General features: G+C 50.1%; 1 protein-coding gene across 2 annotated transcripts; it reads left to right on the top strand.

The window, feature by feature from the left end:
* The first annotated feature begins 40,671 nt into the window (after positions 1-40,671).
* Positions 40,672-68,753, top strand: Trim62 (tripartite motif containing 62). 2 transcript variants are annotated; one of them, XM_052716159.1, is made up of 5 exons: positions 40,672-41,686; positions 54,222-54,335; positions 58,258-58,514; positions 60,020-60,135; positions 66,483-68,753. In XM_052716159.1, exons 1-5 carry the CDS (start codon positions 41,279-41,281, stop codon positions 67,031-67,033), a joined length of 1,446 nt encoding a protein of 481 aa, XP_052572119.1. In that variant the 5' UTR covers positions 40,672-41,278; the 3' UTR covers positions 67,034-68,753. The 2 variants fall into 2 exon arrangements, with proteins under 2 accessions (XP_052572119.1, XP_052572118.1); XM_052716158.1 differs by having other exon boundaries at positions 40,676-41,686; positions 54,240-54,335.
* The last annotated feature ends 2,559 nt before the right edge of the window (positions 68,754-71,312 follow it).

Genomic DNA, 71,312 nt, shown 5'->3' with positions numbered 1-71,312 from the left:
GCCAAGTGCAATTCCTCAAGAGACATCTGAAGGTCTCCACCTTCCTGCTGAGCCAAGTCCCCAGAGCACAACTGGTTGGTTCTGTCCAGCCTCCTTTACGTGGACTCTGGAGATCAGCCTCAGTCACCAGGCTATGTCATGGCACATGGCATGGAGTCTGCTGATTATACTGGGCTGCCTGGCCAGTGAGCCACAGGGATCTGCCTGCCTCTGCCCTCCCAAGCACTGGGACTACGAAGTGTGCCGCTGCATCCAGCTTTTTACATCTGTGGGGGGGGGGGGGGAGGCGGGGATCAAACTCAGGTCCTCGTGTTTGCACCGCAAACATTTGCCGGCTGAGCCATCCCCCCAGCCTCACTGCCTGCTTTGAGCAACGGCTTCATCTTCTTACGCCCTACATCTCCCTGTCTGAAACACAGAGACAATAATAGAGGGTTACTGGAAAGGTTAAATAGCCCCCTGTGTTTAGAGCTGTTAGCACAGAGCCCAACACACACAGTGTGTCAATAAATGTTGGCAAAGGTTATTAGCATGACTGTTCTTAACCCATCTGAACTTAATTCTGAAAACAAATGTGAAAACGTGGTCAGGTCAGACATTTGCAGTCTGAGTACTGCAAAGCCATTCTTATTTATATCTTAATAATGAAGGTATTTGTCACAGCATTACCTGTAAAGCTCTGACAGTTAAACACCATCAACACCCCTGGGGTTTCTGTTGCATCTAGATTTTTCCTCTGTATTGCCACGCTTCCTATTTCTCCCACCACTGACGTGTAGGTACCACACCTTGAGAAGCAGCCATTGTTAAGATAAACAAAGCCAAAGCAAAACCCAGCCCACAGTCTTGCGGCAAGTGCAGCTTCCAGCTTGTATGATATTTAACCAATCATAAGCGGCAGGGCGCAAATGGTGTTCCCTAATTGATTCATCAAGCTCTGTACAGATCAGGTTATGAAAACAGGCCCAGTGGGAGGATTGTGTGAGCCCAAAACCCTTCGCATTGAGCCCAGGCAGACAGAGCAGCGCTCAGGGAACACCAGCCTTCACCTCTGAGTTGTGTATGCCACAGTGCTGACTCTTGTGAGCCAGAGAGAACCCAGACGAGCTTTGCCTCCGTCGTAAACCCACCAGAGCTTCTTCAGACTTTTGGGTTATTACTACCCTGCTTTGAGGGTGGTCATGCACCAGAGGGATGCCAGGTATATGTGTTCAGCAATAACAACTAACACTAATTGAGCGCTTTCCAGATTTAACCCTGCTAATGAGGAGGATCGTAATACCATTCCTATTTTACAGTTGATGAAATAGAGGCAACAAAATGGCAAGCAGGTTGGGCTGCAAAGACAGCTTGATCAATAAAGTGCTTGCCTTGCCAAGATCAGGATCTGGATTTGAAGCTCAGAATCCACATTAAAACAAAAAACAAAAAAAACAAGCAGGGCATGGTGGCACATGTCTTTAATCCCAGCACTCGGGTGGCAGAGGCAGGTGGATCTCTGTGAGTTCGAGGCCAGCCTGGGCTACAGAGTGAGTTCCAGGACAGGCACCAAAACTACATAGAGAAACCCCGTCTCGAAAAAGAAAAAACAAAAACAAAAACAAACCATGCATGCCTACAATCCCAGCTCTGGGGAGTCACAGACAGGCAAATCCCTGGGGCTTTTTGGACAACCAGTGTAGCTTAGTTACTTGGCAAGTTTTCAGGTCAGTGAGGAGCCTTGTCTCAACAGCAAGGCAGACAGTATCTGAGGAACCATACCCGAGTTGTCCTCCAGTTTCTGCACACATATGCACGTGCGCTCCTCCGTCCCCCTCACACCGCTACATACAAGACTCAATAGGGCTGGGGATACGCTCAGTGCTACCACTTAACATGCACAACCCCTGGGGTTCGTTCCTGGCATCACCCTAAAAAATTAAAGTTAAATAACATGTTTAGAGTTGCAGAGCAAACGGAAGCACCAGCTGCTACCATGTCGTCTCTTTTATTTTTTTTTTTTTCAAAGTATGGCTTCAGCTGGCGAGTCAATAAAGGCACAGCTATGTGTAGAAAACACAGCTGGGTGTGTGGCTCAGGGACAGAGAGCTTGTCTAGCATGTTCATGACCTTGGATTCTGTTGCCACTCCGGGGTGGGGAGAGATGGGGGCCAGAGCTGTAAATGATGCTTATTTCTAGATTATAACTGTAGGGATATGGGTAGAGTTTCCCCTTCTGTCTTTATTTATCTGTGTCTTCTATATTTCCCATTAGAAATACATATCACTTTTATACAGGGGGAAATAATCAACATTTAATGTTTTAAATGGCTGGGGCAAGAGTCTGGATAGATGGGGGCTGGAGGTGGGGGTGGATTAATGAACAGCTGCATAGTCAGGGGAGGGAGGGGAAGGTGTGAACCAGGGTATTGACTGGGGTGAGTGCGGATGAAGGGATGGCTACAGGGAATTACATGTGTCACGGTGCACGTGGCAGCGAGATGACAGCTCTGGGGAGCTTTCACCATGTGGTCTCTGGGGATTGAACTGGGGTCACCAGTCTTGGTGACAAGCACCTCTACCCTCTGAGCCATCTTGACAGCTTGGTTACACAGAATTTAGAGGACATAAAGATGTGGCAAGGAGGCGGCAGCTGTCTGGGATCCGTTCATTCACTCCATAGGCGACGATTGCCACTCCTCTGGTTGCACATGATAGGCATGTTTCTGGGCTCACAGAGCTCCTGTACATCCAGGGGAAGACAAGTCATTATGAGATGCTTTGGTCTGACAAGAGAAAAGGAGTTGAGGGAACTACAGAGTTTGGTGGAGAACCAGCTCAGACTGGCTTCCCCTTTGGAAGCATTCAGATAGACTCGGGAGAAAGTGAGAAGGGGCTTCCAGGGTATTGGGAGGAAAACCATCCTTAGCACAGAGAACAGCAGTGTTGGACACCTACAGCAGCAGGAGCCTCTCCATGGAGGAACTGGCGAGGATAGATGGCTGGAGTGTGAGGCAGGGTGAAGGCGGAGAACCCAGCCACTCTCAGGACACAGACTCAAGCTGAACGAGATGGACAGCTACCTGAGGTTCCAGCAGAGGAGGGACAGGCTGGACTTCCCTCTTCAAAGGGTCACTGAAGCTGTTATGTGGGGTATAGACGGGGCAAAGTCAGTAGCAAGGGGGTCTGTTGCAGTCATCCCGGGAGAGATGGAGTTGGTAGGGTCACCCCAGTGGCTGGATTCAGAAAGTATCTGCAGTGAAGTGTCAGCATCCCCAGCTCACGGTGTGTGATCCAGGAAAGGATGCCAGGGCAGTCCACACTTAGAGAACTTGTGCTCGTGGGGAGTTTCTTTTCTGGTCCTATCTGTTTGGCATTGCATCTGTATGGATGTGTCTCTCCTTAATTTGGGGAATTTTTTCCCTATGAACCCACTGAAGATCTGTCTATGCCATTGACTCGGGATTCTTCTCCTCCGTCTACGCCTGTAATTCACACGTTTGGTCTCTTCACGGAGTCCTAAGGCTCCTGCATATGCCTTTGGTGTGTTTTGAAATTGTTTAGATTCTTTCATTGTGTGATCCAGTTTCTCTCCTTTATGTTCACGTCCTGATATTACGTCTCCTACTCAGCCACTCAGTTGGCAAAGCTTTCCCCTGAGATGACTAATTGAGTTATGGAATTTTTTTTTATTACATCATCACTTTAGTTTGGGTTTTCTTTGGTATTTCTACCTCCTTACTGAACTCAGTTTTAAGATCCCAAACTGTGTCGTTTCACTTAGCTGTACATATTTGCTTTCTTGAACTTGACACAGGAGCTTCTTCCTATCCACTTTAGACTCACTGAACCATCTTCTTAAAGAATTATGTGATCATGTGTATAACTGTTCTTTTAAATTCTGTGTCCTGGGGTCCACCTAGGTACTTCTCATTGGAGCACATTCCTATAGGGCTGGTGGGATTTGGGGGCGGGGGTAACATACTGTCTTGATCTTCCTGGTGTTTTTGTGATGTGATCTCAGTGTGTGGACTCCTTTTGCTGGTGTGTGTCTGAGGTGAGGTTCTGGCTGCCTCTGAGTGGAAGTTTAGCTTTGGTTTTGTTGTTGCTCAGGTTTAGATCAGGTATGGGGAGTTGGCAGGTCAGTCCTTCAGATACTCAGTGTTAATGAATGGGGGGAATGGGGATGTTTCCAATCCAGTGGTAACTAAGAAAACATGCAAACGGGATGAACAGCTGGGTCTGCTTGGCCTGGTGTGTAAGCTTCAACACCGTACTATGCTTGTGAGTGTGAGTATGCTGGAACAGGGTCTTGGGCACTCACCAGAGCAGGCCAGCTCACAGGCTGTGCAACACAGGCTAGGCCTGGGGACTGGGAACAGCCTAGGTGGACAAGGATCCAGGGAGCTTACCAGGTTGGCCAGTATACAGAATGCATGGCCAGGGCTAGGCCAGAAGTTAGGGACAGTGCAGGTGGCAGAGGGTCTGGGGACATGCCAGCCTGGGCTGGCACACAGGAAAGTGTGACAGGGACTGGGACTGGAGGTTGAGGATGGCTGGGATTTGAGAACCTGGAAAGATGAAGTTGCCACTTTCTGTGAAGAAAACCGGGTCCAAAGGCAGATTTGCAGATGCCAAACCGGGAATTGATGATGGGTGTGTGGAGTTCAAGGTGATTTTCAAATGTCCAGGTAGAGAGGTCAAATATCAGCCGGGTGTGCTGGGAAGATGTTCAGAGGAAAGGGCAGGGCAGAGACATCAAAGCACAAGTGTCTGTGAAAAGCCATGTGGGGTCCAGTGAGACGGCTCAGCAGGTAAAGGCATTTGCTGCCAAACCCAGTGACCTGTGTCCATCTCGGAACCCACACGGTGGAAGGAAAGACAGAGTTCCCTCAAAATGTCCTCTGACCTCCACATGTGTGTCCTGGCATGTGCACACATACACATACATAACTGTAACAAAGTTTTTTAGAAGAAAGATGTGCAGAAGAGAAACTAGGAGGCAGCATAGAGGGATGTGTAAATGTGCATGTGTGTGTGTGTGTATATGTATATATATATATACATATATGTGTGTGTATGCGTGTGTGTGTGTGTGTGTGTGTGTGTGTGTGTGTGTGTGTGTGTGTGTGTGCTGGGTTTCCGTATGGCCTTTTGGGATCATGGCATTTCTTCTTCAGACACAGAGGACACAGGAGAAGGAACAGGCATGGAGGGAGGGTGATGTGTATGTGGTGGACATGCTGACTTTGAGATGCTGAAGGACCACAGAGGGGCAGAGATTGGGCTGACACCTGGGTAGGAGACAGACAGGAATGGGGCTAGCCGATGTGCCAGCAAAATATGGAGAAGAAATAAAAATCTATTCAGCACTGAGCATCTTACCATCCCCAGAGCCAGGGCAAGCAGGCACTAAAGGAGGTGTTCCGGAGCTCCCCAGTGAAACCTTCAGCAACATGTTCTGTGGAGGAAATGCATGAGAGAAGATGGAAAAGTCTGGGGGAAAAAAAGACCCTGCCCTGCCCAGGCTCAGCACCATCTGCTTCTCCAGGGTTCTTGAAGGGGGCTCCTGAGACACCAGTAAAGGAATCAGATGAAATGGAGATCTGAGAAGTAGAGTTGGAAGTGAGAAACCCATTCATAACCCACGACCAAACAAATTACCTCTAGTATAAAATAGATTTATTGGGGGGTTTGTTTTATGGCACTGGATCAGGGTCTCACACACCTTAGCAAATGCCCTACCAGTGAGCCACACACCCAGCTTACCTTACCTTTTTTTTTTTTTTTTTTTAAGTTTTGGGATAGGGTTTCACTAAGTTGCCCAGATTTGCTTTGGACTCACTCCACAGCCCAGGCAGGCCTTGAACTTGGAATTATCCTGCCTAGCCTCCTGAGTAGCTCATCTGTCTCCATTTATCCATACAGTTAACCTACATCCAGAGAATTTTAGTCATAAGGGGGGGGAAAAGGAAAAAATCAAAACACAGGAAAGTAGGCAATAAAGTAGAACTTCTGTTTCTGCTGACATGGCATGTTCTAGTCCCTGAATGACCTTCCTGATAAACATAGATGGAAATGTGCATGTGTGTATGTATACATATATATGTGTGTGTGTGTGTGTGTGTGTGTGTGTGTGTACGAAAGTTACATTGGTCATTTTACATCTAAGTCAAAAGAGACAAAAATATAAATATGTTGTGGAACAATCTTTGTACACTGTAAATATGTATTATTCTTATTGGTTAATAAAGAGCTGACTAGTCTATAACTGGGCAGGAAGAGATTGGTTAAGAGAGCTAGACTAGGAGAATGCTGGGAAGAAGGGTCGAGTCTGAGGAGTTGCCAGGAGATGTAGAGGAAGCAGAGCATGAACTTGTCATACTAAGATAAGGTACTGAGCCATGTGGTAGAACACAGATAAAATATGGGTTAATTTAAAAATGTAAGTGTTAACTAGCAACAAGCCTGAGCTACTGGTCGAGCATTTATAATTAATATTAAGATTCTTTATGGTTATTTGGAAGCAGCTGCCAAGACACAGAGAAACTCCACCTACATAAATATATAAGGCATTCCAGGACAGCCAGGGCTACACCGAGAAATCCTTTCATGAAAAACCAAATATATATTATATGCATATAATATGTCTGAGGCTAATAATGATTAGAGAATAGTCACCCAGGAAAGAGATAAGGAGCATGACATGAAATGTTACCACTATAAATAAGGGGGCTACAGAAGTCCTCACAGAAAAATAGTGAGTTTGGGCTGGTGAGATAGCAGGTAAAGGTGCTTGTTGACAAGCCCAACAATCTGAGTTCACTCCCTGAAACCCACATAAAGGTGGCCGGAGAAAACTGACTCTACAAAATTGTCTCCTAGGGGCCTGGAGAGACGATGGTGGTTCAGTGGTTAAGAGCACTGGCTCCTTTTCCAGAGGACCAGGGTTCAGTGCCTAGCATTCACATGGCAGCTCACAATCACCTGTAACTCCAGTTCCAGGGGACCTGATGCCCTCTTCTGGTCTCCAAAGGTCTCAGGCATACAAGCAACATACAGACATGAATGCAGGCAAAACATTCATATATATAAAATTAAAATTCAAAAATATTATCTACTGACCTCCACATGTTTTCTATAGCACCCACACACTCATCCACCACCACCCCAAATCCTCTACACACAATAATTCTAAATTTAAAATGAATAAGTAAATGCCTCATAATGCTCGTAATTTCCTGTGGAGAATTCTTTTTTCCTGGCAGTTTAATCAATGTGCGCACCTTTGTTTGTGCGTGAGTCACGCTTCTGATCACGGTAACAAACCCCGAGAGAGCCACGTAAGAGAAGGAAAGGTTTATTTTGTCTCAAGGTTTCGGAGATTTCAGTCCGCTCGTTTCTGCCATCGTTGTAGGCCTGCCGTGGGGGGGGGGGGGGGGGCATCACGGCGGAGACAAGGGGTGGGACTGGAGCCAGGGAGCTTACCTTGCAGCCAGGAAGCACGCATTCCTGTTTGAACAGGATTCCTTTTACCTCACCTTCTGCTCTGCTGAGCTCCCTGCCTTATGCAGGGGCGTGCCCAATTTCGGGCAGGCCTTTCCTCCTCGAGCTGTCTTCTTGGGAAAAGCACTAGTGGACACAGCCAGAAGTGTGCGTCACTAATCACTAGGCACTTCCCAACACCGTCAAGTTGAACACCACTGAGCTGGAGAGAGGGTTCAATCAGTAAACTGCTTGCCAGACACTGTGAGGACCTGAGTTCGCATCCCCAGCCCCCCTCTAAAAAGTTAGGGGCAGTGTCACAAGCCTATAACCTCAGCAACGAGGAGGCAGAGTCAGCAAGAACTCTGGTACTTGCTGGCCGCCAGCTTAGCTCAACTGGGGAGTTCCAGGTTCAGCAAAGGATCTCATCTCAAAAAATGAGGTGGAGAGCAATTGAGGGGGATGTCCCATTCCAGCTGTCAACTTCTAAGGAACATGTACATGCACACATACACCAACATGCACAGTCTCTCTCTCTCTCTCTCTCTCTCTCTCTCTCTCTCTCTCTCTCTCTCTCTCTCTCTCTCTGTGTGTGTGTGTGTGTCTTTCTCTCTGTCTCTCTGTCTTTGTCTCTGTCTCTCTCTCTCTACACACACACACACACACACACACACACACACACACAGAGGGGGGGAAGAGAGAGAGAGAGAGAGAGAGAGAGAGAGAGAGAGAGAGAGAGAGAGAGAGAGAGTTAACCATCACAACACGTTTAGTGCCTTTTCATTAAAGCTGGACATTGCATGTGAAAACCTGTAGAGATTATTTGATGTTTCACCTCACAAGCTTCTACTCAAGGGAGGATGTAAGTTCATTTCACATGGGTCAAGGAGGCAGTTCACCTTAATGAACCAAAGACTGAGAAGGTCCAAAGCTGCCTTTCAGTCTATGGCTCAATGGCTAATCCATCTGATTCACGCACGGTTACCCAGTGTGAAAAGCGCTATAGAGGAGGTCAACACAGTGATACACGAGCAAGTTCTGTGGCATGGGAGTAGAAGCAGGTGCTATTTTAGCCAGGACTTTGCAGGAAGACCTCTTTGAAATCAACATCTGGGTAGATAATAAGACAACAGCAGTCATGTGAAGATAGAGATCATCCCAGACAGTGAGCAACCAACGGAAGCGCCCTGAGGCAGAAATGAACTTGGCATCTCTGAGTAACATAAAGAAGACAGAATGGTATTACAATGTGGATCAGAGTTGGCCATTTATGCCTTGACAATGCATGTAGATTTCATTTCCAATGCAGTGGGAAATTATTAAAGAATTCCATCTAAGGGAGTGATGTAATGTAGTTTGTGGGTTTGAAAGATCACTCTGGCTTATGAGAAATATCCATTGGGAAATAAGACTAGAAGCAGAAAGACCAGAAAGGCTGCTTGTAGTCATCCAGGTGAGAGAGGGTGCTGACCTGGACTAAGATAGAAGGCAAAGGAAGGAAAACAGGACCTGAGCTGTACTGAGCAGGACCACGAGTTCAAGGCAGAGAGGCAATTTGTGGTGCCTAGATTTGGGGTGGGTGGGGAGAGAGAAATGCATGAGCAATTCAGTGGATGTTAGAGCTATATACTGAGATGGAGAAGGATAGGGGAGGCATAGATAGATTTGGGAAATAGAAGCCAAGAATTCCAGGGAGGAGCCATTTACATGTCACACAGGTGGCATTAATTTAGTGTTCTTTTGTTGCAAGAATCAAACTTCCTTAGGTCAAACTGACCTAAGCGAAAATGAGAACTTGTTGGCTAACACTCTTGAGAATTGGAAGTTCATGAGTAACTTGATGCAGGTGTTGTAACTGTCATAGACATGCGTACACACTCGGATGCGCGTGCTGTCGTCCTCTCTTTCTGTCTCTTCCTCCTCCTTTTCTTCTCTTCTTCTTTCCTCCATTACTGGGAAGACTTAATCCTACAGTGTCTGCAGAGACACTACAGACGAAACCGTCAGCAGCAGGTGGGCAGGCATCGATCCCATGATCTACCCACCGTGTTCTACTGGCCCTTCCCTGTAGTGGGTAACTGTTCCAGCTTTGACCTTGAAGCACCGCCTCAGTGAGGCAGCCGGTAACTGCCACGCCTACATATGACCTGCCCCTGGGAGGTCTTAAGACCCAAGATCCATCAGTGCTGGCCCACTTGACTCCTCATGATCCTGGATGCTGCATGTTAGACCGAGCAGAGTTCTCCAGAGAACCCCGCTGGACTGCACCTCACCTCTCCCGGATCCTGTAACCAGCCCCTTTACTGGCTGTAAGTTACCCCCAAAATAAACCTCCTTTTAGCTACATGGAGTTGCCTTGTTAAATCTCCATATTACCTCCCCTCATATTGGATGCTAGAATTGGATCTAAAGTGTCCCCCAAAGGCCCATGGATCCCAGCTTAAAACTATCTGGAAGTGGTGGAAACCTTAGAGGTTGGGCCTAGAGGGAGGTCTTTAGGTTATTGGAAGAGTACTTTGGAAGGAGATGAGAGACCCTGGGACCTTCTTCTCTTTCACTTACCATCCATGCATCCAGAGTGTTTTTGCTCTGTCGTGAGCGTCCCCCATTTATCACAGGCCCAAAGCCAAGAGGCCAGCTCTGGTGGTTAAATTTTTTTTTTTTTACTAGTGTTATGATTGCACATGCAGGGGTATGTGAGTGTGGGCATGCAGGTACCATAGCATGCATGTGGAGGTCAAAGGACAATCTTGGGAGCTGGTGTTCTCCTTCCACCTCGTTGAGACAGATGTCTCTTGGTGTTTCTATTGCACGATGTACCCCAGGTTATTGTACTGTGTACTGTACTCATAGATACTCCTGTGAGCTTCTGGGTGGTTCTCCCATCTTCGCTCCCTTCCCATTTCCCCGTATGGGTACTGGGATTGTAGACACCAACCACTGAAGCCAGCTTTTGGTGAGTTCCAGGGAATCAAACTTTTGTCGTCAGGTATTAGCTACATTTCTATTGCTGTAATAAAACACAATGATCAAGGCAACTCATAAAAGAAAGGGTTTGTTTGGGCTTACGGTTCCAGAGGTTAGAGTCCATGATGGCATAGTGAAGCCATGGCGGAACGAACAGGAAGCTGAGGGCTCGTATCTTTTTTTTTTTGGTTTTACGAGACAGGGTTTCTCTGTGTAGCTTTGCGCCTTTCCTGGAACTCGCTTTGGAGACCAGGCTGGCCTCGAACTCACAGAGATCCGCCTGCCTCTGTCTCCCAAGTGCTGGGATTAAAGGCGTGTGCCACCACCGCCCGGCGAGGGCTCGTATCTTAAACCACAAGCACAAAGCAGAGAGAGTGAGCTTGAAAATGACGAGTCTTTGGACTCTCGAGTCTTACCTCCAGTGACATGCTTGCTCCCACAAGGCCACGCCCCCTAAACCTTCCCAAACAGTGCCACCAACTGGGGACCAAGCATTCAAATATCCAAGACTATGGGGACCATCTCATTCAAACCAACACAGCAGGCTTGCATAGCAAGTGCTTTTTTTTTTTTTTTTTTTTTTTTTTTTTTTTGGGACAGGGTTTCTCTGTGTAGCTTTGGAGCCTGTTCTGAATCTCACTCTGTAGCTCAGGCTAGCCTCAAACTCACAGAGATCCACCTGCCTCTGCCTCCCGAGTGCTGGGATTAAAGGCATGTGCCACGGCCACCTGGCTCACAGCTAGTGCTTTTACGCACTAGGCCATCTCACTAGCCCTGTGAAGGTTAATACTGTCATGACTAATACTAACTAGCCTTGTGATGGCTAATACATCGACTTGACGGCATCAGAATTACCTAGGAAAAAACCCGTCTGGGCATGTATGTGCAGAATTTTCTAGATTAGGTTAATGGAATGAGAAGACCTACCCTAAATGTGGTGCCACCATTCCCTGGGCCAGTGTCCCTGGCTGAGTAAAGAGAGGAGAGCAAACTGAGTTCCAGCATTTATCACTCTCTGCTGCCTGACTGTGCACACAGTGTGGCCACCTGCCTCATGACCCTGCTGCCTGACTTCTCCCTCCATGATGGACTGCGACATCAAACCATGAGGCACACTACCCCCCTTTTCTTACACTGATTTTTCAGGTAATTTTACTACAGGGGCAAGAAAGGTACCCCAGCCAAGGAGAAGAAAACCTCTGATATCATGAGCTAAAATATCCCTTTTCTCTTTCTCAATTTCTCCTGCCTGGCTGAAATTAACCCACTGCTTCTCCCTCTAGGAACAGGCTGGACACATCAGAAGGTTCGGATATCGGTCTCACTGAACTCCCCGTGTGGAGGGATGGGAAATGGATCAGCCTTGGAGCCAGATAGTAAGTTAGTTCGTGGCTCTGACACACTTGACTTGATGTAGGCCAGACATTTCTCCTCCCCGAGACTCATTTTCCTCAATGTAAATTTGTAATTAAATGTATAATTGGGTGGATTGTGAAAATTAAGAAAGATCTTAGGCCAGGCACAGCGGCACATGCCTTTACTCCTAATAGTTAAGAGGCAGAGGCAGGTGGATTGCTGTAGGTTTCAAGGCCAGCCTGGTCTACATAGTGAGTTCCAGGACAGGTCTGCATACTGTAACTCTGTCTAGAACACACACATGTTGTTCAAATCTTAGATTGTCTTTTAATAAAAAACCCAGTGCCTAATATTGGGGTAAAAGCTGAAAGATCAGAGAAGTAGAGCAAGCCACAGCTACCACCTATTATTACCTCACCAACTCCACAAATCCTCTGACTGAAATCCTCTGAGTCTTCATCCGAAAGGGTCTCAGCTGAACTGAACTTTTTCCTGTCTCCTCACGCCTTATATACTCTGCCCAGTCATATCACTTCCTGGGATTAAAGGCATGTGTGCTTCCCAGTACTGGGATTAAAAGTGTGGTGGCGCACGCCTTTAATCCCAGCACTCGGGAGGCAGAGCCAGGCGGATCTCTGTGAGTTCGAGGCCAGCCTGGGCTACCAAGTGAGTTCCAGGAGAGGCGCAAAGCTACACAGAGAAACCCTGTCTCGAAAAACCAAAAAAAAAAAAAAAAGTGTATGCCACCACTGCCCGACTGTTTCCAGTGTGGTCTTGAACTCACAGATATCCTAATGGATCTCTGCCTCCTGAGTGATAGGATTAAAGGTGTGTGCCATCAAGGCCTGACCTCTATGTCTAATCTAGTGGCTGGGTCTGTCTTCTGATCCTCAGGTAAGCTTTATTAGGGTACACAATATATCACCACACACACACCACCACCACCACCAACAACAACAAATACCTTGATGCTGTGTTTTGAGAAACAAAGACTTGACTGAGATTGAAACAACCCAGTGAGTTGATCTTTGTGAACGAGCAGGGAGGTAGAAGCTGGGGTGACCCTAGCAGCAGGGAGGAAAGGCCAGCTCATGCAAGGGGACAGGAATGCCTAGGGCTCTCTGCCAATCCCACCTCAAAGCTGGCCTCAACCCAAACCTGCCTGGTGGGTACCCTCCCAGGCTCCCCACTCGGTGTCAGGACAGGTCCCAGCATGCACCCCACTCCTCTGCCTGCAGCCGGGGTTTGCTGTAGCCCCATACATTCCTTTAGGATTGATAAGGTTCTGAAAGCCACACCCACTACCTTCCTGGAGCGAGATAGAGGTGAGGTACACAGCCTTCCCTTCCACCGTCTGGCAGCCGGTTCCCCCTCCATGTACGTACATGCCGGTCTTCCCTCATAGGCTTAAAGAACCCCAAAGGGCCCCCACCACTCTCCTGCTGACCCCACCCCATCTATTTGGTGGGGCTCCCCTTCTTGTTCTCCACCACTCACCATGGTTTTCCTCCTTGTGTGTGCTGGCTACTGTTATGGCAAGCTGACCCAAGTCAAGGTCATCTGGGAAGAAGAAACCTTAACTGAGAAAATGGCTCCATGTCATCGGCCTGTAGGAAAGTCTGTGGGACATTTTCTTAAGTGATGATCGATGTGAGAAGGCCAAGCCCACCGTAGCCAGGGCCGCCTCTGTACAGGAGGTCCTGGGGTATGTAAGAAAGCAGACTAAGCAAGCTATGGGGAGCAAGTCACTAAGCAGCTTCCTCCATGACTGCTGCTTCGGTTCCTGCCTCTGGATTCCTGCCGTGAGTTCCTGCCCTGACTTCCCTGGATGATGGACTACACGCTGTAAACTGAAATAAATGCTTTTCTCCCCAAGACGCTTTCAGTCATGGTGTCTATCACAGCAATAAAAACTCTAAGACATCATGAGGTCTACAAATGAAAAGAACTTGCTAGTGTATGCAGCATCGGGGAGACCATGGCTTGAGAAGCTTAATGGTGAGTAAATGTACCCCATTCCCTCAGGCATTCTTCATCTTCACTGTGGCTCATGGATACCAGGACCCCAGAAGGAAACCCAAGATGGTGTTGTATGAGTGTCAGTGGAGGTCCAGATAGTGAAAGGAACTTGCCCAAATCCCTATCAAGTCTGATACGCTGCAGGCCAAACTCCCAAGGCCTCTTCTCTCATGGTCTTAGACCTGTCCCAGTAACCCCCCCCACCACTGCATGCCCACAGAGATACCTGCTAATGGGCACAGAACAACCAGTGTACTAGAGGCAAGGTCTTGGCTTCTGGAGTGAGCAGAGGACTCAGCTGTGATTTATCACTGTGGCCTGGAGCAAGCAGCTGAACCCCCAAACTTCCCTAACCCCACCTGGTGGTCACCTAAGAGAGATGGTAGGCTGATAGCAACCTAAGTGAGAGTCGATGAAAGACTGTTCTGGGGGAGCTGACCAGGAGGTGGGCATCGCAGAAGCAGTCTGTAACCAGCAGTCATTGCTGTCTTATCAATCCGAGCAAGAGAACAGAAGCCTAGACCGTTGACTCTTAGGCCCAGGGTGGAGAGGAAGGGGCTGCAGGGACAGCCCCTTCCTGCCATGGTGGAGCACTGAGAGTGTGTTACTTCTCACCTGCCCTCCCCAAAGCCCACACTGCATAGTTCCAGCCAGCCCTTCACCGCTGTCACACTGGTGAATCAGGTGACTCATTGTCCCTTAGGCATAGTGGTGCCAACAGAAAGTCATTTTTCTGGTTTCCCCTCACGAGCATGCGAGGGCCTCTCGGGCTTGCCTCGCTCCTAGCCTAAGGGAGAGACAGGGTTCCCCCAGCTGGAAAAACGGTTCTCTTGTCCCTCTATCAGACCAGGGGTGTAGGAGAGTTGGGGGACAGCAGGGAAGATGGAGAAAGGACGAGATACCCCCGCCCTCTGGTCTGAATTCATCTTAGGAAGCTCTTGTCCTGGGGCAGGGATGGGCTTAGGGGCGTGGACCTGAGAGGTGGGGAGGCGTGGCAGAGAGGAGGGGCCAGACTAGGCTATGACTTCTTACTGCTGTGAAGGGCTGGACACCCCATGAGTCTCCAACTGTGCATGGTTCTGGCGGAATGCCCACCCTCTGACAAAACTACACCTCTCCTCCTGCCCACTGGGTCCCCAGGTAGAACATCTCAACCCACCAGCACGTGACCACCAGTACAACCCAATGGCCCCTGACTCCCAAGCCCACCCCCTAGTTTGGGTCCGCACAGGCCTGCTAACCTGCAGTCTTCAATCCCTTTAACCCACAGGGAGTCTGTTTAGACTCAGAAACCTCAAACCTAACCAGGCTTAGAAGGAGCACCCACCTCACCTCTACAAGAGAGGCAGGGGCTTCTTGTACAGCCAATGAATGAGGGGGCAGGGGCTGATGTGGGCTAGGCAGACAATGGCTTGGGCTTACATTCTAGTCAGCTCTGTCTGTCTGTCTGTGTCTCTGTGCCTGTGTCTGTGTCTCTGTCCATCTCTGTCTCTGTCTCTGTCTCTCTGTCTGTCTGTCTCTGTCTGTCTCTGTCTGTCTCTGTCTCTGTCTCTCTCTGTCTCTCCCCCTCCCCTCTCTCTCCCCACCCCTCTGTTTAGGACTGGGTGCAACCCTGGGATGTGCTAGTCCCTCTGACCTTAAAGAGAATCTTGCCCACTGCTGCCCTCCACTGACCAGAGGCGGAATTGCTTCAGTCTCTTGGGAATCATACTTCCAGACTCATGGCTCAACTCCAGCCATCCTGAGGAACCTGACAGTCCACAGTTAAATCCTTGATAACAAAGAGCTCCTAAAAAGCAATAGAGAGGAACATCATGGCACACGCTTTTTAATCCCAGCACTTGGGAGGCAGAGGCAGGAAGAGCTCTGTGAGTTCCAGGACAGCCAGGGCTGTACAGATGTATACAAAGAAAAAATGGGAGACAGGCAAGAGGCATAAACAGGCCATGTCACAAAAGAAAGCATCCAAACAGTCAACGAGCCTGTGTTTCGTTAATAAATAAGTGACAGAAAGAAAAAAATGATGCTCACCCCCGCAGGTGATTCCTTTTAGAAATGCGCACTTGCTCATTCTTGGTAGAGGTCCTGACTTTATAAGGGACAATATCAAATTTTTCAAATACGTATTTTTAACCTATGAATTCCACACCTAAAAATTAATCTTAAAAATGCCAAAAGAAGCCGGGCAGTGGTGGCGCACGCCTTTAATCCCAGCACTTGGGAGGCAGAGGCAGGCGGATCTTTGTGAGTTCGAGGCCAGCCTGGACTAGAGAGCGAGATCCAGGAAAGGCGCAAAGCTGCACAGAGAAACCCTGTCTCGAAAAACCTAAAAAAAAAAAAAATGCCAAAAGAGGGTTGGTGAGACGGCTGGGTGGGTGAGGACACCACCTGGCAAGTCTGGTGACCTGGGTTTGGTCCCGGGAACCCACGTAAAGGGGGAAGGAGGGAACTGATTCCACAGAGTTGTCCTCTGACCTCCACATGCATGCTTTGGCATACACACCACACATCATGCACACATACAATAATCAATCAATCAATAAATAAATCAGTCAATGCCCAAAGACATAGGACTGGAGAGAGGGTACACCAGTTTCCACTTCAGGTGGCTCACAAATGCCGGTAACTCCAGCTTCAGGGGACCCAATGCCCTTTCCTGGCCTCTGCAGGCATGCACATGCACACACCCACACAGAGACACATACATGCACACGTAATCAATATCAAATAAAATCTTTGGGAAAAAGATACCAAAAGACTCAGTGATCCATGGAGAAAGGACATGAAATTGAGCGGGAGAAGTGGCGGGGTGGTAGGGGATGGGCATGGGAGAAGGAGTTGGAGAGGTGGGGTTGATATGATCCAAACACATCTTAGGCATGTATGAAATTCTCAATGAATTTCTAAATGCCAGCGTGGGGCCAGCGGGATGGCTCCACGGGTAAAAGAGTTTGCCATTAAGCCTGATGACTTTTTGAGTTTGATCCTCAAGGCCCATGTGGTTAAAAGAGAGAACTGACTCCAGCGAGCTGTTATTTGGCTTCAACATTTGTGCATGATTCATGTACACACACACACACACACACACACACACACACACACACACACACACACACCATGCATTAAGTAAAAAATATTTTTAAAGTTTTTTTTAATGAAAATAAGAAATACTTAAAGATGTTCGTTATAACAGTGTGGAGAGTCCATCTTACACAGGACAATAGAAGCCACTCATCATAGCAGTGCCAGCCAGATGTGGTAGTGCACACCCACAATCCCAGCGCTTGGAAGGCTGAGACAGGAGGATCACGAATTCAAGGCCAACCTGAACTACACAGAGAGACACTGTCTGGAAATTAAATAATAATTTTATTAGTCACATTCTGAGGTGCTGGGGATCACACTTCATCATATGAATGTGAAGGGGACGTAATACATTCCATAGTAATTAACCGAAAAGTCTCTTAGCAACAGAAATGCTTAAGATGTCCTGATTGACTGACCCCACTAACATTACAAAATAACGCACAGCTGGGCAGTGGTGGCGCGTGCCTTTAATCCCAGCACTCAGGAGGCAGAGGCAGGTGGATCTCTGTGTGTTCAAAGCTAGTTTGTTCTATATAGTGAGTTCCAGGACAGTTAGGGCTACACAGAGAAACCCTGTCTTGAAAAACCAAACAAACAAACAAAATACAAAAAATAAAAAATAAATAAATAACTCACTTTACCCCTGGTAATAATCTTTTCTCTAAAATCTATTTTCATTTTGATTGACTATAATACAGTGTGTGTGCCTTGAATGTATGTATGTGCACCACGTATGTGCAGGTTCTGGCAGAGGCAGAAGTGGGCACGGGGTCTCCAGGAACTGAAGTTACAGGAACCTGTGAGCAGCCTGATGTGGGTGCTGGGAACTGAACCTGGGTCTTTCGCAAAAGTGGCAAGTGCTTTTAACTGCTGAGCCATCTATCTAGCTCCTGTTATATTTTTCCATCATTTTACTTTAATTTATGTGTTTCTTAGTATTAAAAGTGTGTTTCTTGACAGCCAGGGCTATACTGTGAAACCCTGTCTTGAAAAAGCAAAAAAAAAGTGAGTTTCTTTTAGGCAGCATATACCTGGGCCCCATTTAAGAAAAAAAAAAAAATTAGCCGGGCGGTGGTGGCGCACGCCTTTAATCCCAGCACTCGGGAGGCAGAGGCAGGTGGATCTCTGTGAGTTCGAGGCCAGCCTGGTCTACAGCGCGAGATCCAGGAAAGGCGCAAAGCTACACAGAGAAACCCTGTCTCGAAAAACCAAAAAAAAAAATTATTCAATCTCAACTTCTCTGCTTTTAGATTGGAGTCTTTAGGCCTTTTGCATTTAATATAATTTTACTATTTTGTTTCTACTTGTTATCTTTTAAAGATCTGTTTACTTATTTGTGTGTCTGTGTAAGCCTGTGCACGTGTGTGCAGGTGTGAGTGTGTCTGTGCACACGCACAAAGGCCAGAAGGGAGTGCTAAGTATTCTCAACCTTTCTCCACCTCGGGGTCGGAGTCTCGGCTCACGTTCTCCTGGCTAGGCTGGAAGCCTGTGAGCCCCAGCGGCCCTTCTATCTGTGCCCCACTTGGAAGTGGGGTGCAGGCCTGTGCAGGATGTCCTGTGCAGGATGTCTGGCTTGCTGTGTGGATGCCAGGCTTCAAATCCCAGTTCTCACGATTGTGCAGCAGGCTCTCTTAGCCAGCAAGCCATGCCTCGGGCCCCTCCTTCGCCCTCTGTTCCTCTTTTCTCTTTTTCTGCCTTCTTTAGATTTTCTGTAATTGTATTTTATGTTAGTTGTTGGCTTACTAATTGTCAGTGTGCCCTAGGAGTTACTTTATGTATACAGTATACACATTAACACTCCAGTGATACCATATCACTTATCGGGGGGGTATAAGAACGGGGTGGGGGGTGCTCTTCCAGAGGACCCAGGTTCAATTCCCAGCACCCACATAGCAGTTTATAATTGTTTGTAATTCAGTTCCAGGGCATCTGATGCCCTATTCTGGCTTCTGTGGACACCAGGCACACACATACACAATAAAATAAATAAATAGATAGATAGATAGATAGATAGATAGATAGATAGATAGATAGATAGATAAAATAACAGGCAGGCAAACACACACCTAAAATTAACATAAATTTATAGAGTATAAGAACTCATGACAGTGTGTCCCACTGTGCCCTCTGGCTTCTAAGCTGCTGTCCCACATCTTATCCCTACTTACACACTGCAGTGACCAGGCGTCATGATCTTCACTTTGAATAGCTCTTTGTATTTTAAAGTGATTTAAGAAGTATTGGAGCCATTCTATTTTCCCCACATAGTTATTACTTCCGTTTGTTTTTTATTTCTTTATGTGAATCTAGCTTCCCATGTCCTCCTGTTTGAACAACTTCCTTCAATATTTCCTGTAGGGAAGTATTTTCATGTACAGAGCACTGGATTTGATCCCTGGCACCACAGACACACAGACAAAAGTAATAATATAAATAAAATTTAAAGATAAGTAGAACTTTCCCCCTTTATTTATCTAGCTTTTTTTTTTTTTTTTTTTTACAAGATGCTAGTCGTCGTAAATTCCATTAACCTTCTTGGGTGTTGCGTAATTTTTATGCTATAAACTTCAGCTTTATTCTAAACGTGGCTAAGTCACTTAGGGAAAACTTGATCTCTCTGTCTTGCTTCTTAACATGTTTGCCAGGATCAGCATCTAGATGCAAGTTAATTTCTCCATTGCTGAGACCCGAGAATTCTGTGACTTTCTGCTCTGGCTGGTGGGCAGGGCGGGCATGGCGGGCACGGCGGGCAGGCACGGTGGGCACGGCGGGCAGGCACGGTGGGCACGGCGGGCGGGCATGGCGGGCAGGCACAGCGGGCACCGTGGAAGGGCACGGCAGGCATGGTGGGCACGGCGGGCAGGCACGGTGGGCACGGTGGGCACGGCGGGCACGGTGGGCACAGCGGGCACTGTGGGAGGGCACGGCAGGCATGGTGGGCACGGTGGGCACGGCGGGCACGGTGGGCACAGCAGGCGGGCACGGCGGGCGGGCACGGTGGGCACAATAGGCATGGCAGACATGGCGGGCACCGCACTGTCCTCTGCGGTAAGTGAACTCAGCAGTCAGCACCATGAAGCCTGCTCCTCTCTGATGCTGTCCCACAGACTCTGGCTTCCCTGGCCTCCTTGGCTTCCCAGCCCCGTCTCCTCTTCTCAGGAAGACAGTCAAGGTCCAGCGTGGACTCCCCTGCCTGTCCTGGGCCTGCCCTGGGCAGGTTCAGGGTGGGTCTAATTTGGTTTGTCTCTCTTCCCTGGCCTACCACTGCCCTTTGCTCCCAAGTGTCCAGGAATCACCACATCACGTATTTTATCCATCTTAGTTGTTCCAGGTGGGGACATAAATCTACTTCCTGTTATTTTGTCTTGGCAGGAAGATAATTCTTCCCTTTGTGAGGTTAGTGCCTTTATACTAACATTCATCCTTCATAAATTATTGGAGCAAATGTTTAAAATATTACGTTTAGATGAAAAATGGGCTTCACTTTTTAGCAAGCTATGGATAAACATTCAGTCAGTGTACAGCTGACAGTGTCTTTGTCTCACTTTAAAGGTCCTCAGGCTGAATGCAGGGTTTTAATTGTCCTCTGACCACTTGGAAACTGCTAGAACATTGGCATCTTTTGTTGTTGCTAGGAAATTGGATTCAGACAGAATATCGCTTATTTGTGGGTGTTCCCTTCCTGTAGGTATTCAATGCTTTTCCCTTTGTCCTTACAGTTTTGTAAAATGTCTAGGAATGGAATTTTTATCCTACTCAGAACTTGTGTCTTTTCATTTCAGGGGCCCCTTTGTCTTTGCTTACAGAAAATTCTTTACCTGTCTTTCTTCAAACGCTGCCCTCCTCATGTAATCCTTCCGAAGCTACCAATCTGCTCGTCTTATGTAATTGTACCTTCTCATCTCCTCATTCATTGCTTCTAATTCTCCTTTCTACTCTCTCTTCCTTTGCAATATTAGCCACTATGCTGAGAACTTTTATTGTTATGTGTATGAGGGTTTTACCCCATATATGTCTGTGCACCACATGTGTATAGTGCCCGTGTAAAGGGTATCAGATCCCCTGGAACTGAAGTTAAAGATGATTGTTAGCCTCCATATAGGTGCTGGGACTCGAACCCAGGTCCTCCGGAAAAGCAGCCAGTGCTCCTAATCACTGAACCGTCTCTCCAACCTCATTGGCAGACACTTATGTACCAAGAACAGCAAATTCACTTGATCCTCATGGCAGCATCATGAGTAGCTTGCTAGTTGATCTCCATTTTATAGACGAGAAAATCAAAACACAAAGAGATGTTAAAATACACCTTAGGGCCGGGCGGTGGTGGCGCACGCCTTTGTTCAAGGCCAACCTGGTCTACAGAGCAAGTTCCAAGACTGCCAGAGCTACACAGAGAAACACTGTTTCAAAAATTAAAAAAAAAAAAGAGAGAATAGAAAAGAAAAGAGGCAGCCATGAGTTTTGGAGGGATCATGGCAAGGGTGGACATGGGAAGGGTAGGCAGAAGGAGGTATGGAAAATAATGTAATTATATGTTAATTAAATAAAAATAATTACATTAAAACTACATGCAATTTCTTTTTTAAAATTTTCATCTAAGAGGGGCTGGAGAGATGGCTCAATGTTAAGAGCACTGTTTGCTCTTCTAGGTGATCTGAGTTCAAGTACCGGCACCCACATGGTGGCTCACAACCATCTGTAACTCCAGTCCCGGGGGATCAACACCCTCTTTTGGTACATGGTACACAGACATGGAATGCAGACAAAACACTCGTATACATTAAAAAAAAATTAATTTAAAATATGCCTAAGACTTTATTACTAGTAAATGGCAGAGTTGACATTTGATGCCAGCTATGGGCTTCAGAGCCCATGTTCTGCACTGATATTCTATACTGTCGATCACAGTTCCCCTTTCTGCTTGTTCTGAGCTGCATTCGGGGTGTTACTAGAAATCAATGGGAGTTTATCAGTTCTCCTCCATCTGTGTCTAGTTGGCCCTTCAAAGCATCTATTGCATTTTGGGGAGACTTGGGTTTTTTTTCTTTCACAGCTGGGGATCAAACCCAGGGCTCTTAATATTCTGTTGAATATATATGTAAATTTTATTATAAAAAAAACTTTGAAAAAAATCGCACACAGAAATTAGCCAGACCCAAAATCTGTACATCTCAATGAGTGTCTATACAGTTAGAGCAGCCATTCTGAAGTCGTGGAGCTTCACAGTGAGTTTTACACTTTCACTGTTGAATATATACATATTATATATTGGGGCAGTTCGAGACAGGGTTTCTCTGTGTAGTTTTGGTGCCTGTCCTGGACCTCGCTCTGTAGACCAGGCTGGCCTCGAACTCACAGAGATCCGCCTGGCTCTGCCTCCCAAGTGCTGGGATTGAAGGCCTGTGCCACCGACGCCTGGCTATCGAATATGTTTTTATGCACTTCTCCATCATCAAAAATGAAAAATCCACAACAAAGTTAGAATTAGGGAAACAATCAGCTTTACATCCTCTTTCATAGCTCATGTGCATTCAGTTGTTAAAAGTTCCTATCTACTACTTCTATTTGGTTTTTTTTTAAACATTTTTAAAACAAGCATGCAATGTAATAGATCTCAATGGGGCATTTTCATATATGCTTTGCTCCTCCCCCTGCTCCTCCCCCTGCTCCTTCCCCGCTCCTCCCCCTGCCCCCTTCCCCTGCCCTGCCTGCTGGTCCCCTTCCCCCCATAGCTCCCCTACTGCTTTTGGGTCATATGTATTCTATTATCCCCTCCCTTAAGATCTCTTCCCACCCCCATAGTATTCTTTCTAGTTCCATGACCTAAGCCCATCTCCCACACACATGTATATGTACACGTACATAAAATTTAAATCTGGGACTCAAATGACAGCAAATACTGGTAAAGATGATGAACCTTTACTCATTGCTGGTAGGAGTGTGACCTGCTGTAGCCACTGTGGAAATCGATACGGAAGTTTCTCAAAAAACAAAAACAAACAAACAAAAAAAACCAAGATGGTATCTCAGAGTCATTTTGATTTGGGTTTCCCTGATGACTAAGGATGTTGAGCAATTCCTTAAATGTCTTTCAGGCATTTGAGCTTCTTCTGTTGAGAATTCTCTGTAGCTCATTTTTTAATTGGATTGTTGGGTATTTTGATGTCTAGTTTCTTGAGTTCTTTATATGTTCTGGAGATCAGCCCTCTGTCAGATGTGGGGTTGGTGAAGATCTTTTCCCATTCGGTCGGCTGTCTTTTTGTCTTGTTGACCGTGTCCTTTGCCCTACAAAAGCTTCTCAGTTTCAAGAGGTCCCATTGATTAATTGTTTTTCTCAGTGTTTGTGCTACTGGTGTTATATTTAGGAAGTGATCTCCCATGCCAATGCGTTCAAGACTACTTCCTACTTTCTCTTCTATCAGGTTCAGAGTAACTGGATTTATGTTGAGGTCTTTGATCCACTTGGACTTAAGTTTTGTGCATGGTGACAGATATGGATCTATTTGCAATCTTCTACATGTTGACATCCAGTTTTGCCAGCACCATTTGTTGAAGATACTTTCCTTTTTCCACTGTATAGTTTGGCCGAACACCCTGGCTGTCATGATAGAACTCTCATCCGGTGTCTGATGGAAGCAGATGCAGAGATCCACGGTCGAGCCCCAGGTGGAGCTCCGGGAGTCCAATCAGCAAGAGAGAGGAGGGATTGCATGAGTGAGAGATATTGAGACCATGATTGGAAAAAGCACAGGGATAAATAGCCAAAATGAACTGTGGACCAATAGCTGAGGAGCCCCCATGGAACTGGACTAGGCCCTCGGGATAAACAAGACAGTTGTTTAGCTTGAACTCTTTGGGAGGTCCCCAGGCAGTGGAGCCCGGACCTGTCCTTGGTGCATGGGCTGGTTTTTTGGAGCCTGGGGCCTATGCTGGGACACTTTGCTCAGCCTTGGTATAGAGAGGAGGGGACTGGATCTGCCTCGGCTGAGTCTACCAGGCTGGGCTGACTCCCAAGGGGAGATCTTGCCTTGGAGGAGGTGGGAATGGAGGGTGGATGGGGGGATGAGGGCTGGGGGTGGGAGGAGGGAGGATGGGGGAATCCGGGGCTGATATGTGAAATTAAGTTAATTATAAAATAAAAATATTTAAAACAAAAACAACAAAATAAAACAAAAAAAAGAACTACTATAGGACCCCAGTTATACCACCCCTGGGTCCATACCCCAAGGACTCTAACCCCTGTCACAAAGACGCTTACATATTCATGCTGCACTATTCACAATAGCTTAAGAAACAGAAGCAGCCTAGAGGCTCAACAACAAATAAACAGACAAAGAGAACGTGGTGTTGCCTTCTTTTCTCAAAAGCTCTTTTTGCCTTATGATTTCTAATTTTATTTCTTTTAAATTTTATCATTGCTGGGCAGTGGCCACACACATCTTTAATCCAAGCAGCACTGGGAGGTAAAGACAGGCAGATCTCTGAGTTCAAAGCCAGCCTGGTCTACAGAGTGAGTACCAGGACAGCCAGGACTACACAGAAAAACCTGTCTCAAAACCAACAAACAAACCAAAATATTATCATTACTTTTATTTCATGTGTATGGGTATTTTGCCTGTGTGTATGTCTGTACACCATTACTTTTATTTCATGTGTATGGGTATTTCGCCTGTGTGTATGTCTGTACACCATGTACACTCTGGTGCCCACAGAGGACAGAAGAGGGCATTTGATTCCTCTGGAACTTGGGTTATAATAATTGTGAGCCACTGCTCACAACAGCCACTGTCACCCAGCCCTGGGTGCTGGGCATTGAACCCAGGTCCTCTGGAAGAACAGAACGTGCTCTTAACCCCTGAGCCATCTCTCCAGCCTTTAATTTTATTTCTTGTAAACATAATTGCACTAAAAGTCTTTCAGGTTTTTTTTAATGTCCTAATTTGAGGAAGGTGCACCCCTTGGATCTCTCTTCAAGAAAGAACTTGTTCATTGGCCACAAGGAGCGCAGTTAGCTGGCAGCCTCAGGGCTGTGCTCTTCCTGGCAGCCCCTAATACCACCTGAGCACAGGGAGGAGGGCTGCGCTTTTATGGCCGTTGTTGCTCAATGGACTGCTTTGATGGGCGGTATCTGTTCTACGGTTCCTCTTTGCCCTGGTCAGATCTTCATCATGTGTGAGTTCTCTCCACCTGGCCATGCTTGCTCCTCACCCTTAGCTTCGTCATCACTGCCCCTGGATCCACCCCTTGCACGCCTAACTCCATCCGTGCATTGACTTCCTGGAGGAGCACAGGACTCGCCCAAGTCACTTGGTCTCCTGATCTCCTCTCCCAACAGTCTTTCTCATTGTGACTTTATACCGTTTCTACTCAGTTCTCTTCCGTGGGAGCTGTTTCCTGTGGAAATCCCACATGCCCTGCCCTGAGCAGTTTCCTAAGAGGACCCTTTAGTTTAATCAGTTCTAAGACAAATGTGATGCCTGTTTCTCGCCTAGGGTTCTCCCCAGGCACTAACACCACCATGATACAGTTAGTGCAAACCTAACCTCACACTCTCCTAGTTTAGACGGTGATGCCCATTGCTCCCAGGTACCTCTTCTCTACCTACGCGCTTGGAGTTCAGCCTCATAATGTAAAACGTGTTTGTCAGGTATGGTGGCACATATCTGCATCCCAGCACTCCAGAGGCCAAGGCAGAAAGACTGTGCATTCAAAGCCAGCCTGGGTTACAATGAGTTTGAAAGGGCTGGAGAGACGCCTCAACAGTTAAAAGGACAGACTGCTTATGCGGAGGGCCTGAGTTCGGTTCTCAGTACCCACAGCAGGCAGCTCACAACCACCTTAACTTCAGCTCTGAAGGATCTAACACCTTGTTCTGGTTTCCATGGTACTGCACTCAGGTACACAACTCTCTCTCTCTCTCTCTCTCTCTCTCTCTCTCTCTCTCTCTCTCTCTCTCTCTCTCCCTCTCTCTTACACATACACACATACACACACACACACACACACACACACACACACACACACACACACAATTTAAAATGAAATAAAAACAAACTAAATTTGAGGCCAAGCCTGAACTATAGAGCAAAACCCTTAAAATAAGTAAAATAAAAAAAAATAAAATTTATCTTTTATCCAATGTTTCTATATATTTAGAGCAAGAAATGAAAGGACTTCGGGACATCTTATAGTACTTCACACTCACTAGAATTAAAACCCAGGAACTTGATATATGCATCATATATGTGATGTATAAACCTTGTATGATGTCTTATTTGTGTCTTCTATATTCAAACACCACACAGAACCAGTGAGATGGAGGTGTGGTGGGAGGCAGACAGATACAAGGCTTTCTCAGAGGCCATAATGAAAGGGCAAAGGGGGTGTTGTTCCGTGTCCTTGTCCAGGAGCCAACTTGGTAAGGTCCAGTCTTGGTAAGGTCCAGTCTGGGGCCTAAGCCTGGGCCTTGAAGGAATTAAGGCTTCGGTTCCTAGGAGCCCAGCTTTGCTTCCTGAACGGCTGTGGTTTTCTGTCCTAAGGCAGCTGTGTCCGAGGTAGCCTATGTTTTCTTTGTCAATGTTGTTTGATTTAACTTTCTACTGACCTTGCCCACTCTCCCCTGCAAATAGTACATGAGATGCTGTATGTAGTTTAGGCCAGGCGTGGTGGTGGCCCATGCCTTGGATGCCAGCACTTGTTGACCATTTTGATCTATATAGCGAGTTCCAGGGCACCAAGAGGTACCTAACAGAGAGACGCTGTCTCACAAAACAAACAAACAAAAACAAGACGCTGTGCTTCTTGATAACTTACTTGGCGTCAGTCATCAGCTTATGCAAGACTTCCAGTCTTCTTTATTTCTCATCCCTGGCCCTTCCACTTGACACCTCAGTCCTATCCCTGTGGGTTCAGGCACAGGTGCTTGATGCCAAGACTAGCAACCTGCATTCCATCCCCAGTGCCCACAAGGTGGAGGGAGAGAATCAACTTGCGTAAGTTGTCATCTGACCTCCACACGCACACTATGGCCTGTGTGCCTCCCACATGGGCAAAGCAGATAAATAAGCGTGAAAAACACTTCACATGGCACTCTATGGATATACACACATTTAATCTCTTTCTTATTATATTATCTATTAATATTTAGATATTATTTCTATTTTAAATATCAGTTAAAATTTACGTTTATATTTACATACATGTTTATCTATTCCCATACAATTTGTTGACTTGGTCATCTTGTCTCTTTTTAAAATTTTTATTTGGTTGTGAAGCAATTGTAGTGCCCAGGAAGTTACAGAGAAGTCACATGTATGCAACACAGTTTCTCCTAATCAGGACCCTGCCCTTAAAGAAAGGAATCTGAGGGCTCAAATGCGGGTGGACACTGTTACAAAACCTGTCAGTTTCCCATTTGTGCCCCCTGGAACTTCCTCCTGACTGGCGTGCCCGTTTCTGGGGCAGACTCTGCTCATCTCACGCCGAGTGGCTGCTCTTCCTTCTCTTCTCTTTCCCCTTCTCTCCCAGTGACACTGACTCCCCTGGGATGCTGGTCTGATTGGTCTTTGTCTTGGGGTCGGCCTCCGGTTTGTTAAGCTGAGGCAGCTTGAACCATAAGTGTCTTAAAAAGCAGAGTCTGGGCCAGTGAGACAGCTTAGCAGCTAAAGATGCTTGCCACCAAGCCTAGAGACTTGAGTTTGGTCCCCAGGACTCACATAGAGACAGGGGAGGACCAATTCCCACAGTTGCCCACCTCCACACACAAGCCATGGCACATGTGCACATGAACGTAAATAAATAAATGCAATTTTAAAATGTTTAAACGGAGCTTGAGAGATGATACTCAGCAGTTAAGAGCACTGACTGCTATTCCAGAGGACCTGGGTTAGATTCCTGTACACATACAGTGGCTCAGAACTGTCTGTAACTCCAGTTCCAGGGGATACAATACACTCTCCTGGCCTCCAGAGGCATCTGCCATGCATGTGGTGCACAAATAATTATGAAGGGAAAATATATACACATATAGAATAAAATAATGTTTGAAATATTTTTAAAGTAGGTCCTTAGGATATATTCAAGAATTGAATAAACTGTCAGCAAGATTCCCCTTCCGGTGTGGTAGGATCCCCATTGTAAGGACTCTTATGTGTGGTTAACTGGGACTAAGACACAAGCATAAGGAGATATAGTGTGTTACATATCTCTGCATACAACCCTTTGCCAGAGAGCAGCAGGCCCCTTCCCTTGCCTAGATGTCAGGCAGAGGCTTCACCTGATACCTGCTCTCCTCAGACCTGCTGATACCTCCTCTGTGTCCTTAGGCCAATGACTAGGGTCAGGTCTCACATCTGTACCCTTGAGAAGTATTATTTCTGTCTAGAGAAATGAGATAAAAAAAAAAAAAAAAGCCGGGCGGTGGTGGTACATGCCTTTAATCCCAGCACTCGGGAGGCAGAGGCAGGTGGATCTTTGTGAGTTCGAGACCAGCCTGGTCTACAGAGCAAGATCCAGGAAAAGGCGCAAAGCTACACAGAGAAACCCTGTCTCAAAAAAACAAACAAAAAAAAAAAAAAAAAAAAAAAGAATTTTAGGCCCCAGTTACTAGGCACTAAGAGAAAGCTGAAGGACATGGACATGGCTGGGAATGGATGTTGAGGGTGTTGAGTGAGGAAAGGGACGGAGAAGAGAACTACTGATCGGGATTTCTGTCCTGGGCCTCAGCCTTTACCTCTCGGGATAGGGTAGCTGGAACTGAAGTAGTTTCTGGAATACTGGAGGGAAAACTATCAGCGTTCACCAGGACACAGAAATCCCAGCACTAATTTAAGCTGAGACTCTAAGTAAATCATTGATGAGCATGTATAACATTATTAAGCATGTAATCAAAAAGGTAAAAAAGAGTGCTCAGGGGGACTGCAGAGATGGCTCTGCGGCTCAGAGCACTACTTACTGCTCATTCAGAGGACCTGAGTTCAGTTCCCAGGAGTGGTGTCAGAAGGTTCACAACTACCTGTAACTCTAGCTTCAGGGGATTCTGACATCCTGCTCTAAACCCCATGGGTACCTGCATTTCACACACACACACACACACACACACACGCACACACACACACACACACACACACACACACACACACACACACACAAATTTTTTTTTTTGGTTTTTTGATACAGGGTTTCTCTGTGTAACAGCCCAGGCTGTCCTTGAACTCACAGGGATCTTCCTGCCTCTGTCTCCCAAGTGCTGGGTTTAAAGGCGTGCACCACTATGCTCGGCGAAAAATATATTTTAATCTTTTTTTTTTTCTTTGATGTGTGCTCAGTTATCCCACAGGAAGAAGCAGCAGGAACAGATACCACAGAAGGCTGGCAAAACGAGAGAAGAGGTTAATGCTAGCGAGTCTGGGAAAACTGCAAAGTGGGTCCAGCGGCTGCCAAAGAAGGCACTGCAGATGCCAGGTCAGAGAGAGGTGTTGCTAGGGCGACGCTAGAGGAACAGGAAGCCAATAGGAATACGCAAGTCCCCTCTTCTGGCTGCTGCTTTCCCGGCCTCTGTCCGGCACTCTTTCCTGGCCTCGAGCATCAGGAAGCGACTGTGGTCCTCTGAGCCAGCTCCAGCATCACACAACATGATAGAGAAGGCGGGTGTGGCATTAAGAGGCAATAGCTTAGCGAACAGAAAGACAGATTAACATAAACGAAGGAATGCTCAAACTTCCAGAACTAGAGGATACAGCTGAAAGGGTCAGAGAAGTGAGTCTGCTGGAAGAAAGACACCACTTACAGCCTTGAGGGCTGGAGAGATGGCTCAGCAGTTAAGAACGCTGGGCTGCACTTCCAGAGGACCAGGGTTCAATTCCCAACACCAACTGTCTGTGAGTCCAGCCCCAGGGGAATTGATGGTCTCTTCTGGACTCCACAGTCACTGTATGCATAGGGTGCACACACATACAATGCAGACAAAACACCCACCCCCACAGTAAAATAAAAACCAGAGGGCCCACCAGTGCTGTGCCCACCCCCAGTATGTTTCCCTCACCGAAGCAAACAGGAGTGAGCCCTGGCATCACCAAGCAGCTTGGCAAGCGGCTCACCAGTGGCTGTCCATTCCAGGATAGGTGGACAGTAGGGGAGGTCGCGGCAGGATCCAGATGGTGGCACTTAACACATCAAGAGCAACATGGATGCCACCGTCACAGTCATCAAGGTCAGAAAGCCAAGCAAAGGCCCTACCCACAGGAATCTATGGGAACCTGGAAACCCTGAACCGAGATCAGTGGGCAGTCCCCGGAGCGTTGGTGGCCCAAATAGATCAAGAGCATGTGATCTGAAGGCCCGGGGAGCCACCACCATTGAAAATCACAAGATCCAGAGCCCATTGTTTGAAGAAAAGACTAGGTTCTGTTTGTCTTATTTTGTTTTGTTTTGTGTTGTGTTGTTTGAGACCCAGCTCTGGCTGGCCACACCGTCACTATGCACCTGAGGATGGCCTTGAACTCATATTCCTCCTGACTCATTCCTAGAGTCCTGGGATTACAGACATGCCTCACCACACCCAGTTTTATGCAGTTCTGGGGGTCAAACATGGGGCTTTGTGTGTGCCCACTCTGCCTATTGAGCTACATCCCCAGCCCTCACATTTCTTTTTTTGTTTTGTTTTGGTTTGGTTTTTTGGTTTTGGTTTTGGTTTTGGTTGTTTTTGTGTTTTGTTTTGTTTTGTTTTTTGAGACAGGTTTTCTCTATGTAGCTTTGCGCCTTTCCTGGAACTCACTCTGTAGACCAAGTTGTCCTTGAACTCACAGAGATCCACCTGCCTCTGCCTCCCTAGTGTTGGGATTAAAGGTGTGCGCCACCACGGCCCGGTGTCACATTTCTTAATGTATAAAGGCAGATCCCTAATGGTAGGAAGGTCAAATAGAAACATCTGAAATTTGAGGGGCAAGGTGGAGAGGGAGAATATTCTGGTAAACGTGCTTTCTTTGTTCATCCCAGGCACTTTCAGAAAGGACAAGCAGATGTGCGTCCACTCGGAACAGATGGCGCTGTGCATGCCATCTTTCCCCAGCTATGGCGCGTTACAGTGACTCTCACACTGGTTCACTGTGGTGATCACATGCTCATCTGGTCTGACAGAGGGAAGCAGCAAGTGTTGTGGATGCCCTCTAAGACAAAGGCAGGTGTTGTGTGAATTTTCCTGGGTAAACAGAAACAAATAAATGTCCGTTTACCCCAGAGGGGTACCAAGGGCAAACCAAAGCAAATAATTCCACTCTGGCGTGGTTTGGTGAACCACTGACTTTGTGTGTGTGTGTGTGTGTGTGTGTGTGTGTGTGTGTGTGTGTGTGTGTGTGTGTGTGTGTGTGTGTGCATGCTCAGAGGAGGATATTGGGTGTCCTGCTTTGTCACCGCCCCTCCTATCTCCTTGAGACAGTGTCTCTCACTGAGCCTGGAGCTAGGTCAGCAGCCAGGAAGTCCCAGTGATCTTCCTGTCTCCGTGTCCCACAATGCATTATAGGCACTGGCACAGTCACTGCTGGCTCCCCACATGAGTGCCAAAGATTTGAGCTCAGGTCCTCACGCCTGCACGGGTCCTCACGCCTGCCGGGTCCTCACGCCTGCACGGGTCCTCACGCTTGCACGGGTCCTCACGCCTGCACTGGTCCTCACGCCTGCACGGGTCCTCACGCCTGCACGGGTCCTCACGCCTGCACTGGTCCTCACGCCTGCACTGGTCCTCACGCCTGCACTGGTCCTCACGCCTGCACTGGTCCTCACGCCTGCACGGGTCCTCACGCCTGCAGGGATCCTCACGCCTGCACGGGTCCTCACGCCTGCACGGGTCCTCACGCCTGCACGGGTCCTCACGCCTGCACGGGTCCTCACGCCTGCCGGGTCCTCACGCCTGCACGGGTCCTCACGCCTGCACGGGTTCTCACGCCTGCTGGGTCCTCACGCCTGTCCGGGTCCTCACGCCTGCCCGGGTCCTCACGCCTGCCCGGGTCCTCACGCCTGCATGTGTCCTCACGCCTGCACGGGTCCTCACGCCTGCACAGGTCCTCAGGATTGCACAGTCCTCATGCCGGCACCACAAGCACTCTTATGCACTGGGCCATCCCCTCAGGCCCAGTGGGCCCAATCTTCTGTCTCTTTAGGGTAATTTTAGTTGCTCTGATTCCAAAATGGCAAAAGCTGTGTGATACGAGGACAGAATGAGAGAAAGGGAGACAAAAAACAGTTGGGCTCTGACCCAGCTGCTAGGGACTAAGTGATCCAGGACATTCGGTAACAGCCCTTCTGAGGAAAGACAAACAGGCTCTCTCCTTACAGCCTAGAAAGACACATTCAGTAGACTTCTAGGTTTTGAAGACAGGATACGCCCCATGTGAAAATGCTGCTCCAATCCATTTACTGTGTGAACACTGTGCATGTGATAGAAGTATCCTAGTACATAGAGATCCTGAGGGAGACTCCTGGGGTGCTGGGCGAAAGCACTGAGGGATCCAGGGATCAGTCGGTATCTGAAATCCAGTACTTAGTGTTGCTTTTAGTAGACACTGAGCATTTAGCCACACAGGGACCGACCACACAACCAGAACTTCCCATCGTAGGTTGTATCTCGTTAGCCCCGCCAAACCAGTCAGGAATGTGCACAGCAATCCAAAGCAGGTTGGAAATGGAGCCTACAGAACCAGCCATCAAAAGCAAGTTGTAGAAGTCAGATCAGCACCCCTGTGTTATCACTTCTGTTTACAGGGGAGCCTGTCCTGCCAGTTCACATCTATGACGGCATCGGGGATTCTTTCTGACCATTTGACCCAAGGAGGAAGTGTCTCTCCTTGGCTTCTAGAGTCTGAGAAGCAGAGGAAGCATGGGTGAATGTGTATTGTTGACATGGGCACAGCTATGTCAAAGTCCAAGGCCTCCTATCCATGGGAATTCATCAGAACCTTCCTCCAACCTGGGGCTAGGCTCTGGGGGATACAGAAACCCTCCTCTGGTCCAAGTACGAATGTTGGTAGTGCGTGCGTGCGTGCATGCATGCGTGCGTGCATGACAAAGCTAGCAACTGTAACTTCTCATCCCAGATGTTTACAGGTGAGACTGCTCACCTACAGACATCTCCTACCAGGACTAGCTAACTCCTCCGGACCTATACTGTACATAATAAACTCGCTGAGGTTCCAGGTTCCTGCGTAGTTGGTACCACTCCATCCGAGTGGGCACGACCCACCTGACCCCAATTTTTCTATATGTGTGTCTGTGTGTCTGCACATCCTTCATGTCCTTGTTGCTCCACATAGGTTTCAAGTGCCCAACCATGTTGGATGTACTGGAAAGGCTAACTCAATAGATTGGTGGAAGACAAAAAGAGTTCTTGCTGCATTACAGCCCCTCTCAGGGACCCTAAAGAATGGTGATCAGGGAAGATCCCGTCCTCCCTTGCAGAACTTCAAGCAGTGTGTCAATCAAATCATCAGTTTGGTATAGAAAGGAAAGTAGATTAAGGTCAGGACTCCTGGGCAGTTTGAATGGTATAGTAAAGAGTGAAATTTTAAAATTACATACGAGGTCTAAAAAAGAAGCCTGTGGGCGCATCAGTGGGCAATGATACAGGTGTGTGAAGCTCTGTCTCATTTTATTGTCTGCCAGAGACCCCTCGTTTAGCAAGCCCCAAATATCCGGGTAAATGGAATGACTCATCCAGTGGAAATGAGTCTGCCTCTCTTCTCAAACATCCCAGAGTATGCCCAACTGGCTAGTGAACCAAGAAGCCATAGTGGCAGGAATAGAAGCTGTGTGCAGTCCAACAGCATGGGATCCCGATCACCAAGCTGATCTAGGGATTGCCACCACCAAGTGTCCAATCTGTCAGAGCAGATACAGGTTGAGCTCTTGCCTCTCTTGGAGAACATCCAGCCGCAGATGGTTGATTATAATGGGGCAGAGTGCCCTGGAAGAACCATGACTCTCCTCGGACTTCATAGAATTGACCAGTTTAGATTACCTTCTCTACTCACAGTGTCTTGGGTAGCACCTCTCTCTGAGCCCCCACAGGATGTGGAATTCTCCCAAACATGACTGTAGAAGAAGTGGGCATGTGACTGATACTCAGGTTGTCCTGCTGTATACCACCCACCAGCTGCCATCATAAAACCAAACAACCAACATTGAACCAAGCACCTGGAGGCAGAAGCTGAGGCACCATCTAGAAAGTGGGCATGAGTTGTCCTTAATGCCCTTCTGTCCCTTGAGCCAACAGCACCGTGGGTGGACTGTATCCCTAACTGACAGCGGTCTGTAACAGACCCCTGTCACCTTTATGCTAACACCCAGCCTGGTAAATCAATGCTCCCTATCTCCAATGCTTTAGTCTCTGTTAGGGTGAAGATCCTAGATCTCAGTCAGAGGGTAGGGAGAGAAGAGAGGGCCTGTTCACAGCTCAACTCAACTGGGTTCTATCTGCTCCTTGACAGTCTGGGGCTTCCCACAAACTTTGGGCAAACCCTGGGCAAAGAAAGGAGCCCGACACTGGCAATTTAAGTAACTTGTGCTGACCCAGGAGGGGAGAGAAGGATGATGAGTAGTTACAGTCTAAGCAATGGGGACTAGAGCTTGCCCTACTCTCCGCCCATTCCCCTACTTATTCTCTCTCCCTCCACCTCCCCCCCTCCTCTCTCTTACATCAGCATCAGCTTCCCTAATGCTGACCTGCAGGTATACAGGCCCACACAGTCCTGCACACAGTCATACAGCCCAGCTCTTCTTTCTCCTTTTACTCCGTTGTGAATGACCGCCACCATGGAGAAGCGGTGACAGTCGGTGAACTTACAATGGCTGTGAAGGAATCTGAGCAAGTGCAAGGGGGGAGGCCATAACAAATTCTGTCACTGCCCTGCCCTTTTTGTTCACACCTGGCAGTGTATCCCCAAGAGTGGCAACTCCTCGCCCCGGAACTACTGAGAGCTAGCTGGCTGTTGCTCACTGGGGTCACGGAATCACACACCTTTGAGATGCTGTTGCAGCACTCCAAGATGGCAAGTGAACACCTCCAGCTCCTGTATCTTTCTGGGGAAATGACTCTGAGATAAGTGTTTTGTACCATTGCCTGGGGCTTCCTGCAGAGCAACTTTCTAGCTGTCTTCTGTGATAAAAATGTGCCCTTCCCCACCTCCCTTTTCCACTCCCCTATTCCGGTTATTTGTGCTCCCCCAAACAGACTGTCTTTACTGGAATCTTTCAATCTCAGCTCTTGGAAGAAACCACACTAAGGCACACTGGTTTAGAGAGAGAATACAAGACTGTTTTTAAAGATCTCTCTCTCTCTCTCTCTCTCTCTCTCTCTGTGTGTATGTATGTGTGTGTGCACATGCATGTATCTTCCTTCCATGTGTGTGTCTCCTTTCCTTGCGCACGCGTGTGGTGTGTGTGTGTGTGTGTGTGTGTGTGTGTGTGTGTGTGTGTGGTGTATGTGGTGTATGTGGTGTATGTGGTGTGTGTGTGTCTCTCCTCTCCTCATGTGTGTGGTGTGGTGTGTGTGTGTCTCCTCTCCTCATGTGGTGTGTGTGTGTGTGTGTGTGTGTGTGTGTGTCTCTCTCTCTCTCTTCTCCTCATGTGTGTGGTGTGTGTGTGTGTGTCTCCTCTCCTCATGTGTGTGGTGTGTGTGTGTCTCCTTTCCTCGTGTGTGTGTGTGTGTGTGTGTGTGTGTGTGTGTTACATGTGATAAAGGGTACAATCCAAGTTTATGTCCTTCTGATGGAGGAGTAATGAACATTTAAATTTCCTCGGCTCTTTCCTTGGGTTTGTTTTCATACCGCGGCCCCTGCACATCAGAAGCTATTTTTAATTGGCAATTAGGAGATGATTAGTGAATTCAGTGGAGTCGTGGGCTGGCACATGGCAGGGGAGGAGGTGCAGATGATTCTTTCAGGAAGCTGGGCTAGAGAAAGGCCGGTGAGGGGTGGTGGCTGGTAGGGGAGACCATGGTGTGGGAATCGGGGAGTGTCCTTTTGGGAGAAATTTGAGCATGTTTATAGCCTGAGGACAAGCAGCCAGCGACAAGGAAGGAGGCAGAAATGGAGTCAAGAAGGGGAAAATTGAAAGAGCCAGATCCCAGAGGTGGCCTGGGGGTGGGGCGGGGCCAGCGCTGAGGTGGAGGAACTCCTGGCCAGCTTCACCCTCTGAGGCTGGGGGAAGGCGGGTGAACGAAGATAGGAGTGTGTAGATTCCATCCGTAAGTTCATTTCACACTGCCTCACGGCGCCCAGCACTTAGGTGTTTCTATAGATACCTTGAAGGTTGGAAACAGAGAAGTCCCATACAGGGGCTTTACTCTCTCTAGCAGTAGGAGGCAAGGTCCCCCACTGAGAAGCAGCAGGGCATCTCCCTGAATTAGAAGGGCCAGGGTAAGGCTTTGGATAATGGGGAGCCCCACCTCAGAATTACCCCGTGGGGAGGGCTTGGGAACTGGAAGGCCGCTTGGAGTCTTACAAACAGAGTGGATAGGCAGACCCAACAGCTAACTTGGTAGCACTCACTCCAGCAGCATGGTGTAAGATCCTTCTGTCGCCTGCTGGATTTGGTTTCACACAGGCCACTTCGCGGTTTCCAGCTCTGCAGCTGCAGAGAAAAACGTCAGCTCCGGAGGGCTGCTATGAGATTTTTCATAAAATAATGACATGAAGCACCCAGATCAGTGCACGGCTCAAGACGCTCACTCAGACCTTCACCCTCCTCTGCCCCTGCCAATGGCCTGGGCCAGCATTACCTAGATGGAAAGGGACGTGGGTGTTGGTACCTTGCATTGGTAAGTGCTGTTACACATAACTGCTTTAAATACAGCCGCCTCTCACTATTCGTGGTAGTTACGGTCTATAAAGTTAGTGCAAGAACCGACTTTACAAATACTGAGTCATTGCCCTGAGAGGAAACACAGGGCTGCTGCATTCCTGCAAGTCCCTAAGCACATTTTCAACCATCTATCAATATGTAACTGCATTTTATGCATGTTTCTGTTTAAAGATACTTTAAATATCCAGCCATCCTTCAAGATCTTCGGGGACTCTCACGTTAACCAAAATCCACGGGTGTTCAAATCCATGTGTAATGACATTGTATTGTATATAACCTATACATGTCTGCCCATAGATTTAAATCATCTCAAGATTGCTTATAGCATCCAACATATGAAAATGCTATGCCATTTTAGACTGTATTGTTAAGAGGGAAATAACAATTTAAAAGCTTGTTTGTGTTTAGCACCAGTGATTTTTTTTTTTCAAATATCTTTGATCTACAGTTGGTACTTCAAGTATTGGTTTTCAGGCCAGATTTTAAGAGAAGGTGAATTTGCAAATGTGAAATCCACCAATAACAAGGCTCAATTAAATCCTTATGTTTCTGAATACAAAAAAGTAGGGCTCTATAATGAAAAAGTTAAAGTCTCTCACAATTCCAGCCCACAGCTGAACACACCTAGAATTGCTATGTGGTTCTGCAGAATTTTGGATCTGAAATTCATGTCTGTGTGTATGCATAAGTCCACATGTGCCCATGTCTAAGTGTCTGCATATATTTGTGGGGTTGTTGTTGTTGTTGTGGTGGTGGTGGTTGTTTTCACTCAATAGTATCTATTGAAGAGCTCCCCCTTCCCTTCCCAAAAATCTTTCTTAGAAACAAGTGGCCTACACTATGGTCAGCTTGGTCTTAGCTCACATCATTCATTTACATCCATGTCAGCGGGTGGTCCCACTCCACACAGTCATTCAGGATCCCAGGTTCCTTCCATATCTTTGCTCTGTTAGCCGTTTGAAGGATTACTGAAGTCAAGTTCCTGGCATATAAGTGGTCCAAGCGGACACAGCATGGAAGAGCAAAAGCTCATTGCCTTAAGGTCTGTTTCTTCTTACAATTCACTGGGAAGAGCTGAGTTACAAAGCCACACTGCACTGTGAAGGAAGCTGGAAAGTTCAGTTTCTGGCAGACCAGCTACTTCTTCTGATTGCTTCTCTACTACCATCAACAAACAGGAGGAGGACTTTTGATGGACAGCCAGTGATTCTACTCTGCTCCTGTTTTTTGTATCTTGGCACTTTCCTTGGTAAAATGGGGACCATGATCCAAACTGGTTAAGACTGCTTTGAGACTCATATCCAATAATGCCCCGTGTAAGTGTAAGAATATGTTCTTGTTTTTCCATATACTATGCCTTCAAAATGCATAGTATATTTCAGACCCTAGTAAAAGGCTTGCATGTATCAGTAAATACACACTGAACAACACAGCCTGTTTTATAGATCACCAAGCCTTTTTTTTTTTTTTTTTAACATTTCTCTCCAGTTGCTTCAATAACTTAGACTCTGCTTTGCTTGGGGGGAAAAGGATGGTGGGGGAATATGTGTCGAAGTATCAGTCAGGATTCTTTAGGTTGTCAAGTGACAGGACCCCATGGATCCTTCACTTTCCTCAGGCACTGGCTGCATGCTCAGACTAGGCACGGCGTGGCTATTCTAATGCCAAAGCACAAAAAGACTCCTTCCAGAAGTCTCCCCTATCCTTAGGCTTTCTCTCGGGTTTGTTTTCCGAGTCGGAAATGACCAACCCATTACTGACAAGAGGGATGCCACCATCATGATTTGGATCAAATACAACTCCCTCCTGGAACTGGACTGAGGTCGGCCTTCCTGGGATCATATTGGATAGAGAGTCACTTGAACGGAATCCAGGCTCTGCGTGCAAGGAATAGCTGTCTCCTGAGCAACCAACCCGTCTCTCACAAGGTGAAACAGGAGCCAGGAGAGGATGGTGGAGGGCGTACCAACAGAATGAAACATTTCTTTCTTTTTTTTTTTTTTTTTTTGGTTTTTCGAGACAGGGTTTCTCTGTGTAGCTTTGCGCCTTTCCTGGGACTCACTTGGTAGCCCAGGCTGGCCTCGAACTCACAGAGATCCGCCTGGCTCTGCCTCCCGAGTGCTGGGATTAAAGGCGTGCGCCACCACTGCCTGGCCTGAAACATTTCTTTCTTAAATTGTACTTCAGGAAAGTTTAACTCCGGTGAATGCACTGGAGGAAGAGGCGGGCACTGGGGAGCCACTCAGCTGCGTAGTCATTTCCTTTGCATGAAATGTTCCTTCCAAGAAGAGGAGAGGCTCACAAGACCCCAAAAGTTAAACAAAACTCCCAAGGCTCAAGAAATGCGGACAGGCACAGGATTCACTAAGCTCCTCCCCAAGGGTATACAAGCCTTAAAGCGACTGACAAGGAGAGGGGACTCTCCGGCATGCTGAGCCACCCGAACGCTGTGCAGGGGTCCCTAAGGACGCAACTTTCACGAGCTGTCGCTCATGCTGGGGTGGGATCCTCAGTGATGCAGCTGCCTTTGAGTCAGCCCTGCTCCTGTAACTAATCCCAATAAACTCGCTGGTTCACCATGCCTTAGGTGCCTGTCTGGGGTGAACAAACCTTTGCTCATGTCTCCACAGGAAAAGCCATGCCATGTGCTCTCAATGCTTCCTCTCCATCACCCCCTTTTATCCACCGCTAACTTATTTAGTGTCTATATTTTTAATCCCATGACCTTCTCCTGACCCACAGTCATCAGCGGCCAAACTCAGAGCTGACCTCTGGCAGGCACTAGGACGGTCACCAGCTCCCCGGAGCCTAGCCTTTCCTTCGCCCTGCCAGCCTCAGCTTTGCTGCTGAGCTCACCTGTACCACTTTACTTGTGCCCAGCACTGCATGCATGGGAAAGGGTCCCTGCCTTCACTGTCCTGATGATGTATCGAGCATCCAACACTTCCAGAAACCCAAACCATGACAGATCATTCCCTGCTTGAAAGCTCAACTTTTTCAAGAAATTCTTTACAAAGACCCCCATACTTTCCACCTTCCCCAAACCTCTGCTCCATCCCACCCCAACAATACAGAACAGCATGGACATCCCCATGTGCTTCCCTCTCTCTCTGTCTCTCCCTCCCTTTCTCTCTCTCTCTCTCTCTCTCTCTCTCTCTCTCTCTCTCTCTCTCTCTCACACACACACACACACACACACACACACACACACACACACACCTACTTAGAAATCCCTTACCTCCTCTCTATCTGGCACAAAAGACAAAGTCTCTCATTATACCTTTTCCTTCTCTCCTACACCACCTACACACACACACACACACACACACACACACACACACACACACACACACACAAATGCAGCAGTGCAGAAGTGTTTGATGAATGGCAAGAACCCTTGAGGCCAGGCATTAGCCAGGGTTCTCTCCACAATGTTCTACTAAGAGCGTTCCTAAGAAAGTGAAGAGGAAACCGGACCTGAGGGCTTAGGTGTGTGGCAGCTTTGAACTTAGCCTAAGCCAACATGGCAAGTCTCCAACTTTATACCTACAATCGATGCAAACGTTATGTCTTATGCAGACTACACAGCATCGTCTTGCCTTAACACTCGGTATTGTTTTCCTCAAATCTCGATCATCCAAAAATTGACCGTCCATTGAGATGGTCCTTACTTGGGCCCTGGCCTCGCACTTTTCTGCATTAGCTCTCCTCTTGGCCCCTGCCGCCAGAACCCTAAGCAAACCTGCCAGCTGTGCAGACCCGGAACAAAACAGCTGGTTTCCATGTCCCTAGTGGCCAGAAGCACTGTGGAGGCCAGGCGGGATCTGGAGCCTGGAGGCCCCGCCCCTCCCCCGCCCGCCGCGGGGGCGGAGCGGCTTGGGTCCCGCCCGCGGGGGCGGAGAGGGAGCCAGGGCGCCGGGCAGCTCGACTCCGCTGGTTCCGGGTTGAGAGGCTGCGCTGGACCGAAGCGGTGGCCGCTGAGCTGGTGCGGGTAAGGGGCCGCGCGGGGCCGGGATCTGCGGCCAGGGTCGGGCAGCTGAGCGGGCCGGCACCCCTCCTCTGCTCTGCCGGGCAAAGCCGCGGTGCGGCTGGGTCTGGCTGCTCTGTCCCGCAGAATTCCCCATCCCCAGCTCGCCCCGCTCCCAAAGCTGTCCGGGTCCCAGGATTCCAGCCCCACTGTGGCCTCCGCCCCCCTTCGGGATCTCCTTCTTGCAGCATCTATCCTTTGGGACTGTCTGGTCCTCTAGACCCTCCTCGCCTGGAGCCCCTTCCTTGGGACGCCCTCGGCCTCTCTCCTCCAGCGCCCATCGCTGGTGGACATCTAGTATCTCGAAACCGAGCTCCTGGGCTCGCATCCCGGGTGGCCCCCACTCGGCACCGAGCCACCGAGTCCCCAGCGTCGCAGACAGCGCCCCCCGCGCTCCCCGGCGCCTGTCTCCCGTGCCCCCGTGGGCCTGGCCCCCGGGTGCCGCCCCCGATCACGCCGCGCCGGCTGCCGGCCTCCCGGGCTCCGCTCCGCACCGCCCCCGGCGCCATGGCGTGCAGCCTCAAGGACGAGCTGCTGTGTTCCATCTGCCTGAGCATCTACCAGGACCCCGTGAGCCTGGGCTGCGAGCACTACTTCTGCCGCCGCTGCATCACCGAACACTGGGTGCGGCAGGAGGCGCAGGGCGCCCGCGACTGCCCGGAGTGCCGGCGCACGTTCGCCGAGCCCGCGCTGGCGCCCAGTCTCAAGCTGGCCAACATCGTGGAGCGCTACAGCGCCTTCCCGCTGGACGCCATCCTCAACGCGCGCCGCGCCGCGCGACCCTGCCAGGCGCATGACAAGGTCAAGCTCTTCTGCCTCACGGACCGCGCGCTGCTCTGCTTCTTCTGTGATGAGCCCGCGCTGCACGAGCAGCACCAGGTCACCGGCATCGACGATGCCTTCGAGGAGTTGCAGGTGCGTGGCAGGCAGGCGGGGACGTGGGTGGGGTCAGGGTTCCACTAGGGGCAAGGGCCCCAGGCCGACTTAATGCCAGAGGGGCGTGGTTGTGGTGAGGGGCGGGGCAGGGGCGTGGTCCTTGGGCATCTCTCTCTATCGAATGGGCTTGAGACGTATCTGGGGTGGGAGACCGTGCCTCGGAGAGAGTGGGGTGGGAATGATGGGTAGAGAGGGAGTCACAGCTGGACCAGATGCTGGCTGAGGCAGAAGGAGAGACATCAGCTCCTTCGGGCTAGGGCAGGACCACTGTCACAGCTAGCGCGGGATGGGGGGATGGGGAATATCTATTCTAAATGCAGCCACAGTGGCAGGTTTGGGGGCACTATGGGTGCGGCTTGCTGCTCCAGGTGTTCATAGAGATCTAGAGTGAGGACCGGGCCTCGGCTGTGCCATGCAGGTGGGAGTTAAGCTGAAGATAGGCAGGTTGCCCGGAGGGCAGATTTGGGTGCCAAGTCTTAGGTCAAGGTGTGTGAGGGTCTAAGGTTGGGATCAAGTTCAAATATGGCAAGAACCGTTTTGTATTTAAACCAGAGAAGGGGCTGATTGAGAGTGGAACCAGGAAATGAAAATTCAAGATTTGGAGAATTAGACTCAAAGGTGATTGGGGAAGGTGAAGACAGGCCCCTAGGACTCACCAGGGCCTCTTGATGACCCCTGTTGAAGTCATCTACATGAAAATCTTTGAGTATTCAATTGAACACAGCCTTCAACTGCAGCTAATCTCCCTTAAACCTCCACATTGTCACTGACAAGAGGGCCAGACCCTTATCAGTGTCTTTAAAACTCCTAAGGCTCCACTTAAGACATCTTCCCTCCAGAGCTTCCCTCAAGCTCCATTGGCAAATATATATATATATATATATATATATATATATATATATATATATATATATATGTATTTTTATATGTGCTTTATATATACGTATTTATATATATGCTTGTATATAAAGAGAAATATAGATATATACACATACTGAGACCTACATTTTTTCTTCATGTCCTTTTTCAATAAGTATGATATTTTATTTATTTTTAATTATTTTATTTTGTGTATATGAGTGTTTTGCCTGTGTGTATGCACATCATGTACTTGTGTGGTACCTAAGGGGCCAGGAGAAGGTGTCAGATGCCCTGGAACTGTAGTTACAGATGATTACGAGTCATCAGGGGGTGCTGGGAACCAAACCCAGGTCCTCTGCCAGAGCAGAAGCTCTTGGCTGCTGAGCCACCCTCCAGCCTCAGGTGTGGTGCTTTGCAAGGAAGCATTCTGAGGTCAGATTATTGGGATAATATTGCATATCTCCATAGTCTCCCCATTAGAGAATTCTCGGTTTCACATTTGCCTGCTAAAGGCTTGGAGAAATCTTGAGTCGATTTAAGATTAAGTCTGTTTAATAAAGTGATTCCCAAGCTTATTTGAATCTTTTTTTCAAGCTAACCTATTTCAACCCAGCAATTCTCCTCCCTGGCTTTGGGATACCAATAGTAGACAGTTCCCCAAGGTTTCAACAGCTTTTTCCTTGGTGGATGAATGAATGAATGAATGAATGACCAAGATTGGTCTAAGCTGGCCCAAACCAGAGGATTTAGAAGTAGAAGATATTTTTTTTTAAAAAAAATAGCCAGGCAGTGGTAACATATATCTTTAATCTCAGCACTTTCAGGAGAAAGAGGCAGGCAGATCTCTGAGTTTGAGGCCAGTCTGGTCTATAGAGCAAGTTCCAGGACAGCCAGGGCTACAGAGAGAAACACTGTCTCAAAAAATAAAAGAGAAAAAAAGAAAACAGAGTCAGCTAACTTTCAAGTAGCAAGTTCTCCATCCCTCAAGAACTTAATCAGGAAAAAATTACCTCCCTCCCTGCCTGGACCTTGCTGTGGCTCATGTGCAAAGAACTTATTTGAAGTGTCTAGCCAGGGTAGGAGGAGCAGCACACATTCCCATCCTTCCTCCTCCTGAGATCTCTCAAGAACTCATGCGCTCTGCTGGCTAAACTTCCATCCCCACCTCTCTCACCTGAGAAAGAGACTCGCCTTGATGTCCCCTTTGGACTTAGGCAGATGGTGGCAGAGAAACTTGTCTCCCCTCGCCGAGAGGCCACGCCCTACCCCCATCTGCCTCTCCTGCCTCCTAGGAAAACAGGCTCAATAACTATCGCTGAACTGAGAACTGGGCAGCCTCCACCCTCAAGCTCTGCTTCCCCCAGCAGCCAGTGGCCCCTGTGCTGGGGCCCCTACCCCAGGGAATGCCGGACAGAGCTGGCAGAGCCTGAGAGAGCACCTGGTGTGGAACTCACTTGCCAGATGGAGAACTGGTGGGGGGTGGGGGGAGACTTACCCAAGGTCTTGAAGGCAGAGGAGGCCAGGTTTACACACAGCTGGGGTCTCCAGACCCCCTACCCAGAATTTGGCCTGCAGCAGTTACCTTTATTCTAAATCTTGGAGACTACGGAGTGGGAGATTAATAGCTTTGTCTTTATCCTTGGGCTGCTCCACCCTGGCCCTGCCATATGCTGCTTGTGTGACTTTAGGAAAATGACTTGTTATCTCTGAGCCTCTGACCCCTTGACCTGCCATACATAACTGTTCTGTACCCTAGATTCCAGGGGGTGCATCCTGACGTGCTGCAGGAGTTCAGTCAGGTCACCTCAGTCGTCTGAGTCTCCAGGTGTCATCGATTACATTCCCAGGGAGGGCGTCGTAAAGGTTAACAGTTCTTGATTCGAAGTGCCTAGAACTGTGGCTGGCACAGTCAGCCAGCATAACTTTTAGACATCTGTACTTATTCTAATGATAATATTTACACAGGAAGTGGGGCAATATGATATAAAAGGCCAAATATCCCTCATCCTACCTGTGGATAAGCCTGGCTAGAATTACTGTATAGTTGTGTAAAAGTTTCATGCTGATGTGTGTGTGTGTGTGTGTGTGTGTGTGTGTGTGTGTGTGTGTGTATGCACCCCTCCCCCCACTACTGATGAGCACCTGGACCACAGAGCAAAGGGAAGGGATGAGCTCATCTCCAAAGAGTTTGGGGTCCATGAGCCAAGGGCTGCCCACAGCTGTCTTGTAATGCATCACGTGATCTTCATAACACCTGCTGTGGGTACCGTTGTGATTTATTCCTTTTGTAAATGGAGGCAGGCTTGCAAAGCTAAGTGATGGTGAGTGTCAGGGTCAGGACTTGGGGCCAGTCCAACCGGGCCACGTACAGCCTCTCTGCTGCCTCTCAGGGCCATTCTCTGGCCTCCCCATCCATCATTCAGAATTGTCTCCTGCCCACCCCGCCTGTTTTTGTATCAAGAGCTCTTAGCAGAAGGCCAGACTAGGGACACAGTCTGTTGGTGCCGGCTGACACCCCAGGGCAGGTGGCTGGGATGTCACCCTGATCAAGCAGAGCATCCGGCTCCCTAACCATCTCAGGTTCCTGACCCCCAGAGAGAGGATCCAATTCATCCGAGCGTCCCTTTCCAGGCCTCATGTGATCACTGGAGCTTTTCCTAAGGTGTGCCTCACGCCAACAAAGGCAGCAGGGCTGGGCCTTGGATGGGAGCCTGACACGCTGGGCACAGTGATGAGAGAGAGACAAGAAGTCAGCCCAGAGGGAAGAGCGGGCTTGTGGGTGTGGGGCTCAAATCTTGGCTCTGACTTTTTCTGCAGAGTGGAAGGCATGGGCTTCCCTGCCCCGCTTCTGATCTAAGACACGAGAGTCAGAGGAAGACTGTTCACCTTCCATGTAAAGAGAGAGTCACTGCCTATCCCAAGGGTGACAGCCACGAAAGCACTTATTTTGTACCCTGGTCAAGGAGACCGGTGAGGTTTTCTGTCCTGGGGAAATGGCCCTCTGCCATCACATCTCCTGGGAAAGGGCAGGGTTTTATACAGACAGCAGCCTGCATGAGCGTGAGGCTGGCGGCGCCCGCACTCCTCTCCATGAAGCTGTCTGGGCAGCCAGGAAGCCTAGTCCAGCTGCACAGAGCTCAGGTCACAGTGTAGAGCTAAGAGTTGAAGTTGTCCCCGACATCCCCAGAATGTTCATTTTCTGGAACAAAACTGTCTGGTGACGAGGTTGATAGTGGCAAAATACAGTCTGAAGAGTGGAGTGGAGTGGGTGTTTCAGGTGTACCTGGTGCTGTGTGGTGAGCACAGTCCCTTGAGATAGCCCTTCCTGTCCCTACATCCAGAGAGGGTCAAGGCTCAGCAGCATTCTTCAGACACTCCCTGAGGCTGGGAGACTGGGAACTTGCCTGAGTCCTCCCTATAAGCAGGTGGAAGAGGTGGAAGGCACAGCCTCTTTATCAGCCCTCTGACCGTCTCCTTGGGTAGCAACCAAAAGTACATGAGCTTTGGACACCCTCTGGTCCACGCTCCCCACTTTACAGATAAGAAAATAGGCTTGCCAGAGCCCTGTACCCAGTCAGTCCAAGGTCACAGTCTGGCTGGCCACCCTACCTTGAGCTCTGCTGGATACAGGGTGGGCATGAAAGATTTGGAGGTGCAATCAAACTTGGATTCAAGGTTGACTTTAATGTTTTGTCCTGGACTTAATACCTGTACGGCTGCTGAGGGTTGGTCCTGTGTTGAACCCAGGACAAAGGTACCTGATCATGGCCCTACCATGGTTCTATGGGTCAGGCCCCCTCCTGAATAGGGAGCTGTTTCCAAGGTCTAGCCAACTCACCGAAGTGATGCGGGCCAGGGAGGGTGTGAACAGAGGAAAGGAAGGCATCCATAGCTATAGCAGAGGGGGCTGGGTGCACACTGAGAAGGAACACACACACACACACACACACACACACACACACACACACACACACACACTTTTTTATGGTTTTTCAAGACAAGGTTTCTCTGTGTAGCCCTGACTGTCCTGGAACTAGCTCTGTAGACCAAGCTGACCTTGAACTCAGATCCGCCTGCCTCTGCCTCCCGAGTGCTGGGATTAAAAGCACCATCACCCACCACCAGGCTGTTCCCTCTCTCTTTTAATACTCACAACCATTGCCCCATTTTACAAATGGGGAAACTGAGGCACAGACATTGTGCTTAGGTCATACCAATAAGTCAATTGGAACTTGAATTTGGGTCATGAATATGGCCGGGGCATGGATATGTGGGCACACATACAGATGGACAGTTGTTGGGGGAGGGCATAAGGATTGGAAAGAGGCTTGATTTGCTTAGGATGGGCCCTGGATGTGGATGTGGCATGGGGGTGGGGGGGATGCTTCAAAGGTTAGAAGTTGATCCTGAAGATGCTGGGGAACCAGAGCCAGGTGTGAGCAGACCGTGTAGCCTGTCAGTTACACACCTGGAGCGGTGCATGGCCGTCTGTGGGAGGCCCTGGGACAGGAGAGCAGCTGTATTGCCAGGGACTGTGAGGCTCCAAGGGGCACAGGGAGGGCTTGCCCTCAAAAATATTGATGCCAGAGAACTCGTGTCTGTCAGGAGGAGCAGGAGCACCCAGGGGAGGAATTGAGCAAGTTGACTCTGGGTAGGACCACAGGCAAGCAGTGTCAGGATTCTGACTCTGAGCTTGTGTGACCTCCATGGAGATGAGAAGGGTCCCTGAGGCCAGAGTCAAGATGGCTTCTACAGCATCTTTCTCCGCCCACCCCCCGCCCCCCAGGGTCAGGTAAAGGGACAGCTTCATAGTAGAGTAGTCTGGGCCTTTGAGCCCTGGTTCTGTCCTCTCCGTAATCACTTCCTCTGAACTGATCCTTCCAAATAGATGGAGAGCCCCAGGGCCTTACAGCTGATGATAGAGCTGTACAGCTGTGTGCTTATGTAGTCCTACACAGTGCCCCACCCCAATTCCCTATCATGCAATGAACTAGATCTGATGGACTGAGGACTCCAACTCTCCCCAGATGACATCCAAGGCCTCCACTCCAGCCCAGTTGGCCCTAGCCAGCCTTTCCAGTTTATGACTCTACCCACCTGCCACCTGCCTGACTCTGGCGACTTCCTGCACACATCAGGTATACCCTGCCTGACCAGTCCTTACCACTTGGAATGGCCAGGGGAGCCCGGTCACCTGCCTTCTCTGCCCTCCCATCAGAAATGAAGGCGGACTCCAGTGTTCTCTGTGATCCAAGGTCCTGTTTCTCTCATTCTTAGGGTGACAGTTGCGTGACTTTTCTGGGTGTTCTGTCAGACAGAGAGGGCAATGGCAAACCAGAGAAATGCCTGCACCCAACTTGGTGGACCAATGAGTTTAGGCTCCTTTACTGGAGAGTGGGTGAGAGGTTGCTAATAGAAGTGTGGATGGCTCCCAGAGCCATGTCATGGAAATATCGTAGGTGACGAGTCACATAAATGGCTTTGTTCCCCTTCAGGTAACCTCCCACCTCCTATACACCCCCAAAGGTGGGGCGGGGTTAACACACCAGAGGGAGCAGGAGGCGCGGGGTGGCTGGACTCTCACGTGAGAGTCTGATGACCCCTCTCCCATTTCTGTGAGGGAGCGCTAACCTCCCAGTCTTGAGCAGACAGTCACAGTGGCCTGGAGGACAGGGTTCCACAACCATGACAGCCCACCCTGTGTGGTGTGTCATGCCAGGAACCGAGCTGTTTAATGGTCCCAGCAACTCTCCGAGGCCGATGCTGTTACAGCCTCACTTTACAGGTTGGAAACCCAAGACGGGGAAAGGTGCCACCGACCTGCCAAGTGGTGGCAGCTGTACTGGATGCCAGGCCGACCCCCATGTCAACTCTGCTCTCCCTGACACCTATTCAAGATTTTGCCTCTCCAACTTAGCTGCAGACTATTCGATGTCTCTACAATTAGGGCCTCACACAACCCTGATGCCCAGTGGCTGCTCTGGATTTTGAGGTACTCGGCAACTCTAAAGTGTTGCTATTGAGTAAAGGGAGTAGAGAGCTCAAGGGTCAGTCTTGAACGTGTTTTTGGAGTCACTCAGAACCTCGGCTCTCTCTTAATAGCTTTGTGACCCTAAGCAAGCTGCCTGGCCTCTCTGGTTGTTAGTTCCTCTCTCTGTAAGATAGACCCTTCTAGACTGTTGTGAGTACTGGGTCATAATGACATGCCTGTACAATTCAAACTCAAACCCCACTACTCCCAGCTCCGGTGGTTCCAAGCCTCCCTACGGGCAGCTGTGCACACCATGTCCTCCCTCTGTGGCTGCTCTGTCACTTAGGAGTTTATTGACAGTTTCCTGTTTGCTAACTGGCCTCAACTAGGAGTGAGTTTTCTGGCTTACTCTCCCCTGGCAAGCTGTGTGGCCTTGGGCCAGTCAGTCCCTTAGATTTGTTTCCCGTCCTGGCGAAGGCAGGGGTTGGAGCAGATGGTCCCTCCCACCCCTTCCTGCTTTTGCCATCTCAGGAAGCAGGGAGGGGCCGCCTGGACACAGCATGGGACAAGGACATGAAGCGGTGACGGGGCCTCGGTTGGAACACAGTGACAGCATCCCAGGCACCCTGTAAATGCCAGGTTATGTGCCCTGGGGGTCTAAATACAACCTACTGTTACCTCATTTCACTGTCTCCGCCCTGGGACCTATGATTTATCACCATTTTGCAGATGAGGGCCTTGGGCCTCAGAGAGGTTAGATTACATCACGGGGGACACACAGCTGGCAGGTGACTTTCTCACCCACATTTGTCTGATCCGAAGCCAGAGAAGACGCTAGAGTGCCAAGTGGCACAGCTCAGTCTTCTTCCTGCGCCTACCCGTGGACTCCAGGCTTTGGGCTCCCTGGGTTAGTTGTTTCTGAGGCTGGCCCAGAGCTGCCTGCCCAAGTCCTCCTAAGTCGCTCTCCCTACCTTTCTATCTCATGTCCTGGTCTCTGAACAGGTTCACCTAGCAAAAGTCAGAAGCTAGATGTGTCTGGTCCTGGCCTAGGTACTGAGAGTGAGAACAGCTCCAGGGCATGGTCTCTGCCCTCAGGAGCCCAAGATCTAGCAAGGGAGACTGATAGGTAACCTCACGGTTAGAATACAGTGTGTGGAGCTTGGGGAATGTGGTTCCGTTAATAGAGGACTCACCTAGAATGCGTGAATCTCTGGGTTCAATCCCCAGCACCTCATAAACTGGATGTGGTGTTGTACACCTGCAGGAGGGTCAGAAGTTCAGGGTCATCCTGTGCCACTTAGTGAGTTTCAGGCCAGCCTGGGCTATGTGAGACCCTATCTCAAAGGGAGAAGAATCCATTTGCAACAACGGTGTAAGGATGGGCCCTGCACACAGAGAGGAATGTCCCGCGACAGGGGAGGGTTTGGGAGATAGGCTCTCAGGACAGATGACCTCTGAGTCACATGAGCATCCTGAACAGAGGCCACATTGAGCAAGGGCTGGGATGCAAACACTGCACGGTATTTAGGGCTGTCTAATAGAACTTTCTGGAACACCGGAGAGTTCTGCGTCTGTATTGCTTGATGCACTAGCTGCCAGCCCTAAGTGGCTATCGAGCCCTTGAGATGAGATGAGACCAGTACGGTCAAGAAATTGAATTTTCCACTCCATTTCATTTTCACCCAATGTAAATAGCCACATGAGGCTGAAGCCTGTCATGCTGAGCAGTGCAGGTGCAGACCAAGAGATGACTAGAGATGGCAGGGTTGATGTAGAGGGCTTTGAATGCTGCCCCCGACCAGGCCTTGTGCCCTTCTTCCCAGGCTCTGAAGAAATCTTGGGGGTTTGGAGAAACACTTTTATGTTCATTGAAGCTGCTGTGGGGAGCATCGGGCACAGAACAGAGAGGGGTCCTGAGGTTGGAATTCAGAAAAGGCATGATGAAGGCAAAGCAGGAGCTGTGGGTGTGGTGACAGGACCAGACTCCACAGCAAGCCTGAGGTTTCTGGCCAGGATGGCATCAGTGAGTACCCTTCACCCCACAGAACCACCTCTCCTCAGTAAGGAAAGGCAGGTCTGATGTCCCCGACACTATCCCTGAATCCACTGTGCTAAGTTTGTCCTGGTCTCTCCCCACTTGACCCTGTCCCTTATTTCTATGTCCCCAGCCCTGACAGTGCCATAGGTGTCCTAGGAGACCTTGGTGTGTATGTGTAGAGGGGTGAAAAGTCTCCACTGCCCCTGGATGGATGTAGGAAGAAGGGCAAGCCAGTTCCTTGGACCCTGGGTTCAAAATCAGTGAAGAGTTTGTCCATATTCCCAGGATGTTCTGAATAATGTGACAAATGGGGTTTCCAGAACCTTACAGGACCCATGGGGACCACCATGAGGGAGAATGCGGCACTAAGCCATTTCCCCAAACATCTACTTCTTGACAAATTCCCAAGCTAGATTAGACCCCAAGCTGTGAGGGGGCCAAAGGAGCCACATTCTGCACTACGGTGCAGTAGGCCCGCACGTCGAGGACTCCGAGGCCCGGGAGCCTTTCAGCTGGTGACTTTTGTGGTCACCGTTGCCTCATACTGAGATGGCTGCTAGAATTCCAGCCATTGTGTCTGTGGAAGCTCTCTGCTCTCACAAAACATGCCACCCCATATTTTTGTTACCCCTATTTTCATGGCTGGCTTTATGCTCGTGTACCATACTCTGAGTAGACCTCCCCAAACACAGCATCTAAACTGGCCTGCCCGGCACACACTCGGCCATCTTCTCTAGCGCATGGACCATGTTGGTCATCCCCTTGCTCGTTGTTTATCTTTCCTGTTTGTTGTCAGTCTTTCTCACTGGGCTGGAAGATCCCCGCAGGTGGAAAGTGCGTCTGCCTTGCTCTCTGTTGTCTCTCCAGATCTCAGGGGTGCCCCTTCCATCGTAGCTGCTCAATAAACCATTGGAGAGTGAGTGGTAGTAAGCCGAGGTAGCTCTGTGTTCTCCATTCCTCCTTTCCTAAGTTATCCTGGCCATGTCTTGTGTCGGTGTTTAGTGGACCAGCTGTTTGTCGAGGCTCCTCCCTGCTCTGACAAGATGGATAAGTAAGAGGGAGGGGAAAATAGGAACCAGCTGGGTAGTGGTGATGCATGCCTTTAATGCCAGTGCTCTGGAGGCCAAGGCAGAAAGACCTCTGAGTTCAAGGCCAGCCTGGTCTACAGAGCACGTTCCAGGACAGTCAGGGCTACACAGAGAAGCTGCCTCAAAAGGAAAAAAAATAGGAACCGGTAGCTCAGCCTGTCTGGCACTACTTGGCCTAAGCTGACTGGAATCCCCGGGATTGCACAGGGTCTGTTTTCATGAAAATTCACTGACACGGCCCCTTCCTGGAGCCCCAACTAGTACCAGATAGCCACTGAGTGCAGATCACAGAAGGAGATAAATATTAAGGACCTACATGGAGAACCCAAGGGTTAATATGGGGAGGGTGGAGGGACAGACCGGAGGACACTTGCCTATGGTACAGAGGCTAGAGGCTCAGTAAGTGCAGACAGCTGGACTCCGTTGGGGACCACCCACCTCCACCCCGATTTGTTTATTTGACAAATAAACAGACCCTGCCATGTGCGAGTAACACTCTGGGCACTGAGGATACAGGAAGCTGTAACAGCAAAGTGCACAGGATTCCCACTCATCAAAGTCCTATCGCAATGAGTGAGGCAAGCAATACACACCCAAGCCGTGGACGAGTATGGCCCCTTCTGTCAAGGAAAGGTACAGTGCAGACCCCAAGACTGTGTAAGGGAGCTACCTGTGCCTGTGGGGTAGTCAGACAAGACTCCAACCGATAAGTGGACGATATTAAGCCCGAGCAAACAGTGAGTGCAAAGTCCCAAGGCTGGAGGGATAAGAGTGTGGCTCCACTGTAGTATGCTCACCTAGCGGGCCTGGGGGGGGGGGGAGGCGGGGGGGGGGTGCGGGGTTTGCATCCCTGCGCCACCGCTACCAAAACAATGTCCCAAGTGTGAGTCAGCTCTGGATGATGGAGGAGAGCCATTTTGGCTGGATGGGAGCGAGAAGGGAGGATGGTGGAGATCATGGTGGAGGCAAGGGGCAGAGGAGGGAACTGCAAGGTTGAAGCAGATTCTAAATCCCTCAGAAGTCCACATGAATAACACCCAATACGATATTTTCTTTTCAAACAAAAATAAGGCCAGAAAACCTATATTGAACAAACTATCAATGTTTTAAGCAAGGCCATTATAAGTGTCCTGCTGAGCCAAATGGAACTCCGGGCAGAGGAAAAATCACAACACTGAGCCTGTTTTTTTGTTGGAGGGGGAAACATTTGTGTGTGTGTGTGTGTGTGTGTGTGTGTGTGTGTGTGTGTGTGTGTGTGCACGCGCACATGGAGGCCACCTGTTGAATCTAGTAGCAGTCCACCTTTAAAAAAAAAAAGCTTAATTGTCTTTGTTATTACTCTTTTCAAGATTTAAATTTTTATTTTATGTACATGAGTGTTTGCCTGCATGCATGTCTGTGTACCACATGCCTGTGTGATGGCCACAGAGGCCAGAAGAGGACATCTCATCCCAGAGACTGAAGTGGCAGACTGTGGCAAGCCACTTTGTGGGCGCTCGGACTGAACCTGGCGCCTCTGGAAGAGCAGCCAGTGCTCCTCACAGCTGAGCCCTCTCCAGCCCTCCACTTCTTTTTTTTTTTTTTTTTTTTTAAACAGGATCTCTCATTGAGCTTAGGGCTCACCGACTAGGTTGGGCTGACTAGCCAGTGAGCCCCAGGGATCCCCTTGCCCTACTCCTGGTTCTGGGGTTGCAAGCCTGTGCCACCACAGCTAGCTTTGTGCATCAGGGCTGGAGAGCAAACTCAGGGCCTCCTGCATGCATGGCGAGCTCTTTCCTGGCTGCCTGTCTCCCGGTTCCCAGTCCTGTTTTCAGTCTGAGAGTGGCATCTTGTCTGCCTGGATTTGTTGCTGCGTGTCATCTTAGATTCGTCATTAAGCTTGCTGGCTCCAGCTCACCGTGCTGGCCCTGGCCGGTATGTGCAGGCTGTATGTTTGGGGCCAGGTTCTTGACCTCCTCGTGCCCTTTTGCCACTTGAAAATGGGGGTAGCAATAGTACTATAGATAGGCTGCAGTGACTTAGTACCAGCAGGAGGCTGAGAGCAGGGTCCAGCCAGGCAAGCAGAGACCTGCGAGCCTGCGGCGGTGGCGGTGGGCTGTGCCGCTGCGATCTGGGTCCCCATCAGAGCGTCACACAGGTGCCAGCCAGTGGCTAAGGGGCAGGGCGAGGGAGGGTGTGCAGAGGTTGTTTGGCATCAGGAGGACCAGAGAGTGAGGCCTGGTGACTCATGATTGTAACCCTAGCTACTTGAGAAGGTAAGGCAGAAGGATTGCTGCAACCTGGGCTACACAGTGAGTCCTGGGACAGCTTGGTCTACGGAATAAGACCCTATTTCAAAATAAAAAGAGGTCTAGGATATGACACCATGACTGAGTGTTCTCTCTTGGATTTAGGAAACAAATCAACATACTCAACGGAGTATAATGGGTGAACTATAATGGGAGGTGGCCATTGGGGTTGGGGGTCAAGGGCAGGATAGGCCCCAGCTGCCAACAGAGCTGGGCTCTCCATCATCGAAGACTGCCCTGGCTGGGTGTGGCCTGCTCCCCCATGCAGGCCCTGTGTGTGTTTCAGAGGGAACTGAAGGAGCAGCTTCAAGCCCTTCAGGACAGCGAGCGTGAGCACACGGAGGCGCTACAGCTACTTAAACGGCAGCTGGCAGAGACCAAGGTGAGCCTGACCTGTTGTGGGGACGGGGCGGGCAGTGGTGAGGTAGGGCTTTGAAGGATGGATCCTCCTGCCCTCTGAGGAAACCTGGCTTCTGGGTGCGTAGGTGTGATGGGAGAGAGGCAGGGTGGGCAGGAGTGGAGCTTCTGAGAAAGCGAAGGGGAGTAGGACCCACCCCCAACGCCACAGAGGGCTTTGGTGCCTGAGTGGGGCCATTGCTCTTCAGCTTCAACAGGCATTGGGGTGGGACCAGGAAACACTGACAAGGTCTACGCAGTATATCTTTGTTCTTCCCTTATTAAATGGGCCCATTGCCCAGGAGCCGACTGTGGCCTGTCCCCTCCAAGCCACGACTCCTGTCATCTCCCTTCAAGCCCTCAAGCATAGAGATAAGGACTCTAAACCCAGGTGTCGTGAGACACACCTGTAATCCCAGCACTGAGGAGGCTCAACAGGAGGACGTTGAGTCTCAGGCTAGCCTAGGCTACATGGCAAGACCATGTCTGGAGAGGATGGGGGGACCTGACTCCAATGCTGAAAAGTAGGGCAAAATTCTGTCCTGTGGTCTCTGGCTACAGTGATGGGGTGGAACCTTTTGTCCCTAACCTGAGAAGAGTGATGGGTCCAGTCCTAACACTGCCCATGTGACATTGAGTAAATCACATTCCTGGGCTTCCTTATCCAAACAGTGGGGACTCTGGCCGGTTCAATCCAGAGCTTCAGGTCTGGGAGGAGAGCTTCACACACAGAGGGACTCTAGGGAATGACTTTGGGTTGACCCTGCTCTACAAGATGAAAGCCACCGTAGCTGGGGCAGAACCTTGGAGTTACCTGGCCTGGAGAAGCCATTGGTAACCTACATCTGTGTTCCAGCATGGCCACATACCCGCTGCGTGGTCTTGGGAGGGTCATGACACACATTCCTTCAGAGGACATTCCAGAGGGCCTCTGAGCAGGACCCCTCAGTGGGTGACAGATGAGAAACAGCCACGGGGTTGCGACCTCAGTGCTTCTCACGGCCTTAGTTTCTCTGTCTATCTGGTGACTCCACACTGCTCCTGTGAGGAGAAACAGATGGAAATCTCTCTGGCTGGGCGGGTGTCTGAGGCTCTGTTCTCCCCTACAGCTTCACTTCTCTTACTCACTTCTCCCCCCATCCCCACATTCCTCCCCTCCACTGACCTCCTGCCCACCTTTCCTGTCCATCTGTGTGCTGCTGGGGGGCCCGCCTCCCCTCCCTCTCCCCAGCCTGGCTTCCTGTCTGGACGGGTATATTTATATAAGAAATGCTGATGGAGGCTTTGAGGCCATATTTCACCTGGTGCCTGACTGGTTCCTCGGCAGCGCCTGCCTGCCCTCCAGTGGCCTTGCCTGGGGGCCGTCTGCTCCCCCTCCTCTGACGGTGTTTTCCTTGGTTGGCTCTGAGATGGGTGACACGTTCTTGGCAGAGTGTCTCTGAAAGGGCCACAGCTGCCCCAGACCCAGTGTGTGTCTGGGAATGTGCTAAGCTGGGCTGCCTTCCCCACCAAGGAGCCAAATGAAAGGCCGGGCAGCGTTGCTCTGCCTTAGGATTCGATAGAGTAGTCAGAGAGGGTGGTTCAGCGCATTAAAGGTGCTTGCTGCCAAGGCTGACGGCGTAAGTTCAATCCCCGGGACCCCGTGGTGAAAGGCGAGTCCTGAGAGCAGGACTCTCCAAAGTTGGCACAGCATCTGATCTGTAGTAAGGAGTTGTGGAGGAAGTGTGTCAACAATAACAACAGTAATAAACCTCATTTGGTAGTGAGAAAGTGCAATCCCACTTTGATCAGAGAGGAAAGTTCAGCCGGGAGAGCCTGGCAGACAGGCCTGAGGCCCCATAGTTTGTTTTAGTGGCAAGATGTACGACTTCGTGAAGAGTTTGGGAAGACCCAACAGGGCTCTGTACGGAACTCCTGGGCTGTCACTCTGATATGCCACTTCCTGGTCCCCTCTCTCTGCCTCTCATCCTCTTTCTCTATCCATCCCTTCTTGTCCTGGGGACACAGGACACTCTAGCCTGGAAAGGAAATGGAGTCTGCCTTCACCGTTGTGACATAATCTTAAGCAATTTCATCCGTCCATCCGTCCGTCTGTCCCTCCCTCCCTCCCTCCCTCGCTCCCTCGCTCCCTCGCTCCCTCCCTCTCCCCTTCATCAGTGATGATGTCTGACCTCCAGCCTGCACCAGGCCTGGGGATGTACACAAGGACAGGGAACGTGCCATTCCTCCCTAGGAAGAGCTCGTGCACTAGCTAGAGAGACATATTGTGGAGGAGGCAGCAGATAAGAACCTTGGCTACCTAACAGCTGGAAAAGTGAGAGAGCCTCTCGGGAGGAGCCCTCCCCCATCCCATTAGCCTTGGGGAGGCACAGCCACAGAAACAGAGACAAACCAAGACTCAGCAGCCACTGGGTGGATAGTGCTGCGGAGCAGTTTAGTAGGAGCCGGACAGGGGAACCTGGAGCCTGGAGGCCCTGGAAGATGGCTCTAGAGGATGCAGGGAGGTGGACCCCATCCTTTCAGCTGCAGCAGCCTGAACCTCCCTGGGTCGGGGCTCCAGGAGGCCCCTGGCAGCCTTTCCCTCCATGCCCAGCCTCTCTTCCTCTCCTTCTTTGTCTTCCCGGCGTGTTGGGTGGGCATGCGCGGGGAGGCTGGCCTGCTGCCAGCCGTTCTTCCTGCAGGCCAGCAGCCACCACAGGAGAGAACAGGCCCTAATTGAGCCTTTGTGGAGCCTCCCACAGAGCCCCGGGCACTGAACACAGTGGGGTCTCTGACTCTATGAACTGCCAGCCAGAGGCCCACAAAGTGAAACTGCAGAGGCAGGCCCCACATGCGGCCACATCCTGTGTTGCCTGACTGTCAGCGTTCCTCAAGCTCCCCCCTCTGCCGACCCACCCCCCACTGCCATGCCCGACCGATGCTCCCCCCATCCCTGGAGCCCACTCAGAAGCCACCTCTCCGTGTGGACTCCATGGGCATGCCCGTTAGAGATCATTCCTTTGCTGTACATCAGCTTTCCCTCTGTGCCTGGAGTGGCACCCCGTTTGATGAACCATCTCCACCACACCCCTGCAATGTGGCTTTTGTAACCCCTCTTACAGGTGGGGAAACTGGGGTACCCAGAGCTTAGGTAGTTGAGGCCACCACAGCTAGAGACCCAGAGCTGGGACCTTTCTCCAGTCACTCCTCTGCCTCCTCTTGGGCCGCGGGGAAGGGAGAGTCTCTGGGCATGTGCAGACCTCCCTTGGAGGTGGCCTTGGTCCTAGAGTGAGCACCAAGTTGTGCCCAGTCTCTGCTTGTTTATGAAGGTCTCTGACCTCCACGATCCCCTTGTCATCATCCTTTGAACCTATAGATGAGGTGTTTAAAATACAGACCACTAGCCGGGCGGTGGTGGCGCACGCCTTTAATCCCAGCACTCGGGAGGCAGAGCCAGGCAGATCTCTGTGAGTTCGAGGCCAGCCTGGGCTACAGAGTGAGTTCCAGGACAGGCTCCAAAGCTACACAGAGAAACCCTGTCTCAAAAAAAAAAAAAAAAAAAATAGAGACCATTAAATCCCGGCCTGGGCACATAGGCATCCCCCATGGAGCTTTTCCCATCCCTCCTTCGCTCGTGGGAATCTGGGCAGTATCGCCCATTCCTGCCTCTCACAGCCTCATTGACTCCGCGGTACCACTTCATTCGTCTCCTGATGGACCCCCATAGAACTACGAGCCCTTCTGTCCTGGGCAGGTCCTGTCTCATCACCTTGCTTCTCTGCGTGCCGTACCCAGCCTGCCAAGCAAGGCCCCCGTCCCCCATTTTTGTGTCAAAGCTGCCCCCTCTCACTGGCAACTGAACACAGTGAGATTCACACTGGGTCCCACCCACGCTTTCCCATAACCCCTGATGGTCATCCCCCCCACAGTCCTCCACCAAGAGCCTGCGGACCACCATCGGGGAGGCCTTTGAGCGGCTGCACAGGCTTCTCCGCGAGCGGCAGAAGGCCATGCTGGAGGAGCTGGAGGCTGACACCGCCCGCACGCTGACCGACATTGAGCAGAAGGTCCAGCGCTACAGCCAGCAACTGCGCAAGGTGCAAGAGGGTGCCCAGATCCTGCAGGAGCGGCTGGCTGAGACTGACCGGCACACCTTCCTGGCTGGAGTGGCCTCCCTGTCTGAGAGGTAAGTGCCACCTGGCTCCAGCCTTCCCCGAGTGCCTCTCCCAACCCAACTGAGGCAGTGAGGGGGTTCATGGGAATGGGGCTGTCAGCAGATAATTCATCCAATCATATTTTCATCATCGTTTATAGGAATCTGCTATAAATATGCCAGAGCCCGGGCTAAAAGCCTTTGGTATCCATATTATTCTGTATATAATATATTCTCTCTAAGCTGGATGTGCATGGGTGGCTGACGCCTGTAATCACAACCCTGGGGATATTAAGGCAGGAAGTTTGTGACAAGTTGGGGCCAGCCTGGGCTACAGTGTGAAATCTTATCTCAGAACAGTACCTATATTGTAACAGCATAAGCAACATTTGTGGGTGTTTATAGCCCTTCAACACACTTTTGTGCTGTGTGTCACGTATGTATTTTATGTATTTGGGGAGATGGGCTGTGCATTTCATGAGTGTGAAAGCCAGAGGACACCCTCAACTGTCCTTCTTCAGGTATTGTCCATGTTGGGTTTTTTTTTTTTTTTAGGATTATAGCTATGTGTGTGTCTGTTTAAGTGTATACCACGGATGTATGGGTGCCTGTGGAGACCAAAAGAGGGCAAAGTCAGATCCCCTGGAGCTGGAGTTACAGGCAGTTGTAAGCCACTGGACATGGGTGCAGGGAAACCAACGGAAATCCCCTGAAGAGCAATAAGCTCTCAACTTCTGATGCGTCTCTGTGACCTCCACCTTGTCTTTTGAGATGAGGTCTCTCACTGACCTGAGCTCTTCAAGCAGGCTATGACTGGCTGGCCAGCGAGCCCCCAGGGAATCCTCCTGCCTCCACCTCCCCAGCACTGGGATTTCCAGTGCGCACCTGTTTTTATTTTGATGTGGGTTATAGGGATCGAACTTAGGACTTTATACTTGCAAGGCTTTACCAACTGAGCTATCTCCTCAGCCCCTAACTTACAATACCATTAATACTATATATCATTCTTTAGAGACATTATATTATTGTAACCTTCTGAGTCCCCTGCAGGGAGTTACAATACTCATTTCACAAATACAGAAACTGAATCTCAGAGAAGTTGATTGGTCAAGGCTACTTGGTCTGGTGGTAAAGCCAGGGTTCGAACCCAGGCTTCTCAAAGCTCCCCTTCATGGCATCACTTAGTATTGGCTTACTAGAGATCAACACTCACCACTAACATCATGTGCTTGATGTTGGCCATGAGCGAGCCACTGAGCTAAGCATTTTCTGTGAATGACTCCGTGAAATCCTCTCAACAAGCCTCGAAAGGCAGGGCTAGCACAGTACCCCCGTTGCACTTGACTTTGGCCAGGAGCCTGAGAAACAACTGCACAGTACCCATTTTACAGAGGAGCAAACAGACTTAAGGTAAGGGAGAGGTCCGACTTGGCAGAAGCAGGCACTTGCATCTCAGTCCCACAGACATCCCACTCATGACCTCGCCCTGGAGGTGGGTACCGGACCCCATGAAGCCTTCTCTCCTGCTGTCCTTCCAGGCTCAAGGGGAAGATCCATGAGACCAACCTGACATACGAAGATTTCCCAACCTCCAAGTACACCGGCCCTCTGCAGTACACCATCTGGAAGTCTCTTTTCCAGGACATCCACCCAGGTGAGGCTCCGCCTGTCTTCCCAGGGAGACAGGGGGAAGTGTGGATTGCCACCTGGGCCATGTGTGACAGGTGGCCGAGCAGGATGTGGGCAGAGTGCCTGCTGATGTTCTTCTGCTCTGTCTTTAAGTGCTGTATGTCACCGTGGGGGTACTTACCACAGTCATCGCATGTCACAGGTGTAGAATTGGAGGCTCAGAGCTAGAGCAATGGGATGGATCTGCTGTGCCCCAGAGCCTATGCTGAGCTCACCGAGTCCCCAGAAAACCCTCTCCAGCAGGTGCCGTTACCATGCCTGTTCCCCAGGTAGAGGGACAGACGTTCCCTGTCCTGACACGGGAGTTAGACCACCTGGATGGATTCATTAGTCCATTCTATAAACAGTGACTGTTCCTCAGTTTGAAGAGTCAAGCCAAGTGGCCAGACCTTGGCAGATAGGGCTCTGACATGGGATTTGCACATCATGGAAGCCTAGGGCTGGGGCTGGGGTGGGGTGGGGAGGTGTGTGGGCAGGGTGTGTGAGCAGGGCAAGGGGTCAATCAATCAGAAGCTCCAAATGGAGCCGTCAGGAGAAGCTCAGGTTTGCATTGAGTATTGGGGAGCGTGGGAGACCCCAGGATGTCCTTAGTTGAGCCCCATCAGTGATGGAGAGGGCCTGGTACAATTACCAATGCTGGGTCACAGAGCTGGGGCTCCCCTTCAGGTGACAGGCCTCATCCAATATGTCATTCCTGCTGTCTTAGAGTTGAAGGGGGGAAGGGGGACACTAATTAACAAAAGCAACAATGGTTGTGGGGAAGGGACATTTTCTAGCAAACTCAACTGCCTTCCTGGGGTGTGCTCCCCGCCTCTGAAGAACTTTCACACTGAGCCATAGGTGGGTGAAGCCGTGTACCTAAAGGGAGACAAGAGCCCCAGGATCTGTTTTCTCCTCCCGGGGACCCAGGGCAGTCTAGAAGCTGTCTCGAGTGGGTCGTCTAGAAGCTGTCCGCCTCAGCTGCCACCTGCCCTTTCCCTGTCACAGGAGCCTCACCCAGTCACTCAAAACCCTCCAAGACATCACAGTCAGCTGTACCGAGCCATCTCCAGGCTGTGCGGGAGCCAAATTCTCCCTCCTCTGCACATTTTGCCTGGAGACCTTGGCACCGTCTTCGGTATTTGACGGCCAAAACTCTCTCCTTTGTAGCTTCGCCTTTAAACACCTCAGCTGAAACGACTTGCTGGGTTTCCTCGGGGAACCCTGGGCTTTTCTGATTACAATGCCTGATCATAGCCTGTGTGGCTCTCTCTCTCTCTCTCTCTCTCTCTCTCTCTCTCTCTCTCTCTCTCTCTCTCTCTCTCTCTCTCGACTCTGAGTTCTAAGGGCGAGGCCGGAGGTTGAGCTCAATGTATCCCCTGCAGCCAGCAGTCAGTGTTGATGAAGGAATGAAAGAACAGACGTAGACTCAAGTCTGCTTCTAGAGCAGTGCCTAGTATATCCAGCAGGTACTCAGTAGGTGTCAGAGGGACTTGCTGCAGGTCCTTGGATACTCCCTTTCTCCTCTAGCCCAGTTATGTCCTCTGAATGTCGGGGACGACGGTACCCCTTTTTTGCCTCCATCACAAGTGAGCAAGTGTTTGCTCCAAGCAGGGAGAGAGTCTCCAGCCTCTGCATCACTGACCCACAAGGTCTCGCTGGAGGCCCTGTCCGACACACAGGAGACTAGCAGTCTCCTCAGCCTCTACTCACTAGATGCCACGGGCCCCTCCCCTCGGTTAGAGCAAAAAAGTGTCTCCAGCCGTGGTCAGATTTCTTTTGGAAGCAAAATTGTCTCAGTTGAGACCACAGGCCTTGAGAACACTGCCCGCAAGAGGCCTGAGGGGACAGGTGTGTGACCTGAGCACTCTGCCCTGAGCAAAGGCCCCTGGGACTTCAGACAACAGTGACCTGGTTGGCTGGGCCCTCTCTTTGTCTGTGGGACCTATGAAGTCACTCTGGCTCTTCAGGGAGCACCAGAGCCTTTTATGTCCAGATGGGAGGGCGGCTTTCCCCCGGGACCTAGCTGTGGCTTCTGGTGGCTTCCTGCCTGCCCCTCCTTTACAGCCTAAGCTTCCCATTGGGTCATCTGAGAACCCCGTCGAACACCTGTTGCTCCTCTACTCTGGAGCTTCCACACTGCATCACCGCCAGCCGCCTGCGCACCCCCCACCCCTTCACCCACCATCCCTCTGCCAACCCAGCCCTATCACGGGGGCTCCCAGGTGCAAACCTCCCCAGCGAGCCAGGCAGCCCATTATCCCAAGGACACCAGACACTCCTCTCCCTCCTCAGCCTCCCCTGCCCTGTCTGGCCTCTCCCCCATTGCTACTCATCTGGATCTAATCAACTGGAGTCCCAGAATGTTCTCTGCCCCGCTGTGGGACCCAAGGCAACCTGCCTCCCCTCCCCCCACCAAGCACTCCCCTCCCCCCGCGGCCCCCACGCTCCCCAAAGCTGAGCCTCAGTTTCTTCACCTACACTTTAGAGATGGTCCTGGTTGTTGTCCAGGGTAGATAAGAGAGAGAACTGATTTCTCTGTGAAGATGATACCATAATTTATCAAGCATGGTTACTATTTATTATTATGAATCAGACTCTTTCCCCATTTTGCTGGTCAGATTTTCTGAGGCCGAAGAATGGAAGGACACCATGTGAAAAGACAATTCACCTTTCACCCCAAGTAGAATCTAAGCAAATCACTTACCTCGGAGAGCCTCAATTTTCTCTTCCAAAAAATGGCTACAATCATGGAGACCCTGGGACTACTGTGACTCTGGAGCAATGCCTATTCTGTGCAGACTGTGAAGGAAGCAGAGGGTACTGAGGGCCTGAGGAGGTGTGAGACCTGAAGGGCTAGATTTCTTTTTTTTAAGGCCTGGCTTGAAGAGGGAAAAAAATACAGACATAGTTACTGTCCCATCAGACCCCTACCACACCGGAGAACAAAGAGTCACAGGCCTCCAGGTGCCAGGCCGTGTCCTGGGCTGGGCATTTGGGAGGCCTTTCTCTGCTGCTTGGGTGATGGTGGAGGAGGAACAGGAAACATTTTCACAGGACTTGGAAGTCTGTGACCCTTCCTGGATGCCTTTTGATCCAAGGTCTTGGAGACATTTTAGAGACTCAGCACACACCTGGAGAGGAGAGAGGCCTCGGCTCAGCCTTTGTTTATAAATAAGAGTGTCACAGCTAGAGGTGAACTCTGACCTCTAAGGCAATGAGCCTGGAGAAAGACTTTGGTTTCACTGGGTCTCATCACTATCCTGAGGGTACAGGCTTCTTGGAGGGGGGAAAGGGGAGCTGCCACACCAGCGTGCCCCTCAGGGCCCCTCTCTTTGGACTGAAGGTCACTTCTCCTGCCAGCCCCAGGGAGGGTACTGCGAGGCCTGGGGATGGGACCCTCTGTTAAAGACGAGGTGGGAGAGCTTGTCACATTCTCTGGAGTGCAAACGCCAACCCAGAGTCAGGCCATACCTCTTGCCTAGGGGAAATGCCAGGCTCACAGCCCAGGCCCTGCCCCCCAAGAGCTGGCCCCACCCCCAGGGAATCAGGGTCTGCACAGAGGATGGAGGTCCCTTGGGGTCAGGCTTTCCTCTGCCCACAGATTCTTCATTGTCACACCCGTCTTAGGACCGCCAGGAGCCCTACCCACTCAGCAGAGGCTCCGGAAGTGGCCCACAATGCCCTACACAGACTTCGAGTCAGGCTGAGTTTGCATGCTGCCTGCCAGTATCCCCTTAACTGTTCCTTGAGCCTTGGGGTCTTCCTTTTGCTGGCCTCCTCACAGTATCCTAGGCGTCTGGGATGTGGGAGTCTGGCATTCCCAATTGCTGCAGTTTTCCCTGGGACCCTAACACCCGCACATCACTCCACCCCCAGTGTATCCCACTGCCTGTAGTGTCACCGACACAACATCTGTCTCTAATTAGACACACACACACACACACACACACACACACACACACACACACACACACACACACACTTCCCTCCAGCCTTTCCTCTCACTGTGGGAATTCTTTACACTGCACAACTTTCTTGTTCTCACCAACTACCCAGTGACTGACAGAATACAGGCAAATGTTCATGTGTGGGTCCATTAGCCACCCCCTCCTTTTTTGTCCCTGGACAAAGGACTGTTCTATGGGCCTCTCTATACCCAGGGCTCCTGTTGACACACTGCTCTCTGCATTCTGAAGACAAGAGATAAATGTGAGGTGCAGAAGTGAATTACCATGATCTAGCTCATGGAAGAAGCTCCATGCAGGTCAGCCTGTTGGGGTTGCATGATGCTGGGACCAGCCGTGGCTGCCTAGTGGGACGGTCACAAGCAATGGAGCGTCTTGTTTCTCCGTGTGTACAGCCGACAGAGGTACCAAATAAGAAGTAACAGTGGTCCAGTCTAGAGATCATGTCCCTGCTCCAGCTAATAAGGAAAGCTCCAGCGAGCTGGGGAAAGTCCTTGGCCCCAAGGAACAGTAGCAGTATCCCATCGCTCTCTCCCACTCTTTCTCGCCTCTGTCTTGCTCTGGCCTGAAAATACTCATCTAGCTGAGAAGTGCCAGGCTTCCTCTGCTCCTTGGGGGGTTGTCAGAATGAGCCGGAAGAATAAACAGATGTCTTGACAAGAGTTCAAGAGACCATCCAATCAGACCTGCTGAGCCAGTATGGCCAGCTCAGAGCAGGTGACCCAGCCTACACCACCCTCCCTCTGGATGCTGTTGGGCAGGGGTGAATGCATTCGTGTGACCAGAAGCCTGTCCATGCCAGGCTCCGTGCTGGGCGCTGAACTCTCAAGGGAGAAAGAGTTCACTGCAACCCAGGCCTTGGCCTCTGGATGCTAAGTGGGTGAGATAGGGCCCAGAGGGCCATGCCCCGTGTAGGAGACCAGCAGAGAGAGCACAGGAGTCCCGGAGGCTAGGGGAGGAACCACCTGAGTCCTCCAGTACAAAGGCTCCTAGAGGATTGGCCTTTGAATAGAGTGGGGGTGGGGGGGCATGACACATGAGCAAAGTTCTAGGCCTGAATCAAGAGGTAGACTGTGGCCAGGTACCAGGTGGCCTTGAATAGTCCCAGGTCTGCCAAATTTTTTGATCTGCGATTAGTCAGGGCTCCTGAGGGTCTTGATTTTCCTGTCTGTCAAATGGAAGAGTTGGTAGGATTACAGATTTCCAACATTTTGGGACATATTGTCTATTTTTTCACAACAAATAAAATTTTAAATCTCAGATCATACATATGACCTTTTTAATATATATGTACATACAATAATGTACACATGCATATGTAACAACTGACCATAATATAGAGGAAAAACAGAAGATGTTTGTAGTTAAACATCTTTGAAGACATCACTTCTTGCCACACAGCCTGGCATCAAATTCACTGTGTAGTGGAAGATGACCTTGAATTTCCAGTCCTCCTGCCTCCACCTCCAGAGTGTCGCAATTCCAGGCACATACCACCATGCCCAGTTTTATGAGGTGCTGGGAATCATGCACCCAGGGCTTGTGCATGTCAGGCAGGGACTTTGCCAACTGAGCTATATCCCCAGCCTGTAATTAAATATTTTGAAGGTCAGTATGTAGAAGCTCATTCAGACTGGCATCGGAAAACACAGCCAAGCCACCATTAGCTGCTCACAGTGTAACTGAAACACCATTCAGGAGACTGCCTATGTCAACGGTGTCATCCTTGGAGGTGTATTTTCCAAAAGAGCAAATCATTCTTAGTTCTAAACAACAACAATAAAATGTAGCCCCCCTCGGTTTGGTCGTTGCATTCCAAAATCCTCATTGTGTTTTAAAATTACAAAAGCGGTATCACATTTATACATATACAGCGGTAGGTTTACTTTTGGACCCGCATATAAAGATTTCTCGACCACGTGGATGTGTGGCATCTGGAGTACAGTGGTGGGGGTGAACAATCCCCAGTGAGGCTGGCCTGCCCCAGGCTCCCACCAGTCTTGGAGACAATTGGCAAACGTTTCCAGATTGCCCTCTAGGGGGCAGTATCATCTGACTAATCTTGCTCCTTCCCAGCTCTGAAACTCCCGTAATTCTGGACCTCCTCTGGGCTTTGCCCTGGGAGTCATTCCGTGACCCTATCAGCTACCTCTCTGCAGCCAGGTGTAAAGATGGCAGGCTGTTCCATTTTTCAGAGGAGAAAGAAACAGACAAGAGGACAAATTAATATTCATTTATATTATGACACAATAGGTCAATAGCATCCTGGAGACCAACCAGGACCCTCTCCCCAGGGAGGCACTGGCTAATGGGCCCACAGCCTTCTCTCCGCTGATCTTTCCATCCTCCTCTCTCTCCCACCTAGTGCCAGCTGCCCTGACCCTGGACCCGGGCACTGCCCACCAGCGCCTGATCCTGTCTGATGATTGCACCATCGTGGCCTACGGGAACCTGCACCCACAACCCCTGCAGGACTCACCAAAGCGCTTTGATGTGGAGGTGTCGGTGCTGGGCTCCGAAGCCTTCAGTAGTGGAGTCCACTACTGGGAGGTGGTGGTGGCCGAGAAGACCCAGTGGGTGATTGGGTTGGCCCACGAGGCTGCCAGCCGCAAGGGCAGCATCCAGATCCAGCCTAGCCGTGGCTTCTACTGCATTGTTATGCACGACGGCAACCAGTACAGCGCGTGCACAGAGCCCTGGACGCGGCTCAACGTCCGTGACAAGCTTGACAAGGTGGGTGTCTTCCTGGACTATGACCAGGGCCTCCTCATCTTCTACAATGCCGATGACATGTCCTGGCTCTACACCTTCCGAGAGAAATTCCCTGGCAAGCTCTGCTCCTACTTCAGCCCTGGCCAGAGCCATGCCAATGGCAAGAATGTCCAGCCACTGAGGATCAACACTGTCCGAATCTAATCCGGGCCGAGGGAGACCAAAGCCTTCTGGGTCTGTGACCACCAGCAAGAGCCTTGCCCAGCAGATGGGAGCCTGGATTACTCAGACCCACCGTGGCCACCCTGAGACCTCAGGCCAGTTGTTTATCCCCCAGCTTCTTCTGCCCTGCCTGTGAGCTGGAGATTGTGGTTCATGGTTAATGTCCTGTGGTTCTGATCATAATGGGATGTGACGTGGCTTCTCCCCAGGGCCGCCCTTGCCCAACCCATCATCCCTATTATCCCAGGGACAAGAAATCTCCCTCCTTCTGCCCAGGTGACCTAGCCTCGTGACAGATCAGATGAGATCTCTAGCTAGCAGCCCAAAAGATATACAGAATCCTCTTATGCTCATGGCCTAAGACGTGACTCGGCCCTGACCAAGAGAGTAATGGGCCATTTTACTCTTGAGCCAAGTCCACAGGAGACCCGGACGGGAGCTGATCCTAGGGTTGTCTGAGGTCACCCTCTCCTGCCACCTCTGCACCAAGTCGAGAGCTGTGGGTTTCCTCCTCTCCCACTAATCTTCAAGTCAGAGAAGATGCTGTGGCATGTGACAGGCAGCCCACACAGTACAGTCACCCACTACCTTCCAGTCCATGGACTCTGGGGCAGGGTGAGGCAGAAGGGCCCCAGAAACCAACACAGAACACTGTCAGGGCAAAGCACCAATGGACGATCCATGTCCCAGCCAGCCCTCATCTGCCAGGCCTCTGTGACCTGCTATGGGGACAGAGAGGGCGCTGGTTCTTTGCATCAGGACCTGCCTGAACCCCAGGAGGGCTGAATGGCAGGGACCACCTTGGACTTGGCATCTGACTCCCACAGGATCCTGATGCACAAACAAGAACCACTTTAGTTGGCTTCATCAGACAAGAATTCGAAATCAGCTCCCTGGTGGCTTGCAAGATCACTGGAAGGGCTGGAGGAGGAGAGCCCTGGGGTTTCCAGGAACAACTCCAAGCAGCTAAAGGGACCGTGTCTCGAGTAACCAGGAAAGCTGTTTCCACTTGCAGGGAGCCCCTGCCTCACAAGCTGCTCGCCGCCACCGTCCATGCCAGCAAGTGATTGTCCGGGCCTGCCTCTCTCTCTCAACTCAGGTTCCAAATCAGCATCTTTCAGAGGGATCCCTTTGGGGAAACCTGAGTCAGAACCCAGACTTTGACAGCAAAGAAGTCTGGGAAATGTAGTTTTTCTCTTCCAGCCTCAGCCATACAGAAAGTTAACATGGAGGTGGAACAGGCCCATCTACAATTTCCTTGCCACAGCATCCAACTGTGCAGAACTCAGGAGAATCCATGAATCCACCTCAAGGCCTTGACTTTGAAGCAGAGCTGCTAGAGATGTCCTGCTCCATGGCTCTGTCCCTGCCTGTCCCTGCCCAGAGGCAACAACCTCAGGAGTAGGGAGTAGCAAGATGTGCAACCAAAATGGCACCCCCAGCCTCACTGTAGTCCTGGGACTTCAAGCCTGTATTTGGGATTCGGCGAGCATGCCCATCTCCAAGGAGCCAGAATGGATGAACTTGAGGGGCTCCCACTTACAACTGCCATGCACTGGGGCCTCCCTGAGCAAGAGGAATCCCGAGCCCTATTCACGCCCTCAACTCCCAGACTCCAGGCTACTCCTGACAGTATTTTTATTTAAAACATTGCCCTTTTTTGTGCATCATGATCAATTTGTATTAAATTAAAGTTACAGGGCACAGGTGTCCGTTCCATTCATTCTGATGAACACAAAGCCCCACCCCAGAGAGGGGACACTCATTAGCATAGCCAGTCCAAGGCAGCCCTGCTGGGCACATATCAGGAGCACAGTGAGGTCTAAAGACAGGATGTGAGTCTGAGAAGCCCATAGCCTACACTGGACAGTAAGAACCGAGTTCTAGGCCAGCGCCCACACCACAGCCCTGCCAGGACAGCCCCAGGCAGGGCAGACCTCTGTCTGGAGGAGAATGGGGCAGCCTTGAAAGCAGAAAGGGAAGCCTACAGGGCAGCAAGAGTCTTGTCTCTTAAACTATATAGGCCTGGGCTCTGGATCAGGCTTTACTTTAGGAAAAACAGCTTAACCTCTCAGGGCCTAAGTTGCTCCCCTCAGAGAATAGGGATAATAGCATGGACTTAACATGATTTATTGGGAAGCTATAAAATGAACAGTCACCGGGGCCCTGTCTCTCCTCCTGCAGGCAGTCTGTGCCTGAAACTACATAGATTTTCTAAACTTCCATGTCCCCTTGGCCCCTGAGAAGTCCATCTTCCTCCTGCACCCTGTAAGGAGTGTGGAACAAGGTAAATAGGGAAGTCCTTAGGTTGCTATGGAGACCAAAGTCCATCCTACCTCCAACTTATGGAGAAGCAGCCTAGGCAAAGGAGAAGGTTGCCTGGTCCTCTGGAGCTCTGTAATGCAAGAACAGGAAACATGGGGTCTAGTCCTGACTTTTCATTGGTTCACGTTGCCTTAAAGTGTCCTTGCTTCCTTTCCTCACCTGCAGGGTTAGGGAGGTAGATCATCTAAGGCACTAAGTGGGTCTTTAGAACCTAGAGGTGGGATGGAGGAGAAGCACCCATACCAGGCCCTGAATTGTTAGAGTTCCTCGGCAGAGGGACTAGATCTAACACTGGAGACAGAAGCCTGGGGGAGGGTGGAGATACAGGGCAGGGGGGAGACAGAAGGGGAGGGAGGGGGAGAGAGAGGTTGGGATTGTCAGGCTGACAATACAGCTGAAGCGGAGGCTGGCAGGAAGAGCTAATTGATTGTCCCAAGCTCCTTCTGAGTCCCCATACACGGTCTGTAAGCAAAGTGCTAGTACATTTTACACTTTATCTAACCACAAAGAGGAGCCCATGAGGATAGTGTCATTACCTCAGTGTCAGGGCCACGAGGCAGCGCTGCCCAGGGGATCCACAGCTGCTCCTTGGCAGAGCTGGAAGTGCTGAGGCCACACTCCATTGGACCTCTCTGGAGGGACCGTTCTCAACTCTGAGGACCATTCAGTGACGGGACGGCCACCAGAACTAAGATCCGGGGCTTTGAAGAGGGACCTTACACCATGGGTCCCCTGTGGCTTAAAGATGGGCTCTGAAGCCCCCTGTGTGACTTTGAGCAGGTTCCTTGTCCTCGATGGCCTCGGATTCCCCATGTCTGCTGGGGAGAGCTTAGAGATCTGCTTGATTACCAGGGTAAGTGGAATGTTGGGTCCCACAGCTTGGGCCCCCCCCCATCCCCAATAAATTAGGCTATTATCTCTGTCCCTCTCTCTGGGGTGGTGGCAGAGACAGAAAACAACAAAGATAAAAGTCTCTTAGCAGTAAATAGCTCACCTCGGAGACTCTGGGGACAGGCCCTTCCCCCCACTGCCAGGGAAGCCATCCCAAGAGGCTGACTGCTCACACCTGGACAGATTCCTCTCCTCCTGCCTGGGTCTCGACTCTGTTCTACATCCCCAAGCTCACCACCAGCTCAGCTCAGAACCAGGACCACCACACCAGAAGGTCAGTTGCAAAGGCCTGAGTCACAGGCTTAAATGCTGGGGGCCACATGAAGGCCCTGGGGAGGGGAGGGGCACTGGCCAAGGTGCTGAATTGGATCCTGGCTGTCCACCAGGTTCTTATTCTGCAAATCATGGACCACCTGAAGGAGGAGGGATGGTGGAGAGCAAAGCAGAAATGGGGTGCACAGAAACATAAAAAGAGCAATGCCTTTCTTTTTAAATGTCTTCATTTTCCTGTTTTTATCTTCTATCTTTATACAAGTGGGTTTGTTTTGTTTTGTTTTGTTTTTTACCCTAAATATGAAGCAGTCTTCCAGGGGTTGGAGAGATGGTTCAGTAGACAAAGCGCTGATTGTGCAAGCATGAAGAAGCAAATTTGCATCTGCCTAACACACATAAAAGCTGAGTGTATCCACATACATCAGCAGGCCCAGCACTAGGGGGAGCGAGCGGGTGAAGACAGACAGATCTGGGTTTGGTAGGACCCTATCTCAAAACTAAGGTGGCACACAACAGAGGAATACACCCAGCCCTGGAATCTGATGCCCACACTGTACTCATAGGCAAACACACATGCACACGCCCACATACAACATACACAGCGTTTTTAACTGCTTTTGAGTTTTTGACAGTTCTGTGGTTTCTCTTATTATTGTGAAGTGCTGCTCCCTTACCCTAGGAATCAGGAGAAATGAGGAAATCATTGACAATTTGGACCAGACGCCTGGGGGAGTCCTCTCCTGATGTCACAACAAGCACAGCCTGTTATGAG

The sequence above is a fragment of the Peromyscus californicus genome, unplaced genomic scaffold, assembly GCF_007827085.1.
Source record: "Peromyscus californicus insignis strain IS unplaced genomic scaffold, ASM782708v3 Scaffold_5__1_contigs__length_169319896, whole genome shotgun sequence".
Lineage (NCBI taxonomy): Eukaryota > Metazoa > Chordata > Mammalia > Rodentia > Cricetidae > Peromyscus > Peromyscus californicus.
The sequence above is the reverse complement of the archived record's forward strand: the minus strand, read 5'-3'. Positions and strand labels throughout refer to the sequence as shown.

Coding starts and splice junctions, on each gene's coding strand:
- Trim62 (XM_052716159.1), top strand. CDS start 41,279: ATGGCGTGCAGCCTCAAGGACGAGCTGCTGTGTTCCATCTGCCTGAGC. Junction 54,336..58,257: donor GGCAGCTGGCAGAGACCAAG/GTGAGCCTGACC, acceptor TCCCCCCCACAG/TCCTCCACCAAGAGCCTGCG. Junction 60,136..66,482: donor TTTCCAGGACATCCACCCAG/GTGAGGCTCCGC, acceptor TCTCCCACCTAG/TGCCAGCTGCCCTGACCCTG.